The 72,089-nt window shown below is 39.0% G+C and overlaps 1 protein-coding gene across 2 annotated transcripts; it reads right to left on the bottom strand.

The window, feature by feature from the left end:
* Positions 1 to 19,959: 19,959 nt before the first annotated feature.
* LOC149012144 (binding partner of ACD11 1-like) lies at positions 19,960 to 65,290 on the bottom strand. Of its 2 annotated transcripts, XM_089160034.1 has the most exons (6): positions 65,121 to 65,290; positions 49,823 to 49,926; positions 49,669 to 49,744; positions 21,299 to 21,382; positions 20,620 to 21,206; positions 19,960 to 20,452 (listed from the first exon to the last, which is right to left on the bottom strand). In XM_089160034.1, the coding sequence occupies exons 1-5, from the start codon at positions 65,124 to 65,126 to the stop codon at positions 20,634 to 20,636; spliced, it is 843 nt and encodes a 280-aa protein (XP_089016160.1). In that variant the 5' UTR covers positions 65,127 to 65,290; the 3' UTR covers positions 19,960 to 20,452; positions 20,620 to 20,633. The 2 variants fall into 2 exon arrangements, with proteins under 2 accessions (XP_089016160.1, XP_089016159.1); XM_089160033.1 differs by lacking the exon at positions 19,960 to 20,452 and having other exon boundaries at positions 20,461 to 21,206.
* Between the last annotated feature and the right edge of the window lie 6,799 nt (positions 65,291 to 72,089).

Genomic DNA, 72,089 nt, shown 5'->3' with positions numbered 1-72,089 from the left:
AACGGGATTGCTTTGGATCCAACGGGGGTGGCTGCAACAGAGGGCTTCGAACAAAAGGCCTTGCACTTGCACTTGCACTTGCACTTGCTTGCTGGTGGTCGGTTTCCGCCATCTTGTCTAAAGCGGCCGGGCTGCTGAAAACCCGTGTTCGACCTACACTCTTAGCACGAAAGGTAGGAGTGGGGTAGGGTGTGGGTCTCACAAAGCGGCGGTCATTGCGATCCACCAAACCAGAATTCCTTGTTGCCAAGGCTTTTGCACCACGAGCACTTTCCTTCTCTGTTTCTTCCAACTTCTTCGAGTTACGCACCACTTGAGCATAGCTCACTATAGGCTGGGGCTGTGAGGTAAGCTTTAATGGCGGGCGCGGTCCTTTGAAGAACTTCTTTGCTTTGGCGAGGTCTTCCTTCAAAGAATGCGGAGCAAAGAAATGAAGCTCCTCGAACTTCTGTTGGTACTCCAACACGAGACGAGTTCCTTGAGTCGAGAATCATAAACTCGGCTTCCTTCGCATCCTTCACCGCCTCGGGAAAGTAGTTCATACAAAAAGCCTCTTTGAATAACTCCCAAGTTACAACTCCTGCATGCAAACCTTCCAAAAGCGGGACGAGTGGAGATCCACCATGCATCGGCTTCTTGTTGCAACACGCTCGGCAAACAAAATCTTCGAGCTTCCGAGCATTGCGGATGTCGGAAAGCCTTCTCCAACTCACGAAGCCACTTGTTAGGAAACAAGGGGTCCTTGGTAACTCCGGTAAAAGTGGGTACTTGCATCTTGAGAAAAACTCTCCATCGGCGAGTATGAGGAGTTCAGCTAAACCTCCCGCATTCGGGGGGCTGCGGCATGAGGATTCACATTAGCACCAGCCGGGTCTCATTATGCGAGTCATGAAACCCACCAACATCTGGTTGAGCGAGGCTGCTCTTTGCTGCATCATATTGCCCATAATATTGGCAATATCTACGAAACTTCCAACATTCGGGGCACCGGGGATCTCATGAGTACCACTGATCAACATTTGGTATCTCACCACCTCCATGAGGTACTTCACCACCTCCCTGAGGTATTTCACCACCTCCATGACCACTTTGGATTCACCACGCCCACTTCTCGGAGTAACCATTACTGCAAAACCGAGAACATCAAAATACCGAATTTCGAAGATTCAACATAAACCACAAGTCCAAATGATTTGAAAACTTAAATCATGCTCAAATATATCCATATAGTCATCAAACAATATTCCATAAGGCAAAAATCACATTTTCCAAAAATTCAACAGCAAATGAGGTCAACTTGTGACCATTGGTCGAGTGATTGGTCGAGTGACCCGGTCGACCAATGAGTCGACCAATGCGAACAGAATCCGAAAATTCGCATTATAAGCCTCATTTTCACATTCCAACCTCATTCTAACTTCTTCCAAAGGTGAGAGAGCTCTAGGGAAAATCTCCAAGAGTTCCCACAAGTGTTCTTGAGGTGATTTAGTGCTTCAACAACAACACCACAACACACCATCTTCACAAACAAGGTAAACCTCTCAATCTTCCTTCCATTTTCATCTTCTCATGCTTGCATTTCAATAAAACCATGCTTTACTTGTATCCAATGCTAGAAATCATGCTTAGGAATGCTTAGAAACATATTCCCTAGGTTTTAAACACAATGCCATGCATAGACAACAAGTTTTAACACATTGGTGCTCATCTCGCAAAGTTTTATACCGAAATCGATATCTTTAGAAAAATTTCGTTTTCTCTCAAACCGCTTGAAATTTTAGCACGAGATCAAATGCTACATGCTCAAGATGACATTGTAGATAGGTCCATACAATTTGATTTAACCAATTTCAACTTTTCAAAAATCCAATTTTGACCTAAATTGCAAAATCCCCAAATTTCCTTCTTGCTGAATTTTTCGCTTTAACCCAAGTTTTCGATCGATTTTCATCAAACCAACATCATAGACATGAAATTCCAAGTATTGCGCACATGCTAGTATGTTCAAATCAAATTTCCCCCAAATTTGAAATTTTCCGAAAAATTACTAAAATACCCTTTTGGCTCAAATCTTAAAATAGCACTAATTGGAATTGTCTCTTGTCTCTTTCACGGATACACTATGCAAAGGGAGGGGGCGAGGACGAGGTAGAGGTCGTGGTCGCATCGTAGGTGCTCTTAGGGGCGGAGGTCGGGTTCCTTTCGAGCCTAGACGGGAGGTTAGGAGACCGGACATGTTTGACACACCTCGGGCCGAGTTCTGTACTGAGGCCTACTTCGATTCTTGCAACATCGAGATGGGACGTCTACTTCACTTACGCCAGCTCGAGCCTTTAGGATTCGGCGGAGGTTCGACACATTACGGTGGACTCATCTCTTCACCGAGGATCTGCCGGTATACCGGGAACTAGTGAGGTTGTTCTTCGGCAACCTTACTTACACGAGAGGAGGCTCGAGGCCAAGGACATCCACTTAGACTTGTCCTCGGGAGGCGGGGGTCTTCCGGACTCGGATTCGCTTCTCTACCCGGACAACGGCTGAGATCTTGCGGGTTCCTTACTATCCACGGCGGTGTGTGTGGATACCTGCGGGAAGCAGATCTGGACAGCCATCGATGCCGTACGAGCTTCGCGAGATGTGCTCTACGCTATGGGATAGCCGTCGATGCTTCACACCGTGGACTAGCGGACGGATGACGGGTTCTGCACGTATTATCGGTCGCATAGTCGGCCGAAACATCATGCCGAAAGCCGGACATCACCATCGGGTCACGGTGATGGAGGCCTTAGTCATCTACCGCATCTACATGGGCTTCGAGATCGATCTCTCCTACATCATTCAGCGGGTCATGCTTTGGACTTGGTTCTGCGGCCTAGCATGCGGAACCTTTGCTATGGGAGGCTTCCGACCTTGATCTTCGGGCATTTCGGGGTGAGTTTCGAGGATACACCGGTGGACACTAGATCACGGGGATACCCTATTGGGACTCGGACCATTCGTCGGATGAGACTACGGCGGTCGGAGAGATCTCCTGGTCCGGAGGGTGAGGATGATGATGAATCGGAGGGATGAGGATCGGGGATCGAGAGGATGGAGGAGAGGATATCGGTCTGATAGTGATGATCGGGCCGGAGATGATGCGAGATATGCGCGAGGCTGAGCACGTGCATCACGAGTTTCCTTCATCACACTTCGAGGTAGGTGGCCCTTCACATGCGGTTCCGGAGACTTCGGATCTTGGTGCACGAGATGAGATCGATGACTTCCATGCTAGAGAGAATGGAGGTCGGACGGGAGCAGATGTACGAGAGGATGGAGTCACGACGGGATAGGATAGAGCATCGGGTGACTCGGCTAGCGAGAGGGGTTAGAGCATACGAGAGATCGGAGCGGATCACCTAGATAGTCTGTACCTTAGGATTTCCATTTATGCATTTCGGATGTAATCGTTGTAAAAACTTTTGAAATTAATGAAGTTCATTTTGTTCCTCTTTAATTATTGTATGTTATGCAACTTTCTTTTCCTTGCATTAGTGACATTTGTTCAAGTATAATTATGGTATGTTATTCGAAATGTTGCTTATGCCTCAAAGGTCAAGTTTTTAATTCGGTGTTCTATTATTCACTTCTAAGAGTAGAAGAGTCATCTCGGATCAATGACTCGGGGAATGTTCGGTTGTTGTCTTTTGTGGTTAGGATCTCCTCGAACCTTGGGCTCACGATACCAATCATCCGCCCTCCCGGCCGGTACCCTATCGGCATACCCAAGAGTGTGATCCACAGCCCGAAGATCGGGTATCGAGTGATCAACCTCCCACATAAACAATAACATAATCATGAACAATCATAACAAAAGTGCGGAAGATAAATCATAGATCCAATAAAGAAAGAATGAATCATAAATGAATCGAGAATAATAGATATAATCGAGTATCAAACGGATAAGTAAAGTGAAGCAAAAATCCCACTTTACAACCAGCGGAAAAGTAGCTCTAAAGGAATAAACTAGACAAAATCTAATCCCGGTAACAAGTACATTGGGTAACTAAATTGTTCTCCACTTTATAGACAACATCCTTGTAAGTGTAAATCTCATAAATGGCACAAGGGCGCTTCCACTCAATGGTCGGACTAAGCATCGTACGGAGCATAACCACTCGCGGAATCTTGAGTAATTGCGGTAACCGCAATCACCTTCCTGGAGATATGCCTCTTCGCCTTGCGCTTCTTCATAGGGACCGTCATAGTACTCGGTACTGCGGGATAGTCTAACAACATTGTACAATAAAGGAATGAGTTTCAAAGAAACTCGGTAAGGCGATTACAAATCCATAATAACATAAATGGCGGGATTCCGGAACAATCATAAATGCAATATGATATGAGACAAGCAATGAATGAATGAATCTAACTCTATGTATGCTTGGTCTCTATTGGCGGACATGCTTTAAGTCATAACACCGTACTTCTTTAGGAAAGTCCACTCACATCCTCAACCATTTAAGATATCTTGGATTCTCTCACGGATCATTTCACCGGTCTTGAGCAGCCGATTGGTAATGGGTCCTTCATCCCTCGGGACAAACCATGGCGGGGGTTAAGTCAACACACTCTCTCACAACCATTTGGTATAAGTCTTGGCGCATGTCGGGGGTAAAACCTAGCCAAATGCAAGTCTTCTACTTAGTTACATCAAGTCGGATCCGGATACTTCCATTCCTCGTCCACGACGATCCTTTCCGGTATCCTTCACACTAGAGTCCTCATAGTCCACCGACTACGGACTCATCAACCCTATTGATCATCCACATATGGTAAACGGGAAGCTCTCACGTCCTCTCACGGGTTGGTTACCGGTCTTAAGCGCCCGTGAGCCCAAGTCTAATCATATGCAACCCTACCAATAAATGGCCCCCACAATGTGATTCCTGTCCTCTCACGGGTTGGTTACCGGTCTTGAGCGCCCATGAATCCCCATTGCTACCACGGGTCGTTCGGTCTCAATACCCCTCCGATTAGGGTCCGACATAACAGGACATCCTAGCCAAACACTACTAGACAAATCCTAGATATGTCATCCAACGGTTTAGGAAGGTGTCCGAGAGGGCATCTCCGGAAACATCCCATAATATTCCCGTAGTAGTCCAAGGACGAAGTGTCAAAAGGACACCTCTCCTTTCCAAACCATACTTAAGCATACACATGCATCAATTCATATCATCACATATATGGTAACTTCATATATGGAAAGAAATCAATAATTGCAATCACTTTGTATATAATTGGTAAGTAAATCATACATGAGTCAATTCAATATGAATAAGTAATGCTACTGTAATCAAAGTTATGCAACAGTAGTATATCATTGTAAGAATCTAATTAAGGAAACATATCAATGATATTCAAATATAGAAACTAGATTCATGCTATCTATGTAATTAAGGAAATAACCATCCTTACCTTTTATAACTCGCAAAGGAATCCTAAGAAATCAAGTAAGATCTTGGCAAACTTGAGAAGAAGGTCCTAAACAAGTATATACAACATATTAGGAAAGATCCCTAACAGAAAAGATATCAAAACATCCGGAACAGACCAAATCTGGAGTTGCTGTACTCATTGGTCGAGTGGATTGGTCGAGTGGTCCGGTCGACCAATCGGTCGACCAATGCGAGACGATAGCCTATAAAATCAGAGTTTTAAGATATGAAATCCGAATTTGGTGGTTCAAAAGGGTACTAATCAAGGGGTAGACTACATCAGTAGTATTCTAACAAATAGGGGACCTCAAAACACTAATCCAATCAAGGTATCAAGATCCAAATTAGGAAACAAAAGTTACCATAATTAAATCAACCATGGATCTTGATGAATTTGAAATAGAAAACAAAGACAAGAACAATAGGAGGATGGATCATTGCTTTCGGTAATGGTATCATGAAAACATACATAGATCTTCATGGAATAAGGCTTAGAAGTATAAATCTAAATAAGGAAATAAAACCTACCATATATGTAACTACCATGCATCATGAAGAACACATAGTATGGTAGAAGAGAACACTAGAGATCTATAGATTATGGATCATGGAAAGAAAACACAGTAATTAACTACTAACATGATCAACATAGAAGATCCAAAAGAGATCATAATTCAAATCAGAAGTTTAACAAGATTAGATCATGGTTTGATCATGATTCCTTCAAAAGCTTGCAATGATCATGGTTAAGATCATTGTTCTAGCCTCAAATCCTTAGGATGATCATGAGAACATGTTCGAGAGATGTTTGCAACAGAGAATGCAGCATCTCTTCTACTGTCTCAACTCAAAAAGGAAAGAAAAACAAAGATGGAGGAGAAGAAGAGAGAGTAGACATACCTTTTGATGCAAAAAGAAGAGTTTCGACGAAGATCCGTCAAGAAAACACCAAGGATGCAAGGGAGATGACTTGCAGAGGTCTTTGGTTCGTTCCAGAGAGTTTGGAGGCAGCAAATACGAAGTGGACTCGAGATTGGACTTAAATAGAGCAAGAACAACCTAATTGCCAAAGACAGCACTCATTGGTCGAGTGGATTGGTCGACTGGCCCAGTCGACCAATCGGTCGACCAATGCTTGCGACAAGACCAAAACGGGGAATTGAAGGTCCAGGATCAAATCCAATTAAAAAAAATTTTTAATAAAAAAAAAATAAAATAACTTAAAAAATAAAAAAACATTACAAACAAAAAAAAAACACCCCCCAAACCCACAAAAAAATTAAATTTCCAACAAATTTAGTTTCCATAAATAGAACCTCATCATCAACTTTCATGGATTCAAAGCCAGACACCAAGCCTTCTACTGGTATGGCCCAAAGCTGACTTCTTACTTTACTTCGGGTCATCGGACCTACAAATAACAAGGTTTCCGGGTCAAGGTTAGGGCTGGGTTTTACACCACCACTCCAAGTGTCTACACATGATTAACCTATGATTTTCTTAACCATCCATTGATGCTATGCCTCCACCTCATGCCTAGCTTATGCATTCCTTCATTTTTCTTTTAACATCATGTCATTTTGTACCAAACTGAGTTGTAGGGCATGCTATGTTCATGTTTATCACTTCTATATGATTCCAATCGAAATTCTATTAGTTCCCCTAGCTATTACATGCCATTTCATGGCAATGCAATCAATCCCAACTCATGCCATGATGTTTGTCACTTGAACTTGTTAGCTCAATTTGGGGCTTTTTGTTTGAACCATTGGATTGGGTAAATTTCTTGACTTATAGTGTCCTACTGTTGTTAAGTGTTCCTCCAAGTTTCAGATTGATCCGAGCACCGGAAAACCAATCTCGGATGAAAACACCCAAAATCCATCATTCTGTTCCGAAGGAAATTTTGGTCGATCCTTTTGGTCGATACCATCGACCAAAACCATCGACCAAAGTTGTTGCTGATAGCAACCTTGGCCAGTTTTGATCCGATTAATATCCAATCTTCCTAATTTCTTCTCTAACTTATTAATGATGTTTGTTTAGGGCCTTAACAATTATTTTGGACTATTTCTTGGTACTCTCAATTCATCATCAATTCAACCCAAGGTAAGGATGGTTATCTCCATAAATATATAGATCACCAACTTATGATTTATGTTCTTGATTATGAATAGAACCTTTTGATTTCTTTTAAATCTTGATAAGACTGTTATATATGTGTTAGAACAGTAGTATTGATATCTTCATACTTTTGTCATGTTACCTTACTATTCTTGTTTACTTATGTTTATGATGATTCATTTCAATATCATGATTTAAATTTTATGATAAGATGCATTGGATGCATGAAAGATGATGAACTTGAATATGTGATTGCTTACATATTGACTTGGGATTGGGGAGTGTTCTATTGACACTTCTGTCCTTAGGCATCAAAGGGAATAGTATGGGATGTTCTCCGATGGTGCCTATCGACACTCTCCCGGGTTATTGGATGACATACATAGGACTGTCTAGTTGGTTGGCTAGGTTTATCCTTGTCGTGTCAGACCCGAATCGGAAGGGCATTGAGACCGAACAACCCGTGGAAGTGTATGGTTGGATGGGCGCTCTAGGCCGGTAACCAATCCGGTAGGGGACATAAACCATGCTACGGATACCCGAAAGGGGCCATTTATTGGTAGGGTTGCAAATGGCTAGACTTGGGCTCAAGCGCTCAAGACCGGTAACCAATCCGTGAGAGGACGTGAGAGCTTCCCGTTTGCTATTTGTGGATGACCAATAGGGTTGATAAGTCCGAAATCCGGGATTTCGCTGACTCTAGTGTGAAGGATACCGGAAAGGATCTCCGGGGGTGAGGAATGGACGTATCTGGATCTGACTTGACCGACTGAGTAGATGACTTGCATTGGGCTAGGCTTTACTGTGACATGCGCCAGTACTTATACCAAATGGTGATGTGAGAGAGTGGTGACCTATTCCCTTACCATGGTTTTTGAGATGACTTTATCGAACTTCCCTGGCAGACCCAAGATATCTTGTATGATTGAGGGGGAGTGACTGACCACCCAAAGAAGTATGATGCTATGACTTAAAGCATGTCTACCCTAGAGACTAGCATTCATAGAGTTAGAATCATACTGCATTATATGTTCCATATCACATTGCATTATATATGTTCTGTATGTGTATGATTTCTAATTATGGAACAACTACCTTGCTGAGTTCTTCGAACTCATTCCTTTTCGTACAAATGTTTTTAGATTATTCTACAGGTACCGAAGACTATGATGGCACCCCCTTTGAGATGGACTATGATTCCATATACTACCCTTCGGGTAGTGGCATCTGTGAAGATCCAAGTGTTGGTGCCGAGGAGGATTACTATCCGCACCAGGGTTAGCCCCACGGTTGTGAGGGAGCGGCAAAGCTGAGTTTACTTCATCCGTACCATTGAGGAGACTGTTATTAGAGTAGAGGAAACCCTAGCTTAGTGCCACATTCCCCTGGTGTATTTTTGGAGTACTTCGATTTATAATTAACTTGTTGGATTTATCTTTGATACTTGGACATGTAATTAACGTTGTCACACTTCTTTTCCGCTGCTCTAAGAGAGTGGTTATCATACCTTCTCTCACCTTTATGATTATGTTCACACTTTATTGTTATCTGTCTTCCGCACTCTGATTTATTTAATCTTATCTTATTCATGATACTTAGTATTACTTGTTTTTACTTTGATTATCTTTGTTCATGATTATGTCATTGTGTATGTGGGAGGCATGGACCTACGAATCTTGATCCTTGGATTGTGGATCACATTCCCGGGTATTCCAAATGGGGTACGGTTGGGTGGATGTGACACATACACTACTGATCATGGTGACTACATTGGTGAAGACTATCAGTACGAGACTGATATTCGTCATTGCGGATTCGGCATTGTCTAGTTTCATATGATTATGTTATTGAGGAAACATTGTATAAATTAGAGGAAACTGTAACGTAGTTGCTTACCTTTTTCTTTCCCTTCTTTTAAGAACCAGTTGTAACCTTTACTTTTATTCGATCTACCTTCCGTTGTTATTGTAGAGTTGGTTTCCGCCTCATTCCACATTTTGACTATTTATTCTATTGGTATCATTTCCGCACTCTGATGTTCTTTTATGATCCTTCTAAGATCCTTCTTGACTTTTATTATTAAATTACTTGAAAACTATGAATTGTTCTTGCTTTTGATTAAGTTATTGTGCTAAGTGGATATTGTCCTAAACTTGATCTTTTGGGCTGTGGATGACTACACCAGGTAATCCAGATAGGGTACCCCCTGGGTGGATGTGACAGTACTTCTTTAGGAAGGTCTCATCACACAATGCCGGTTGGTAGTGGGTCCTTCATCCCTCGGGACAATCCATGGCTGGGGGTTAGGTCACCGCTCTCTCACATCACCATTGGTCTAAGTACTGGCGCATGTCAAGGTTAAGCATAGCCCAATGCATGTCATCTACTCAGTCATATCAACTCAGTTCCAGATACATCCATTCCTCGCCCCTGGCGATCCTTTCCGGTATCCTTAACACTAGAGTTAGCATAGTCCCTGACTACGGACTCATCAACCTTATTGATCATCCACATATAATAGACGGGAAGCTCTCATGTCCTCTCACGGGTTGGTTACCGGTCTTGAGCGCCCATGAGCCCAAGTCTACTATATGCAACCCTACCAATAAATGGCCCCCACAATGTGATTCCTATCCTCTCACGGGTTGGTTACCGGTCTTGAGCACCCATGAATCCCCATTACTACCACGAGTCGTTCGGTCTCAATACCCTTCCGAATAGGGTCTGATATAACGCGGGGACATGCTAGCCAAACACTGTTAGACAGCCCTAGGTATGACATCCAATAATTCGGGAAAGCGTCGATGGGCATCTTCAAAGAACATCCCATACTATTCCCTCCAATGTCCAAGGACAGAAATGTCAAAAGGACATTCCCCAATCCCAAATCATACTTAATCAATCACATTCTCAGATCAGTCACATCATACATAACCAACATCTCATCACATAAAAGAACATGTAAAAGCATTCATTAATAACATACATGAGTAAGCATACATATATACTTGAATAATGAAAAGACAACATAAGTAAGGTACTACTGTACTTACAGCAGTACATAATAAATAGAAAGTACAATATCAGTAGCGAATCTAAGAGTTTCCGAAATCAGAAACAAACATACACGCAATCTATGTCATTATGAAGATAACTGTCCTTACCTTAATTAGCGTTGATGATTATCCAAAGATCAAAGAGAGAGGTTCCAAACCTAGCAAATAAACCCCTAACAATCATAGATACAACATTAGGAAAGAAGCCTAAAAGATTAAAGAGCAAACGAATCAATTTGAGCGAAAAACAGAGCTACTAACTTGCTTGGTTGATTGGTTGGTCTACTGACCAGTCGACCATCCAGTCGACCAATTGAGTCAGTACGAAGCAAATCAGTGGATTTTGATCCGAAACTCAATCTACAAGATTCGAAACTTCACGAAACTTGGAGAAAACTTTTAGAACAGTATTCTAACACTAAAGGAGTATAGATTAGGCCTTAATAATGATTAGAAACACTACCAAAATTGAAATCATGGTTTCCCCAATTGGGTTAAAACCCTAGATTTCGATGAAAAATATACTATGAAATCACGGAAAAGATTAAAGGAGATTAGATCTAATTCTAAAAGAAGGTAATCAAAATCAAACACAAGTACGTCATGAGAACTGGATTCAATCATGCTAAGAAAGTGATAGAAAGGGTAAAATTAGGGTTTCAAAAGGAGTTTATCAAGGATTAGGGTTAAAATTATAATGTTGATCATAAACCCTTAAGAAAAGAATGAGATCATGGAAGAGATGGTTGCAAGAATGCAACATCTTCTTCCCAATCTCAATCGAGAATAAAATTGTAGAAGAATAATTCACAACACAGAAGAGATTACTAACCTTAGATTGACAGATCGGAGATGAGAAGCTTCAGATCTCGCAAAGACCCTTCAAAATCACCAAAGAGAGCTTTGAAAGAGTCTTCCCACGTTCTCAGAGAGTTTTGGAGGCAAAGGATACTAAGAAACACGAAGTTAACTTAAATAGAAAGTGAAAACTCTAAAATTGGATTTTCACGGATTTAACACCCTGTTGGTCGACTGCTTGGTCAATTGGCCCAATCGACCAATCAATCGACCAAGCTGGTCAGCAATTCCCAAACAGGGAATTGGAGGCCCAACTCAAGTCCAAACCTCATGGGCTTCTCCCAACACAACATATGACTTATCTAGTATAGAAAAATGCCTTCGAATCATATCTAACTATACTTCAAGTCCATCAATTAGACTCACCTTCGTCAAGCTGCAGCTTTCTTTCCAGATCTGCATAGACTTCCAAGTATGGAACTCCATCATCAACTTCCATGGGTTCTGGGTCAAACACCATGTCTTCTACTGAGATGGCACATAGTTGGCTTCTCCCTTTACTCCGGGTCTTCGGACCTACAAACAACCGGGTTTCGGGTCAAGGTCAGGGTTAGGATAGGGTTGGATTTCACACAACTTCTGGCAGGGGCATGGACCCACCAGTCCTAATCACTTTCTCCTTGCCCTTGTTGGCTGATGGTGACCCAGGACACTTACAACTTTCCCTTGGTTTGGACCCAGTGGCCTTCTTCCTTCAAATGAAGCCCTTGCTGTAGCCTTGGCAGCCTCTTCTTTGGCTTCTCTATCTATTTCAGCTGGGGCCTTAATCTCGACTGTCACATCCTCCCAGCCGGTACCCTATCCATACCTGTGTCCCCTCGTTATCACCTCCCATAACATACTTCTTTTTTTTTTTTTTTTTTTTTCTTTTTCCCCTTTTTTCTTTTTTTTTCGGCTTCCTCTTGTTTTCTTCTTTTTTTTTTCTTTTTTTTTCTTGTTCTTTGTTTTTTTTGTCTCTTTTTTTTTTCTTTCTTTTTTTTTTTGTTTTTTTCTTTTTGTCTCTTTTGTTTGTCTTCTTCTTTGGGTCTCATCCTCATCTTTGGTTGTGTCCCGCTTCTGCTGGTTGTCCCACTCTCTCCTCCCTTGGTCTGTCCGTTGTTGCCTGTCTTCTCTTGTTTGTTGGTCTTCCTTTCGTGTCCTTTCTTCCTTCCTGGTCCTCTGTCCCGCTCGGCTCATCCTATTGTTCCATTGGTGGGCTCTCGTCCTCTCGGTTGGTTCGGTCTTGCTGGCCCAGTCTCTTGCCTCTTGGCCCCTGTTTCTTCCTCTCGGTTGGTTACGGTCTTGGCGCCCTGTCCTCTTGTCGGTTTCGTCTTCCCTTTGGTCTCGCTCCTGCCCCTACTGTCCTGTTGTCTCTTTGTTGGGCTCTCCCTCCTTTTCGTGTGTCGTTCGCCCTCTCTTTCTCTTTCCTTCTTCATTCATCACTTTGGTCTTCTCTTGGTTTTTCTTGTTTTTGGTGTTTCTGTCTTATGTTGTCGTTTTTGCGTTTTCTTGTGTCTTTTCTGTTTCTTGCTGTTTGTTCTTGTTTGTTTTCCTTTTCTGGTCTTCTTCTTGCTTGGGTCCTTGTTCTTTGGGTCCCTTTCCTTTGTTGTGTCTTTGGTGAGTGTTGGTCTGGTCTTTCTTCTGCTGCCTGTTTTGAGATTTCTTTGGTGGTTGGTCTATCGGGTCTCTCTTTCCTCTTGGACCTCCCTTCTCCTCGTCTTAGGTTCCATTTAGATAACCTGTTTGGTTGTGTTGGTGTTTGCTTCGTGGTTTGTCTTGTCTTGATTGGCTTGCTATCTTGGCACCTCTTTGTCTATCTGTTCATGGTGTTGGTCACTGGTTGTAGTGGTTCTTGACTACTACTGTTCTGGTCGGGTCTTCTCGTTGACTGTTGTTTGTCTGTTCCTTGTTGTGTTGGTTGTCTTGTTTTGCTTATCCTTGGGTTGGGCGTCGTGTTTGGTTCTCCTCTCTCTGGTGGGGGTGTCTCCTTTTGGGGTTTTCGTCCTGTCCGTGGGGTGCTTGGTCTTTGTTGTTGGTTTGGGGTGTCGTGCTCGTTGCTTTAGTTCTTGGTTTTTTTTTTGTGTCTTTTTTTCTTTCTTTCCTTTTTTTTTTTTTTTTTTTTTTTGGTTTTTTTTTGGGCTTTTTGTTGGTTGTTTCCTCTCTCTCTCCCCCTGTCCCTTTTCCTCCTCTTCCCTTCCTCGTTCTCGGCGGGGTCGGTTTGTCTCGGTGTTCCCCCCTCCGTTTTCCCCCGCCCCCCCCCTCTCCCCCCTTTCCACGCCCCTTGTCGTGGTTGTCTCCCCCCCCCCCCTCCCTTGCCCTCATCCTCCTGGTTTTGCCCTTCTCTTACCTGTGATGCCTTCCCCCCTCCTCCCCTATCCGATCTTCTCGTTCTTTCCTTGACTTCATCTCCTCTCATGGTTCCCCCCGTCCTCCGGTGGCCCCTGCTTTCTTTCTTCCGCCTCTACTTTCCGTCGTTGGGCTGGGTTTCGGGGCACTCTTGCAACAAGGCTGGGCAACGCAGAGGGCGGGGGGGGATTGGCGTGAGATCCAAGTACCCTCTTTTTTCCCACTTCATTCGTTGTTGCCACATCGTAGCTCCGCATACGGGTATTACAACCAACTACCATTGTTGGATATGCATACAATACAAATACATCAGACACAATGTAAAAAAAAAAAAAAAAAAAAAAAAAAAAATAAAAAAAAAGGAGAGGAAAGCATACAGACAGGATTAAAAGAAGGATGATGGCACAGGGGGCTCACCATCCATTATCCCCCAGATTAGTAGAGGGTAGCAAAGTCCATCTCTATGCCATGGATAAGAACCCCCTACCCTCGAACAAACATCTGGTAGATGGCACTCTCCCCCTAGGATAGGTTGGGTTTGACATTGATTCTCCTAAGGATGCTTCTGGTTATGTTGGGCCATTTTATTACGGCGAACTCCTGAGGTAGAGACAAACAATGTACCCCGTCTCTCCAGCCTTTATTATTGGAGGGCATGCTATCTTCCTCTAGGACTTGAAACTTGGTGCTAGATGGTGCCTCTGCTATTAAAGCTAAACCATCTCTCTCTCTCTCTCTCTCTCTCTCTCTCTCTCTCTCTCTCTCTCTCTCTCTCTCTCTCTCTCTCTCTCTCTCTCTATCTATGGTTCTAAGTACAAAACACACCTAAAAACATTCAAGTTGCAATCAACCTGCATGCATTATAACAATATCCTATAAACCCTATGAGGCACCTCCACCCACTTGGTGCCAACATCCCTGGGTTCAGATTGAAGTGATACAACACCTACATCACAAAGGAATGGAAGATAATCTCATTCCCCCCAACATGAAATCGAAATATAAGGGGAACTCACCCTCTCTCAACATGCTGGCCCTTTCGTAAGGGTCAGGGATGCTAAGCCTAAAGTCTACAGGGATCCTAAAGGCAGATCTCATGAGTTGCAGGTGTTGTGGACGAAAGAGACTGGGAAAGAAGAGAGGATCAAATTTTATGGAAAAGGTGGAATGTCTACTGTCTAGTGGGTTTCGAAATATACTGAGAAGAATGAATCTTCTTTAGCAGCACTTCCAGTAGGTGCATCTTCACGCAGGGTTTCTGTCTATTCACTACCTAAACCATAGGCTAATTCTAGAGAGGATGGTGGAACCTACCTTCAAAGGGATCTCCACTTATCCCACCTCCTTCCAAGGCTCATTGGGGACTCTAGGGTTTCTATATTCATTGTACTTCTTCACTAGCTTTCTACCCATAGTTTCAACTGATGAATGGAACTTACAAGGTTTGAAGGTAGAAGAAGACTTCATGAGAGTTTTTCAAACAGAAGACAAGTTTAGAACTCACAGTTGCAGTAAGCAGAGAAAATGGAAAAAAATGAAGTTGTTCAATTTATAGGTGGTGCAAATTTGAAATGAACGGCTTGGATCTCTTCAAATCAATGGTCATCAATGTGCAACATTCCCACTTCAATGACATTACATTGCTCAAGGAACATGGCAACGTGGTGGACGTTTTGAGTATCGTGCACATCATTACAAGGTACGCTATTAACTGACGTAACCGTTAGAGCAATTAATGCATCATGCACGTGGTTGTCAAAACTATTTCACTTCAGAGACGATTACACTTGTTGACAAACTCTTCCTCTTCTTAAGATTGCTCATGGCAAGTAACTCTTTGCATCAAGCTTTGATACAAAGATCAGGGGGCTAATGTTATATTCATTGTGGTTCAAACCATTAAACCATAATGAACCACACAATTGAGAATACTTGTCTCAAACTCGATTCGAAGGGTCCGTCTAGTACTTCTCGGCATGGCACTTCTTGGAAGAATGTTGGCTTCGAAGAACACTTCTTTTTGAATGCCACGTGGCATATAGGACTTCTCGGATAAACCCTTGTTAGGCACCCAAGATGCTACATCTCGGCAAAAGTAACTTTGTAAAGGGATTCGGCTCATCTTTATCCAAACGTCAATCAAGGCACTAAATTCAACATTTAATGCTTTGGAGCACATTAAATGCCCAACGCTCATCAAGAAGCCTCTCATTCACTCAAGCTTTTTTTGAGTATTGTTCCCTTACGTTTTGTCTGCTAAGTTAAAAGAATATTGTCACATCTGCACTCACCTGACTCTAAGCTTCTGATCAATTTGAGATAAGGTGGAGCAGGCTTGAAGCTTATCCAGGAAGATTGAGCTCTTAACTTGGTGATTAAGTAATCCATCATGCGTAATCTCAAGTTCTCAACCCCTCATCCTAATTTGGAAGATCGGCGGGCTATAATGCATCTTTGCCACATCAGAGGTATGAAATGGATTTATAAGCAACATACTCAGCACATATGAGGGTAAGCCCAATTACAATAACTCTAGCATTTATTCTCCTACAAGTTCAAAAGAAGACATTCCTTCTTGGAGCATTTACTCCTTCATTCAAAGATTTGTGTTTTCCTGAATCTGACTCAATCATTGGAGGTGGCTTCCCATCCAAGCAGATTTTGAAACAAAAATACCATTATAGAATCAAAAAGCGAAGCAGTGAACAATGATATGAGACCTTATGCACAAAATAAGGAAAATTAATGAGCGTAACTAATAAAGGAAGTGAACGCCAAGATCTAGAGGGATCGAATCAAAACATTGTCAATGGATCTAGCAACGAATGAGCCCCTTTATTTATTCTTTATATAGGATAAGATGTAAGGCTGGTCATAGACCAAAGAAGCAAGGTAGATGGATAGTCTATCACAAGCTCTCACAAACCTATTACGTTGACGCATTAGCCTCGTGCACACGGCTTTTTCACAGTGTCTCCTTGTCAGGCTAGAGACCATCCCGATTGAAAATTTATATATTTAATTAAGACCTTCTCCACCAACCTGTGCTATTGCGTGTGGTATTGCATGAAGGTTTTTGGCACGATACAAGCTTCAGTATTTGGCACCTTTTGGACGTAGGGCCAATTGAAAGCAAAAAGTGCTTTGTTTCCTTGTTCTAAGTTCACTCGCTCTTTAAGGCTTACTTCATGGGCTGTTGTGGGGCTACCCATCCCAACCAGGGGTATGCTGGGATTTGCAAAGAGCAGCACCTTACGATGTTCATGACCAATCGGATCTTGACGTACCAGTAGGTACCAAAGGACAGCATGAAAGAAGAACTAGCAGGCAGGAATGCTGCCTTTGCACCAACCTATGTGTTAGAGATAATGGATGCACAACCACGAACATAGAAGAACACAAGCAAAGCACACAAGGGGAATTTAAGGTGGTTCGGCAAAAACCTGCCTACGTCCACCAGAGAGAAAAAATGAGTTCCACTATTTCTAGGAAAACCTCACACCACTCTCACACCCACAAAGTGCTACCCTTGCTTGCCCCCCATCCTTATCCTCAGGATGGGTTCCCCAATCCCCTACAGGGATTGATTCCCCAATCTCCTACAGAAATCGATGCCTATAGGTTATCCCACAGAGACTATTTATAGGGAAACCTAAAACCCTAATCCCAATGTAATTACAATTTTACCCCAGTACTAGTAATTGACCCAAACCCTGTTTCAATTACAAATACAATCAAAAACCATAATTACATGGACCCACAGAATACAAGACACCCAAACCCAACAATCTCCACCTTGGCTTGAATTCTGCAAACCACCTTGAAGAAAACCGTTGATGATGTCTCTCTGTATCACCCGTCTCTATGTATCCACCACACCTTACACCTTATCGCATGGCCCACATCCCCTCCAAGGATGCTTTTGTTACCGCCATCACTAAACCAGCATGGTGCACACCCCGCACCTAGGGTGTCCCGTACAGCACATCGCCACTATACACGCATGACCCACATCCTCTCCAGGAATGTTTTTGTTATCGCCATCACTAAACCAGCATGGCTCACACCCCCACCTGGGGTGTCCTGTATAGCTCATCACCACTATACGACGTGACGTGGCTCCATCTCTCCTTTTGTCACAGCCGGCTCCGAGAGATCACTGTCACTTACCCAATCCAAAGCAAAAGTCACTCGCTTCTTTCCAGATTTGCCCTTGTTTTGCGCCTAAACAACTTGCAAATTCTATCTACTTGTACCCCTTGCCAAAGTGTCAACTGGAGCTCCACCTGTTTCAACACTACCTGTAAGCCTGTACAATTTATCTGATATGTGGCTTTCGTACCCATCAATCAATTGAAAGAACCTCACCATTGATTTCCATACAAACTCACAAAATCAATACCAACGGAGCGAAATTTCCTTGATCCGTCACATCCACTGAGTCTGGAACGTCCAAAAACCTTAGGAACGCTTAACTTCATACAAAAAACATTCGCACAAAATCATGTGGAAACAATATGTACGATATGATCCGATAATAAAAAAACAAAAGAAAATTCCCTCTTCTTTTTTCCGTCGTTTTCCCACCGAATCCCCCCCCCCTTTTTTCTTTTTTCTTTTCTTCTCTCTCTCCCTTTACGATTCTTCTCCCACGTTCCACTCACTCTTCTTCAATTTCTCAATTTTTTTTTCAAAGCAAAATAATCATGGAATAAAAAAAAATTCTTCTTCTTATGGTCAACAACCTCCTTGACCGTACAATTTTTTTTTTTTTGGCCATGATCTTAAACAAGATCGCCTTCTTCTCTTTCTTTCTTTCTTTTTTTTTTTCTTTTTTTTTTTTTTTTTTTTTAATTTTTTATTTTAAGTTCTCTGAGCTGATCCGCTCAAATCATAAGAAATAAAAAGATAACTTCACGATTCTAGATCAAGAATCGTACCTTCGATCATTCTTATATTCACCATTCTAGATCAAGAATCTTACCTTCGATCATTCGTCGAAGCCTTCTCCATTCTCTTGGTACCTATCCTCTTCTTTCTGGATCTTCGCACACCTCCGGCGACGATCCAACGAACCTCGCTCTGATACCACTTGTTAAGGATAATGGATGCACAACCACGAATAGAGAAGAACACAAGCAAAGCACACAAGGGAAATTTAACATTATTCGATAAAAACCTGCCTACGTCCATCAGAGAGAAAAATGAGTTCCACTATTTCTAGAAAAATCACACGCACAAAGTGCTACCCTTTGCTTGCCCACAAAGTGCTACCCACAAAGTGCTACCCTTTGCTTGCCCCTCATCCTTATCCTCAGGATGGGTTCCCCAATCCCCTAAAAGGATTGATTCCCCAATCTCCTACAGAGATTAATGCTTATAGGTTATCCCACGGAGACTATTTATAGGAAAACCTAAAACCCTAATCCCAATGTAATTACAATTTTACCCCAGTACTAGTAATTGACCCAAACCCTATTTCAATTACAAATACAATCTAAAACCATAATTTCATGGACCTACAGAATACAAGACACCCAAACCCAACACTATGATTCCAAATACAATCTAAAACCATAATTTCATGGACCTCCAGAATACAAGACACCCAAACCCAACACTATGATTCTTTGGAATCGTCCCTCATCAAGCGAGAGACCTTTGGCCAGACCTACCTTGATTTTCAAGGCTTGACTGGCTCTTATACCGTTTTTCTTTTTAGTATTTATTGAGTGGATACTTATTATAAGAAACTATAGCCTTCTATGGCTAAGAGAAAGAAAAGATGGCGCATGGCGCCTCAGGATAAGGCTTTTGAATGTTTAGTTGAAACAATGAGAAGGTCAGAATAGAATACAAAAAAATGTGGGAAAAAAAAGTAGCCGAATGGTCTCACATAGTCGATCATCTATCTATCTATAATATAAAAAGGTAGAGGTTCCTTTTTATGTAACTTAAATTGTTAGAGATACTTCTACCAAAAAACAAATATGTGGATTATCAAACAGGTCCGTGTGTGTATACCGAACTCGTGTAATCCATATCATTTATCTAAATGAATTTCTTTCTTACCAAAAAAATAAAACAGATAACAATAAAATATATGGGTCCCCTTGTCTTCAAAAAATAAAAATTCTAAAAGATTTTGTAACAAGAGCGGAAACAAACACTAAAAAAGTTATCCGCACAGTATCCTCACGCATTACTTTGATGTTAATAGATGCCCCTTTCCTTCATAGGAATTTCACAATATGGTTTGAAAAACATTCATCAGATTTCTGTATTGAATACCAACTCTTTTGGTTCAAAGTTGAGTTTAATTTGAAGAAACTATAGTGGGTTCCTCCATACGATTGGTTGTTGACATTAGCTTGAATAGGATCATAGATTCTAGGAACAGAAAGAAGATTAAATGATGTAGAAATAGGTACCAGAAACAGAAAAAAAGCTAAAAGCTTCAGGAATTTTGAATAATGTTGGGTTTTGTACTTCGCAATTCTGAGTTTTTTTCCGAGCAAACCTTCGGAGGAATTAATCATGGATGAGCCAGTGCACACAACCAATCAACCGTGACAAATGTATGTATCTTCAAAGATGATCACCAAGTATCTGAAATGGAATGTAAGATATAAAAAGAAAATCAAGTTAATAAAATAATCTATAGCAATCAAATCCACAGTGGCCGCAGCCTCTTCTACATATAGTACTCGAAAATTAAACAAAGCAAAGTAACATCACAGGTGATAGAATCACAATAGATAAGCAAAGATATTTACAGAATCTTAACCAATCAAAGGGTCAATCCATGTGCAGGGACAGGGCCAGGTTTGGAATGCTTGTCACCATCTTCAGCTTTTGGAGACTCAGACAATACCTCAGCATATGAATTCACCATTTCTCTTCTCTGTTCTTCCTCAACCATGCCAACCTTCTCTCTCGTCTTCTGCCCAACCTCGCCTGCTGCCTTGGCAACCTTATTGAAGGCACCAGTTACCCATGAAGCCCCTGTGAGTACATATCTATTTTTCATGAGGGCAGAACCAGCAGTACTGACCGACTGTTCAGCAGCTGCCAAAGCAGATTTTGTTTTTTCAGAAACATGAAATTTCTGGTCCATTTCCTTGACTTTGTCATTGACAACAGCAGTGCCCACGCTTATTTTCTCACTGAGCCCAATCTTTTTATCCAGGGAAGAAACCTTGGAAGTTGCTGTGGATGTGATCTGGTGCTTCTCATCTAAGGCCTTAGCTTTGTTAAGGGCATCCTTGCCCAAGATAAAACCCTTTGCAAGCATGCTGCTGACAACATCTTCTGCCTTTTGTACTGCAGTTTCAGCACTACCAGTAGCTTTGGTTTCCTTTGGCTAAGGAGATAAAGAAAAAACTATAAATTAGTCAGGAATATAGCGAAAAGAAATACACTGAAAGAAAACCACCCTTTGCAGTAGAAACTTACTGCAGGAGGGGCAATTGCACCAGCTGGTAACTGGTAATCTGGAGCTAATGTTATAGTGACAGATAGATCAATAATTGTTGCTCCCTGTGATGTCAGAAAAGGTTAAGAAACAAGGAAATACTTGGAGAACCACAAATCCATTTGACAAATAAATCATACTAATATTTGAGCCAAAGCCAGCACGAGGATATTTCCAAAAATAAATGTCAGGTAGAGACAAATAAGTGAAGAGGGTTCTTTGAGGAAACCTTCAAGTTTTGACCGGGATCTCATTGGCTGTTTAGAGTAGTAATAACCCGTAAATCTGTAATCACACAAATGAAAGGGTACTCTCTAAATTCTTCTTTTGAGTCCTAACCATGTAATGAACAGGAATACAGGGTTTCTGGTACCAATCTGATAAGTAGATGCACCTTACCCACTGCAGTTCAAAACAGAACCAACAAATGACAAATCTTTGTTGTTAAACATAGAGAGTTTATTACTACTCAAAGAACTGTGTTTATTTACAGTGCCCAATGGGGTGTTCATAGTTTATTAATAGAGGCAAACCTACTCTGAGTAGGAAACGGAATACATGTCTGAAAGTAAACAGGAAACAAGTCTGAAGTATATTAGGAAAAATAATATAGAAAAACAGATCTAAAGAAGGATTCCTGCTATGATTAGGATAGGGAATTTGTCCCTCTCTATTATATAGCAAGTGCTACCTAGCACCAGATAAAGGGGCATTTTAATCCCTCTCACAACACTCTCTCTCTCAAGATGGGACATTGATATCACACATGCCCATCTTGGTAAAAATAAGATGAAACATTCTTCTAACTAGTCCTTCAGTGAATACATTGGCTACTTGATCTTCAGATTTCACAAATGACATACAGATTATGCCACTTTCCAATTTCTCTTTTATAAAATACCTATCAATCTCCACATACTTTGTCCTGTCATGTTGCACTGGATTATGCACAATGCTTATATCAGTTTTGTTGTCATAATAGAGCATAATAGGAAGGAGCACTAGCATACTCAGATCTTCCAATGGACCACGAAGCTAGAACAATTCACAAACCCCTTGAGCCATAGCTTGAAATTCTACTTGAACACTTAATCTTATAATTTTGCTTCTTACTTTGCCAAGTAACCAGATTCACGCCAACCAAAGTACAGTATCCTGAGGTGGACTTCCAATCATGTGAACCTCCCCAATCCACATCAATATAAGCTTCAATATAGAGATGATTATGTGGGGATAGGAGAACACATTCGCTTGGAATTTATTTCAAATAATGAAGAATTCGAAAGGCGGCAAACATATAATTGGTATACAGATCATGCATGAATTGACTCATGATGCTTATTGCAGCAACAATGTCAGGTTGTGTATGAAATAGGTAGATTAGTTTTCCCACCTGTCAATGATAACAGCCTTTATCAACAAGTCCCCCTTCTTTGTCTTTGACCTAGGTAGCAACTTCTACAGGTTGTGTACGAAATAGGTAGATTAGTTTTCCCACCTGTCATTGATTACAGCCTTTATCAACATGCCCCCCTTCTTTGTCTTTGATCTAGGTAGCAACTTCTAGAGGAATATCACAAGGATGACAACCTAGTAGGCCTGTTTCAAATAACAAGTCTAGGACATACTTTCTTTGAGATAGAAATATGCCTTCAGCTCAATAAGCGATTTTAATCCCTACAGTTATCCTCGATCTTTTATTTTAAACACATGATTCAGGAATTCTTTTTTCAATTTTAGTATTTCTCAACCATCGTTGCTTATCTCAACTATATCAACATAGACAATTAGAATAGTAACCTAGGACTTCTTTTGATGAAGAGGGTGTGATCAACATTACTTTGTTTAATATCCAACATACTTTAGCCCATATGGTGCACGTCAGAGTTTGCAAACTTTTCCCTAGGTCTTGTTACTAGAGAAACTAGGAGGAGTTTCCATGTAGACTTCTTCTAGTTTTCCATGTAAAAAAAGCAATCTTTACATATAACTGTTGAAGATTCAATCCCAAGTTAATAGAACATGTAAGTAATACTCTTAGCAGGGTTCAGCTTTGCAACAAGTGTCTCCTTATTGTCAGTCCCAAATGTTTGGGAGAATCTTTTAGTAACTAGTCTAGCATTATATTGATCTATAGATCCATAATTGTTCTACTTCACAACAAACATTTGTGTGCAACCAACAAGTATCTTGCCTGAAGGAAGAACGACAAGCTACCAAGTCTTATTTTTGTCAAGTGCTTTCATTTCTTCCAACATCCCTGCCTTCCACATAGGATCAGCATAAACCTCTTGCCACTTCTATGGGATAGGCGCAGAAGGAAGAGAAGAGACAAACTATGTGCATTTCCTAACACCCTTACGAAAGGTTATGGGTTGTCAAAGAGAAGGATCTATCGAGGGATGAAGCAAGTGGAGATCCAGGCTCTGGTTTTGGAGAGGATTCTAGTAGTAGTAAAGGGGCTTTGGTAGTGGTCTCTTGTCGACGTTTGTGAAAGTATGACTTTAAAATACTGTTACCAAGAGTCTATTGTTCATTTGTCCCGAGATACCTCTACTAGGAATTTAGGTCTCCCCCTCACTAGGCATCTTTGGCTCATCTGTCTACAGCTGCTTTGACTGCACAGTAGATGGCTAGTCTGTGGGTGACTACTCTACAGGTGGCTTCTGCGGTTGTTGCCCCATATCATCTTCAATTGTTGGAAAACTTCTAGGTCGGTCGACATATTTTCACCAGAAATATTCCCCCACCACCCCCCCCGTGGAAAAGAGTCAAGGTATAATAGGATGAGGCTTCAAGACATCCACAGAAACATAATTTGCGAGATGGAAGACAGTAACAACCATAACACTTTTGAGAAGGAGAATATCCCACAAAGATGCATCAAATGCTACATGGATCAAACTTGCTAGTATGATGATGATTGTGATGTAGAAGCCACAGCCAAACACTCTAGGGGGAAGCAAAAATGGTTCTTTCCCAGGAGGACAAATTCTGCTTTGAACTCAAGAATGCAAGAAGGCATACGATTAATCAGATAGGTGGCAGTGAGAAAAGCATCACTCCAATTTTTGATGGAACATTCCAACAAGGCACAAGCAACCTCCAACAAGTGTTGCATTTTTCTTTCCACCACGCCATTCTAAGCAAGAGTATCAACATAACTGATTTGAAGGAGAATACCATGATCTACCAAGTATGCTTGAAAAAGTGTGCTTCATATATTCCCTGCCATTATCAGTATGGAGCACTTTGATGCCATCGAGCTAGGTTTGTACCCTCTTCAAGAATACTTGGAAGCACTCAAAGACTTCACTCTTATGGCACAATAGGTATACCCAAGTGGCTAAGTCTAACAGTCAATAAGGCTACAAACAACAAATGACCAGAAATAGAATTACAACGAGTGGGGACCCTATTCATTAGGAAATAACTAAATCAAAAGGATGGTCACTTGTAGTATTAGATGGGAATAACTAGAGCGCATTGTTTAGCAAAAATACACACCACACAAAAAAGAAACTCCTCTTTACTACAATTGCTTATATATCTAAAGGGAAGGAAAGGTTTTAATAAGAGGGTGACCAAGCCTCTAACGGAGATGTTCAATATCTGAGGCGACTGAGTGAATATGAGGTGTTGGTGAAGAAGTTGCAGGTTGAAACCATTTTGCAGCTTACAATATCCAATCATCCTCTCTGTCACAAGATACTGAAGAACACAATGAGAAGGTTAAAAAAAAGAAGAAGAAGAAGGTAATTTTGCAGTTTAAACCCCAAGTAAGGAGATAGGGCTATGATGGAAGAGCAAGTGAGCAACAAATAGACCCTTTCCCAAAAATAAAGGAGAGGGACCATTTGCCATAGGACTATGTCTTTTCTAAACAAAGGGATATATTGATGAAAGTGAGTGGAAGAACCAGTCATGTGATCTGTAGCCTCAGGGTTGATAATTCAAGAGTTTGATATAGTTGAAGCACAAAAGGGCAGGCTAGAAATACCTGAGTGGGCTTTATGATTACCAGAAGTAGCAGAGGCAGCCGTATATGTAATAGGGGTTGTGGGGGCAGCTCATAGTAATCGGAAAAAAGCTTGTAGTTCCTTGTTGGAGAGCTTGGAGACAGTTGCAATAGAAGGTGCAGAGTCAGCTTCAGTCTTTCCCCAATTCTTTCCACAACTAGCCTTTCTTTTTGCTTCGAAGTCTGCAGGCTTCCTGTGCTTCATCAACATTTTTCTTTTGTATGCTATGGCTTACCATAGTGTTCACCTTTGATAACTTACTTTGGTGCCTCGATACTATTTTCAGTCTTAGTCTGAAGGGCTGACCTTTCAGGTGTAAAGTAAGGGAGCATTGCAGCAAGACGACAATCTTCAATATGCACAAAGGCGTATGATTCCTCTAAGGTGGGAAAAAGATCTCAGCTGAGAAACTGAAACCTAATAAGATCAAACTCAACATTAAGTCATGCTAAGAAATTATATACTCAGGTCTCATCAAAGTGCTTGCAGTAGGCTACAATGTCTTCAGCATTATTTAGTTGAAAGGTGTTATAGTGGTCTATCTTCTGCCACAATACACTCAAAGTGATGCAGTACTGAAAGACTGTCATCTCCTTCTGTTTTGTTTCATGAACTTTCTTGAGGAGTTCATAGACTTGAGCCCTATTTTCAACTTTACCATGTGTATTGAGAAATATTCTTAACACTAGCAACAATGTCTAATAGTAGGAAAGTGTGGTGTAACCTTGATTCCATATATCTCATTAAAAAGACTACCACCAAAGAGTCATGTGCAAACCATGAATCTTGTGCTGATCCAAGGTTTTAGTTTCACAGCAATGCCTGTAACACATCCTAGAAGCCCTCTGCTAGTTATAGTAATTTAGGCAGATCCTAACCACATTGGATAGTGTGACCCATCTAGGATTGTCAGAGGGAACCAAGGGGCTGGTAGTCATTCTTGTCAGGATTGTCAGGTGTAGTAGTTATAGGTTCTGCTGTTGTATTATATTCCAATGTAGCCATCTACCAATTTTAGGGTTTCAGACTAATGGTATATGGGTAATAATTAGAAAAGAATTACAACCGGCTTTTAAGGTAACTAGGCCACAGAAAGGAAAATTACAACCTATAAAGATCTGAACTGTTTTACTGATGCTTGTCCAGATTCCTGAATACAGCCCTAGGAACATATTGCAAAAAAGAGAGAATTTACAATCCAAAATTCTGTTCTGATATTGATTACAACCCTAAAGAGATTGTAAGAACGGATGCAAAACCTGCTAAGGTACAGCAGCAAGAGAAGGAAAAAAGAAAGAAAGAAAAAAAAACCCAGTTCTGCTGCAAGGTTAGGTCCCAAAGAAAACCCTTTAGGTCAGGGGAGAACAGGTTCAAAGTAGCACTGGGTAAAGCCTTTTATTTAATTTTAAGTCATAGAAGAAGGAAGCAAGAGGGCAGCAGTTTGGTCCATATAATTCCCTCACTGCTGTCTTCAAGGGGTAAGGCAAATTAAGGCAGCGACTGGGATTTTATTAAAAAACCTGCAACTGACTTACTTGATGAGGCTGCAGTAATAATTTGAGACCTTTGAGAAGGCCAGCAGTTGTAAAAGTAGATCATATAGGATTAGAGCTAGGTCCTATAATAATTAAAGTTTCTTGTATTTCATTGTTGGTAATGGTTGATAAGAATCATATATCGAACAAAATGATGGGAAGAAAATTTCTTTTATTATAATCTCTGAAATATCAATATGATTTGACAAGAAATAAAGTTCTTATTTTAATTAATCAAAACATCAAACCGATAAAAACATTGTTTGGATTTGATGATAAATTTTTGCAAAACATGTTTAGCATACCAGTGTTGAGTAATTTATTGCAAGGTTGTCAAGGTGACCAAAGCGGTTGGGGTTCTACCTAGGCAATTAGGCAACAAAGCAGCGCCTAAGCAGCAATAAGGCGACCAAAGCGGTTAGGTCAAATTTTTTCAAAACAACTACTTTTAAGCTGATAAATTTCTATTATACGTTGTTGTGGAGAATATATAGCCTGAGGGGTCCCCTCGGAAGTAAACACACCCCATTCGGATGAAGTGTGTTATACCCTCAGGATGAATGGCGGAACCATGGTGGGAGATCTCGCTGAGATCTTGCGAGATATCTCGCTATTTATGCATAGCAAGATCTGAGAGATGGTAGATCTCGCCGAGATATTGGCGAGATCTCGCCAACGGCCAATTTTTGGCTGCTTTAGGGGCTTTAAAAAGCCCCTGTCTCGCTCAAGAGAGGCATATCTCGCCTCTCTCGAGCCCTTCTCTCGCTAAGTTGCCATTTTTTGCCGGAAAACTCAAATTTTGGCCGGAATTTGTTGGGGATTCAACATAGCAACATCATCAACTCATCTACAACAACAAATTCAAGCATATTTCAAGTGATTCAAGTCTATTTCAAGTGATCTTCAAGAAATGTAAGATTTTCCCCCAAATTTGAATTTTTTCAAATACAAAGTTCTACAATGATTGAATAAGTGTGGTATAAATATATGTTGATGATCAAGCTTTGATCTACACTTTCCTGGAAAAAAATTTTAATTTTCTGTTATTATTTTTTAAAATTTTTCGTATTTAAAAAATATATTATCTAAAAAATTAAAATTAAAGATTATAAATAAATACTTATGATATGAATGTGATTATTATTTATGTTTAACTACATTTAGAGGGCTACAATCTCATGTATTAATATTATGATTATCATGCTTGCTGTATTTATTTTTATTTTTTATTAAATAATTAAATAAAATAATTATGAAAAATAATATTTTATTAAAAATTTATCTTCTTTTTTTTTTTTCTTTTTTTTAATGATGCTTATATTATTTAGTTTATTTTAAAAATACACACATGTCTTATTGAGCATTGTATATATGTTATCTTAGAACAAAGTGTGTGTTTTGTTGTTTTATAAATTATTTTTACATAAAATATTATAAAAAAATAATATGTTATAAAAAATTTATCTGTTTTTTTTTTTAAATGATGCTCTCATATTATGTAGTTTATTTTAAAAATACAAACATGTTTGTTTGAGCACTGTATATATGTTATCTTAGAAGAAAGTGTGTGTTTTGTTGTTTTATAAATTATTTTTACATGTTTTTATGTATCTAAAAATTATTCTAATGATTATTTGGGAACATTCATGTATGTATTTCAGACTTTCAGTGCTATACATTTGAATGTTAAATGGCAACTAGTGGGAGTGGCGGCACTGGTAGTGGGACTCAGGACATTGCTTGGCAACATGGGGATCCACTGACTGCTGACAAGAATAAATCCCGAAGCAAGTATTGCCTCAAGACTTTGAATTCTGGTGGTTCAACCAGATTAAAGCAACATTTGGCTGGTGGTTACAAAGATGTTTCCAAGTGTCCCAAGGTTCCTTATGAAGTGCAAAAAGCAATTGCAGCAACTTTAAGGGGAGGGAAACAAAAAAAAGATGAGATGGCACAAAAGCAAAGGGAAATTGAGGACACAGTGCTATCTAGACCTATTCTTGATGTTGATGAGGAGTTAAGCGACAAAGAAGAGAGGAGGAGGGTTATGGGTATTGAATCATGCGCCGAATGGAGACAGATGAAGGCTGCAATGGAAGCTAGCAGACAATCCTTACATGCTGAGAGTGTGAGGCAATATAAACAGACAAGGGGAGCAGGTGGTTCGGGGTCAGGGGCATCCATGCCACCTAGACATAGTTTTCAGGGAAATGAGACTGAGAGGACTGAGAGGACCGAAAGGAGGAGGAGGAAGACTAGACATTATAATTCCACATTTGACCAAGACCCCTCCCTCTTCAACCAACAAGACATCTATCAAAGAAGCATTCCATATATGTTTGTTGGAGGTAGAGAAGGCAGTAGGGAGGAGGAAGCTAGGTTGGCAATCAGCAAATTCATGCTCTACAACAACATTGTAGCCAATGTAGCCAAAACACCATACTATCAGGGGATGATCAATGCAGTTGCTAGGGCAGGTGTAGGGGTTAAAGGCCCAAGTGCTTGGGAAATAATGAATAAATATTTACCCAAGGTAAAGCAGGAGGTGGATGAATACATTGGTTCATTGAAGGAAAAATGGAGTACATATGGTGTTACTGTGATGGCTGATGGATGGAGTAGTCCTACTAAATAGTCCATCATTAATTTCACGGCAAGCTGCAATAGAAAGACAGTCTTCCTTAAGTCAGTGGATGCCTTAAATAAGATCAAAGATGTTGACTACCTTTACAAGCTTCTTAGGGAGGTGGTCCTCGAGGTAGGGCGAAAGAATGTTGTTCAAATTGTCACAGATAATGGTGCTAACTTCAAAAAAACTGGTGAAATGTTGATGAGGAAGAAGAGCAGCAGGATCCACCTCTTTTGGACACCATGTGCAGCTCATTCGATTGATCTTATGTTGAAGGACTTGGGGAAAAGAAAGTCAATCAATACTATGGTTGAGAGGGCTAGAAGGGTAAGTAATTTTATTTATAACCATTGTTATGTGCTGAAGATGATGAGGAACCACTGTAAGGGTGATCTAGTCAGACCTGGCTTGACTAGATTCGCCACCAACTATGTAGCTTTGAAAAGCTTCCAGAAGAAAGTGGTGGGTCTTCGGCACATGTTTGCAAGTGAGGAGTGGTTTGGTTGGCGTGGATCCAACCATCTTAATGCAGTACTAGCCCAACAAACCATTGCTGATGATTCCTTTTGGTGGCAGCTGAATAGGACACTGGGCATTATAGAGCCTATTGTGTTTGTTTTAAGGATGGTGGATTCGGAGAAGAAGCCCACAATGCCCCACATATATGCTGCCCTCCAGCAAATGAAAGAGTTGGTTAGAGCTGCTGCCCCTAGCTCTTTCAAATCCTACGAGAGGATCATCGATAATAGATGGGAGATGCACTTGATGCATCCTTTGCACTTGGCTGGTGAGTCACTTTTAAGTCTTTAAGTTTTTGTTGTATACTTTAATTTACATTATTTATTTGTTATAAGTTATAACTTATAATTTATAAACAAATAAACAACCAAATCACTAAGTCACTAACCAAATTTTTTATTTCCACAATGCAAGCTTACTACCTCAACCTAAAGTACCATTACAAGAATGATTTGGGGCTTGATGTAAAGTTGATGACTGCGGTGCAAGACGTGGTGGAGAAGCTTGTGTCAAATCCCGTCATGCAAGGGACAATTAATGGAGAGGTGAGAACTTATTCAATTGTTTCTTCTTGCATTAGTGCATTAAGCATATACACAATACAATAATTGAAGAATTGGTGTACAGATCAGGGAGTTCAGGGATGCCTCTGGGAGTTTTGGAAAGCCTTCTGCAATTGCAACTAGGCAAAAAACTGATCCTGGTAAATAGTCCACTACTCTATAAGTCATTAAGTCTATAAGTCTATAACTCTATAAATGATAATTGATAAATTATATAAATATAAAGATTTACTTGCCTAATGCATTCATATTTTTGGTTATGCAGCTGACTGGTGGGTGCTATATGGAACTAGTGCGCCAAATCTCAGGGACATAGCAATTAAAGTACTCTCACAAACTTGCTCATCCTCTGGTTGCGAGAGGAACTGGAGCACCTTCTCGTTCATCCATAGTAAGGTACGGAACAGATTGGAAAGTAAGAGGCTCAAGGACTTAGTGTATGTGCATTACAACATGTGATTAAGAGTAGGGCACATACAAGATGATATAGATGACGACAATCGTGAACCAATTGAGTTGATTGATGTATTCCACGAGCCCCCCACAGAAGATGAGGAAGATGATGTCATATATCAGTGGGTTAGGGATCAAGGTGGCCTAGTGCTGGATGGGCCAGGAGGGTAGCCGTATCCTACCATTGTTGCTGCTATGGGCCCAGATGCTGTGGCTGAGCACTTATCTTCTGATGAGGGTCAGGCTGTTGTAGCGGCATCAGAAGGACGACCAACTGTACCATTTGAGGAGCCACCTGGTCGATTTGAAACAACTAAGGTGACAACTAGTAGTGGGGATTCAGATGATGCCGATGATACTAGAGGACCAAGTGGCCCAAGTCAGCCATTGAGTTCGAGTCATGGAGGCAGTCAGGCTGGTCGTGTTTCGGGTGGAAGTCAGCGCGAACAAAGGGAGTCACCTCCACCAGGTCCGAGTCATCCGACACATGCAAGCCACAGTTCCCCTATCTCTCGGACTTATGCTAGGAGTAGGAAGAGCATATCAAACCAAGGGCAGGGGCAACCGAATGATGATGTGAGCATGCATGATCTTGAATTGAACATGGGAAGCATGAGCCTAGATCATGGTCAGAGTGATTCACAATAGCAGAGTTTGGACACTTGCCTGTCATCCGGGTACCACTACAGGGATCACAACACCGGGTCAGATTACAGTGGGTATTCTTCTTATGGAGATCATACTATTCCTCAAGACCCTGCACCTGGAGAGTACACATATGGGAGTGAAGGTGGATTGTTAACTGAGTGGTTTAGAAACCCCTACCTAGATACTCAACAACAATGGCTCTTTCACCCACCCACGATTGACGGTTATCCCAAAGTGCTCCTTTAGTATTCTGACATGGAGACATATCAGTTCCATATAAACCGATATGTGACATACTTCAGTGATGGATTAACTTGGGAGTCATATGTGGCCACCGTTCAGAATCAATTGATGCAGAATGCTGAGTCATACAGTCATACTCTCATACTCTTAGGCTTAGTTTTGTAAGTTGTAAGTTGTAATTTTGACATTTTTAGTCTTAGTCTTGTAAGTTGTAAGTTGTAATCTTCTTAATTCTTATGGTTGTAAAATTTTGAAGACATTTAAGTATTTAACAATTTATTACTTTGAATCTTTGATAGTTTGAACTTCGATCACTTGTTGACTTGAATACTTAATGTGTAATGTTATTGTATTTGATACTTGATAGTTGATAGTTGATAAATGATAACGCATTAACTTGAATTACTTGTTATCTTTACATTACAATATTACATGTTGTCTCTAAGACTAAAACTCTAAGTCTCTAACCTTACATTTCACAGAATTTCGGTTTTACACATAGGGTCAACTTAGGAGACATAGTTAGGGTTATCTTCTCACAAATCTAAGGCCACCAATATGTTCAAAAGGCCTTAAATAGGCTAAATACCAAGTTTCAACCCAACTAGAGCCCTAAAACCCACCGAGATGGGCCACCGAGACTACCGCCATTTTTTAGGTAGATCTCGACCGAGATCTCGCTTTTTTTGAGTGGCGAGATCTCGCTCCCACCATGGGTGGAACCCCCTCGGGAGGGACACACCCCCACTCGAGTAGGTGTGTCCCCCTCCCTCAGGAGACTCAGAAAACCCCCTCGGGAGGGACACACACACCCACTCGGGTAGGTGTGATCCCCTCCCTCGGGAGATTCAAAGAACCCCCTCGGGAGGGACACACACACCCACTTGGGTAGGTGTGTTCCCCTCCCTCGGGAGATTTAGAGAACCCACTCGGGAGGGACACATACACGGTGTATGATACACCCACTCGGGTAGGTGTGTTCCCCTCCCTCGGGAGACTCAGAAAACCCCCTCGGGAGGGACACACACACCCACTCAGGTAGATGTGCTCCCCTCCCTCGGGAGACTCAGAGAACTCTTTTGGGAGAAAGCACACACCCACTCGGGCAGGTGCGTATTATCCCCTCGTGAGCCATGCATGAGATAAGTTCGAAAGGTAAGAAGACCTTCAATACTAAGTCCAAGAGTGACGTTGAAGACGACTAAGTTAAAAGGGTCAGTTAGAGATAACTACCCACCATATCCGTTCTGAGACTTGGGGAGATGGATAAGCGAATAACGGCTCTATTAGGCCCGCCAAAGAAGGGAACGTGCTCCCTAAGATCTCTCACCCACTCTTCAACTGAATAGGCGAAATTCAAGGAGACACCGCCTCCAGGTATCCTTTATATAAACCTTCATCCTACAAGGAGAAAGGTATGAAATTCATCTTACTTTTAGTCTCTACACCTTGAGAACCATCTCAAGGTCTTCTATTGTTGCCTAGACTAACTTGGGCGTCGGAGGCGGTTCCCCAGCCAAGACAAGGTCAGTCCGTTCTTGTTTTCTTTGTGAGTGTAGGCATCTTAGCTACTTGTATTCAGTTGGAGAAGCCTCCAAGAGGTTGTTCAACTATCCGCCTCTCAAAGAAGTTCTAGACGCAACATACGCTAAACAAACATTCAAGAATCACATTCATCTTAAAAAAAAAAAGCATTCAAGAATCATAATTATGAAAGATTATTCAAAAAGGAACACAAGCTTAAGTTCATCTCACCAAGCATCATAACTATTGTAATGTAAGGAATTTCTCTTCTAAAAGTATATTATTCACAAGACCCCAATAGGGTATTTATAGTTACAACCTAGCTAAATCCTATACTAAGTAGGAAAAGGAAATATAAAACAAATAGAAATAAAACTCTAGACTTATTAGGAAACATAATCATATTCTAATTAGAAAACCTCAGTCCATGTTTTCAACACTCCCCCTCAAGTTTGAGCATAGATATTTATCATGCCTAACTTGCTCATAATGTAATTGAATATCTTCGTGCTCAAGCTCTTTATGAGCACATCAGCCCGTTGCTCGTTTGAAGTAACAAAGGTGATATGGATCAGCCCAACCTCAAGCTTCTCTTTGATGAAATGTCTGTCAATCTCCACATGCTTAGTCCTATCATGTTGTACTTGGTTAAGAGCTGAAATTAAAATCCCTTTTCCTGGAGTAGTCTTCAAGTATCTCAAGATTCGATATACTGCATCCAAATGTGAGGAATAGAAATCATGCATATACTGGCTAACAAGACTAACTGCAAATGTGATGTCAGGTCTAGTGTGAGATAGATAGATCAATTTTCCAACTAATTTTTGATACCTTATCTTGTCAACTTGTTCTCCTTCCTTTGCTTTCAAGTGTAGCTTAGGCTCAATAGGAGGAGTCTCAGCAGGCTTACATCCTAGTATTCCAGTTTCCTCAAGAAGATCCAATGTATGCTTCCTCTAGGATAGAGATACACTGCTAATAAAATATGCCAACTCTAAACCTAGGAAATATCTTAGTTTTCCCATATCTTTGATCTCAAATTCAGTTCCCAAAAAAATCTTTAATGCTGAAATCTCATCCTCACTACAGTCTGTGATCACAATATCATCCACATATACTAAAAGTATAGTAGGGTGGCAACCATCTCTTTTAATAAACAAAGTGTAGTCTGCATTGCTCTGCTTATAACCATTAGATATCCTTGCCTTATGGAACCTTCCAAACCACGCTCTTGGAGATTGCTTCAACCCATATAAAGCCCTCTTTAACTTGCACACTTTCCATAAGTCTCTGTAGTAGAATACCGGGTGGTATATCCATATATACCTCTTCTTGGAGTTCTCAATGCAAAAAGGCATTCTTCACATCTAATTGTTGTAAACTCCACCCTTTATTAATTGCACATGAAATAATAGTACGAACTATGTTCATTTTGGCAACAGGGGCAAATGTCTCCTGGTAGTCAATGCCATAAGTCTAAGTGAAACCTTCGGCCACCAATCTTGCTTTGTACCTTTCAACAGTCCCATCTACTTTGTACTTGATCACAAACAGCCATTTGCACCCAATAGTCTACTTTCCTATGAGCAAAGTCACCAAGTCCCACGTTTTGTTTTTTCCAGAGCTTGCATTTCCTCATCCATAGCTTATTTCCAGTTTGAGTGAGATAATGCCTCCTGCCAAGTGTTAAGAATAGAAGTAAAGGACAAAGAGGAAATAAAACTTTGAAATTCTAGAGATAGAGACTGATATGAAACATAATTGGAAATAGGATGTTTGGTGCAAGTTTGAGGCTGCTTTCTTAATGTAATTGGTAAGTCTAAAATAGGATTAGAAGAAGGGTCAAAGACAGACTCACCTGAAGGAACGGATTGTTCAAGGCCAGGAACCAAAGCTTTTGACTGGCTTGGTTCAGAAGGGGTCACTTGTTTTTTTTTTTATAGGTCTAGTCTCCCCCTGTATATCATCCACCAGCTTGTTCCTGTCCGGTCATTCCATCTTCCAAAGAAGGATCATCTGCAGGAATCTCAGGAGAAATATCGAAAGGAGGAATCAACATTGGAACCTCTTCACTAAAACTCCCCCCCTCTCCCTGAAGAGGTGTAAGGGAAGAAAAAAAAAAAAGGAATTTGTTCCTGGAACACAACATCCATAGAGACAAAAAAGACGAGAACTAGGATGATAACACTTATACCCCTTCTGTGTAGGAGGATAACCCAAGAAAATGCACTTTAACCCACGATGATCTAACTTTCCATGAACATGGTGGTTCCGGACAAAGGCAACACATCCAAAAACCTTAGGTGAGACTGTAAAGACTGTTGTACCTAAAAGAACCTCAAGGGGACAACGTTGGTTTAATACTTGGGAAGGCATTCGGTTAATTAGATATGCCGCAGTAAGAACAACTTCACCCCAAAACCGAAGAGGCACATGCATAGAAAACATAAGGGAACGTGCTACCTCAAGTAGATGTCTATTCTTGCATTCGGCAACCCCATTTTGAGGTGGAGTCGACGCAACTAGTTTGGTGTATGATGCCATGGTTTGCTAAGTAGGAAGGGAATGCGCCACCCAAGTACTCAGTTCCATTATCCGTACGAAGGATTTTGACTGTCGCCCCAAACTGAGTCCTAATCATATTATGAAGATTTTGAAAGCACGAGAAAACGTCACTTTTTTGGTGAAGTAAATAAACCATGTGGTCCTAGTACAACAGTCAATAAAGGTAACAAACCATCTATGACCAGATACAGACACAGTCCGAGAAGGACCCCACACATCAGAGTGAATGACTGAAAAAGAAATTTTACTACGATTATCTGAAATAGGGTAAACATGCCTGGTCTGTTTGGCCAAAATACATGCCTCACAATAAAAATCATTTAAATTACACCTTTTAATCAGATCAGGAAATAATTTGGACAAAATAGGTAAAGGAACGTGGCCAAGATGACTATGACACTGTAATAAGGTAAAAAGTGCAAGGGAGGTGGAACTAGAGACCGTAAAAAGAGCTAATAAGGACCCGTCTATTAAGTAGAGCCCCCCTTTCTGTCTACCACTGCCAATCGTAAGCCCTGTTTCTAGGTCCTGAAACACCCAATGAGAAGGAAAGAAAGTTATTTTGCAATTCATATCACGAGTAAGGCTACTAATAAATAAAAGATTAGTTGAAAACTTAGGAACATGCATAACATTAGATAAAGGTAAGAGAAGGCGAACAGATAATAGATCCTTTCCCAAAGATAGGGGAAAGAGACCCATCAGCCGTTCGAACATCCTGAGCAATAGGTACAAATGAATAAGTATGAAACAAAGTAGATGAACCTGTCATATTGTCGCCCCAGAGTCAATAACCCAGGAGGGATAAATCAAATGGACATTGTGACAACCAAAAATACCTATAGGGATTTGTGGATCAACAGAGGGATCAATGACAGAGGCTATACTCGTACTGGAAGTCGGTACTGGAGAAGATGAGTCAAGTCTGGACTTCAATTGGCGAAGGTGCTGGAGCTCATCTAGGGAAAGAGGTGTTGGAGTACTCAGGGTGTCAAAAATGGCTTGATTTGCAAATGTTTGATTGTTGCCCTTGATTCCATTTCTATCTCCTCCACAGGAATTTGTTGGACATTCATGCAACTTCCAACACTTGATCTTTGTATGACGCTCTTTTGCACAATACTAGCACTTTACTGGAGGGCAAAAATTACCAAAACTAGATTTATTATTGCCATAACCAGCCACCAATGCAGATCTATCAGATGTTTGAGTGTGTACTATAGATGTCCTTCGACTGTCATCAGTATCAACCATGGCATAGGCTTGAGCCAAAGAAGGGAAAAGCTCTCTAGAAAGGATCTGTGCGCGAATTTGATCAAATTCTATATTCAATCGTGCCAAAAAATTATAAACTCTCTGTTTATCTTCCCATTGTTGATAGGCAATAGCATCTTCAGCATTTTTCGGTGTAAACTTCCCATAGAAATCTAAAGTCTGGTAATATCCCGAAGAGTTTTATAGTACTGAGAAAGAGGAAGATCCTTCTGTTGTAACTAATTGATTTTCCGTTTAATTTCAAAGCATTGTGCATCATTGCCAACTCTGGAGTATGTATCTTTAGTAACTTTCCAAATAGTTGTTGCATTAGGAAGGAGGAGATAACTCTCTGCCATGCTAGATTCAATGGAGTTGATAAGAAAACCCATGACCAAGCATTCATCTGTATACCACTTGGAAAGTTACAGACCAGGTGTGGAAGGTTTTATAGAAGTCCCATCAAGATGGCCAATAAGACCACGAGCACCAACAGCGAGGGAAACTGAACGAGACCATCTAAGATAATGTCTTATTAAGTTTCACATTGGTTATCTGAAGCGGAGAAAACTCACGATCCTTATGAATGGAAGACATGGGAGACTCTTCAGATGTACCAGATAAAGAAGATATGGGATCAGCCATCATCGTAAGGAGAAATTATTCAAAAAATCCCTGAACTTTTTCAAAATTTACGAAAAAGTCCCTGTAATTGTTGCAAATTGCAAAAAAATCCATTAACTTTTTCAGAATTACGAAAAAGTCTCTGAAATATTTTCAAAATTACTCCCACTAATTCACGTGAAAAGTATCTCCTCAAGTTACCTCCAATTGGTATATTGTTGAATCAAAGTACACCAGGAAAGTTTCCAGGAAAGACTGGAGGGACATAGCTGGTCCGCTTAAATACCAGACTCCTTAAACAAAATTTTCCTAAACATGCACTTAATCACCTAATATACATTTCCAGGATACCCGAAAAGAAAACAAACACGTGAATAGCGACTTCAAAAAAAAATTCTATAGCACCTCTGTAGGATGAAAACAAAACCTTGCTCTAATACCATGTTGTAATGTGAGGAATTGCTCCTCTAAAAGTATATTATTCACAAGACCCCAATAGGGTATTTATAGTTACAACCTAGTTAAGTCCTATACTAAGTAGGAAAAGGAAATATAAAATGAATAGAAATAAAACTCTAGACTTATTAGGAAACATAATCCTATTCTAATTAGGAAACTTCAGTCCATGTTTTTAACAATAATATATGACTATAAACTATATCAAATTATAAGTATGAAAATGAAAGTAGTAATTTTACATGTTTACTAATCTCTATGATAGTGTGATGCCAAATAAGTGTCTTATCCATTTAATGATTCATTGATTCCATTCCGAAATGACTAACTATTAAGTTCGTATACAGCTTTGTAGAATAAAATATGATTTTTTTTTAAATCAAGAAAAAATAGTATTATGTACAAATGTCAAAAGGCGACCGTTTTGGCGTTTAGGCAACAATAAGGTGCACAAGGCAACAAAGTGGTAGCAATTAGGTGAAAAAGTGGCCAAAAAATTGAAGCGGTTGAAAAACCACCTTGCCACCTAGGCTCTCCTAGGCGGACACTGACAACCATGATTTATTGCATCTTCTTCATTAATAACATAAAAAGAATTTCCGTTCTCTGTTTTCAAAATGTCAAATCTAACAAACTTTTGAAATTTAAACGAAACCTTCTGTTTTTTATTATTGGCAACAAGAAATCTATAATCGTCAGTTTTTTAGGTTGAAAAAGAAGGCCTTATTTTGAAAACTTGAAATCTGAAAAAGTCAGATTTAGAAGTTCAAAAGGAAATTCCTTGTTTTGGAAATGTCAGATTTTGAAGTTTAAAAAAAAATTCTTTTTTTTTCTTAAAGAGAAATCAAATCTGGGAATGCATTTTATTTTTCTTGGAAATGCCAGATTGGATTTGAAACAGTCAAATTCCTGAATAGTTAGCCACCGAAAACGTTAATTGTTTGGGTTGTTGATGTAACACCAGCCAAAGACAGCCCAAGAAGGGCCGAAGAGGGCCCAAGCCCACTAGCAGTTTGTGGCAAGCCTAGAGGGGGCCAAACCAATACAGGGGTATTTTGGTCATTATCCACCCTTGGTTCGAGTCATATTATGCTAGAATAAGTCCAGCTAATTTTATGGAGTCCTACATCTATTTGGTCAGTAAGAATCCTAGTTTGTAAGTTATTTAAGAGTTTTATTTTGATGGGAAGTTGTTTGCTTGAGTCTTAAGTTATCTTAATTAGCATGTGCTTTTTAAGTTAAAAGTTTTATTAAACATGTATGTTTAGTAGATCTCAAATCTAAGGTTGAGGTCTTTAAGTAATTAGATTCCATTTTGAGTGTTCTGGTCAAGAGGTGGGATCCTAGTCAATTAAGGATTCCCAACCCAAGTTAATGTCTTTTGTTATAAATACTTAAAGAGTCAATGTAATTTTCAGTTTTGAGTTGAAGAAAGACTTGAGAGAAGTCATGGATGTCCCAAGGGGAGGCCTGCGGCTGGATTGTGCCAGTGTTTTCTGCAATTTTGAAAGTTCTTTTCCTTCTTCAAGCTTCAATAGCAACCTAAAGCCTCCCAGGTAAGTACAGCTCCTCCCCTCCTCCATTGCAACCCATCCCCAGTCCCCTCCTTCTCTTGCTTAGACCTAGAAACCACCCCAACCCCATCACACCTACCACTCCCTTCCCCTTCTAGCTCAGCAAACCCCACCCCTTCCCCTAGCAATCATAGCCCTCCCCCCTTTTCCCCCTTGTTCCTGCATTAGCAGCAGCCCCCAACCCTTTTGGTAAACCATCTTCCCAGCCCCTGTAGGTCGCTTTTCACCTGTCCTAGGGTTGTACCAAACCCTAGACTGCTTCCCTAAAGTTATTTTCCCCAATCAGCCCAAATTCCTTAACCCAGAAAATTATCTGCCCTTCATCTTCTACCTTTGAAGAATTCTGCAGAATTTCAAAACTTCTAAAAACCCTAATTAGATATACCAAGCCTTTTAAGCCTTCTAAATTCTTGAAAATCAGCAAATACAGATCCAAACCACCCCTAGCCAAACCTACCCTAACCCTAAATTGACTTCTAGTTTAAATTTCAAATCTGAAATTCAAATTACAGCAAAGTTCAGAATTGATTTCCGCTTACAGTAGGGTTATCTGAAGCTCTAGAAGATCCTAAAACCCCAGAAGCACCTATCGCTTTTGCTGGAATCCTGGGCAACCCTAAAATCTAGGGAGATTCCCAAATTACCCCTAGCCCTAGGTTCGGATTTACATCAGTTGTTGCCACATGGATTTAACTCAATAAAAAATAAAAAATAAATAAATAAATAAATGAGGAAACATTTAAACGTATGTGTTAACCAGATTGGTGAAAAGTTTGCCGGCAATCCACTAGTTACCCTCTCAGTGATTCACCAGGAAATAACCAGCGACACACCAGAACCTTGCTGGTGCACTACTAGTGACCCATGGGAAAACTGCAAATGAATCCGCTGGAAATCTGCTGGCTACAATGACCTAAAATGAATAAATAAATGAACAGAGATTTAGAAGAAAAAAAATCTGTTTCGTTTTATTTTTGGAATCCTATTTGTGTTATTTAGATAAAAATATGTTTCGTTTTACTTCTGAAAGTTCTAGTGTAAATGAAAACATGTTTGGTCACATAATCAATTTTTTAGGAATAAAAATGGTTGTAGAAATGTTTCTAGAATCTGTTTTGTGCTACAGTATTATTTTAGAACTCTCTGTGTGTATTAAAAAATTGTATATGCGCATGGTTGTTCCTTTATATCGAATGAAAGGATCCCACCATATATACGATGGCAAATAGGGTTATGAAATATTACCATAAGATTATATGGAACCCACTAAAGTGGTAAAATATACTTTTATTGTGATATTTGAAATCTAAGGTATATAATTATTGCAGTAAAGGGATGATGTCCACCTAAAAGTAACCATTATAAGGTACCACCATCAAAATATAATAATACATATAATTTATAGGATTATGATGATCTAGGAGTATATTCAAAATCAAGTATCCCACAGTAATTGCAAATTGTAAGAGAACTAAAGCATTCTTAACTCAAAGATTAGAATGTAATAACAGTTAGCAACTCTTACTTGTCTAATGGTAATTATTTTTTTTAGGCACATATGTATGTATTTGTTATCATTAAATGCATGCCTAAAATGGTCTTCTAATAGCATCTATGTATTATTTACATAGTACCATCAAAACCAGATGTCTCTTATCACTATATTTTTCGACATCTCGAAGCTCACTGGAGATAACTTCAAAAAGTGTGAGGAGGATTTGGATGTCTATTTATGTTGAGGTAATGGGAAATATGCCTCACAAATCTTAAGCCTTCTAAAGTTGAAAATCCTACTACGGCATAGGAAAATGAATTGAATACTTGGAATAAGACTAATAAGAAGGTTTTAGTAGTGATGACATTTGATATATCTAAAAGCAATAAGAAGAGTGTAGGGAAAAAGGATATTGCTAAAGAATATTTGGAGGCCATAAGGGCCAAGTTTGATTCATCTAAAAAGGCACAGTCAAAAGATCTAAATATCTACCCTAACTACTACCAAGTTCACTGGAGAGGTAACGTCTGAAATCATATTCTAGGTTTTGATTTCTCTGGAGAATCAAATCAAGGGCTTAGGCACCTAAAGTCTACCTATAATGTCTTGACATAATACAAATGGGTTTCGAATCAGGTGGTTACTATAGTAACCCTAAAGCAATACAATATAAACACAAACAAAGTTGGGACTGTCAATCTTGTGTATAATAACAAGGATCCATCAGCCAAGACTCTTAAAGAACAACAAGAAGTGCTTCAAGAAAAGGGGAATGGATTTCAAGTAAGGGAAGGATTTTAAGGGAAGAAACATTAAGAAGAAAAATATTGAAATCACCTGTTACTAGTGAAAGAAACAACGTCACCGTGGGGAAAACCTTGGGTATAATCAAATCCTAAATTGATCCCATACAAAAATAGAATACGATAATTAATTGAATAGAATGATCAACACCTCAGCCTTTCATTTGTGGCAGATCCATACACTGCCTTTGCTTTCACATTAATGTCTTTGTCTGTTGAATCTTCCTTAGCCTCTTACTTTCTTGAAATCCTTTGTTTAATTCCATGTGGAAATAAATCAAACCAAAGCGTGCATAATGACTACAATGACCTAACATGTGATTTGTAACATAAATCCCTAATCCTAACCACTCCCACAGTGAGTGAGATCAGTAGTACCCCTAGCCTAAAAATTCTAAGGAATATGGACTTAATTTATGGCCGATGTTAGTTAAGCCCAGAAATCCAACAATTTCCCACTTAGGCTACACTAACACAGGCACCTTTGCTTAAGTGTTTAGCCATAACTCGCATAATCATTCATCACTTAGAAAACTTGATTCAATCAACGAAATAGACAATGTATTTCAGATAGGTGTGTTTCATATATCAAGGAGCATCTCTAGTTGTTGTTGACATTGTCTATTCATTAGTTGCATCAATTTTTCTGAGTGACGAAGAATTTTAAGAATTATAGGCAAATACCTAAGCAAATGTGCCTATATTAGTGTAGTCCAAGTGGGAGACTGTTGAGTTTCGGGCTTAACTAACACCAGCCCGTTACTTAGGTACACATTCATTCACTAATTTTAGGCCAGAGGTATTAAAGACCTTGCCATTGCAAGAGTCGTTAGGATTAGGGATGTATGTTATAAATTAGATCTTGGATCCCTTTAATCATTATGCACACTTAGGTTTGATTTCTTTCGACACAAAATCAAACAAAGGATTCAAAGAAAATAAAAGGTTATAGAAGATTCAAGAGACAAAGACTAATGTGAAGGCAAAAAGCAGCAAATGGATCGACTACAAGCGAAAGGTGACAGTCCTACCCTTTCTTGAAAACCTTTTGCCATTTCTTATAAGTTTTATGTTATTCTTTGCAATCCTAGTGGAAGGATCCTTATTATACACAAGATTGGCAATCTCAACTTTGTTACTGTTTATATTGTATTGCTCGTGACTTACTATGGTAACCACTGGATCCGACATTATAGATGGACTTTATGTGATAATAAGTCTTAAGGAGAGAGTCCAAAATGATGTTCACCAGAAATTCATCATAAAAAAATATTCTTGGGCCCTTGATTTGATCCCCCAGAGAAATCAAACCTAGAATATGATATCTAACATTACCTACCCATTGAACTTGGTGGTAGTTCCCAACTATGCCTTATTAGATTAATCAAACTTAGCCTTGATGGGCCTCCAAATATTCTTTAGCAATATACTTTTTCCCTACTCTTTTCCTATTGCTTTCAAGGATAGCAAATCTTATCATCGCTAAAATCTTCTTATTGGTCTTATTCCAAGTGTTAAATTCATTTGCCTGTGTTATAGTAGGATTTTCAACTTTAGCAAGCTTAGGCATATTTTCTATTGCCTCAGACATAAACATACATCCAAATCCTCCTCCCACTTTTTGAAGTTATCTCTAGGAAGTTTCAGGATGTCAAAGAATATACTGACAAAAAACATCTTGTTTTGATGGTATTGTAAATAACAAATATATATTATCAAAAGGCCAATTTAAGGCATACATTTAATAATAACAAATACATACAATGCCAAAGAAATATAATTACCATTAAACTAGTAAGAATTACCAACCATTACTACATTCCAACCTTTGGGTTAAGAATGCATTAGCCTCTTACAATTTGCAACTAACACAGGATACTTGAATTTTAAAATGCCATCACCTTTGGGTTGAGGCTATTCTTAAGTCATCATAATCCCATAAACTCTATGCATTATTATACCTTAATGTAACACCTTTGGGGGAACACCATCCCCTTGTTGTAATAATTATATATATTAGATTACATAACAATAAAATCATATCTTACAACTTTGGTGGGTTCCATATAAACTTATCATAGTATTACATCACCCTACCTAAAGCCATATATACGATGGGATCCCTTGATTCAATATAAAGGAACAACCATACAAACTTTTACCAAATATTTAAAAAAAAAAAAAAAATGAACTCAAGGGACATGGCTACATTTCCATATCCTTAAATACCCTTATCTACTCAATCAATTAGACCACTAACTCACTAATAAATGATGTCCAAAATTGCAAATGTAATCTAAACTCCCATTTAGTTGTAATAATTATCACCAGTATGTCTCTCCTTATCATTTATCAAATAAACAATTAAAATATTATTTAGTATTATTAATTTGTCATCATATATCATCACAATTAAACACGATTTTCTACAATGAAGAAGATAAGAATTCCCTCAAGAATTGCAAAAGACATGAGAAGTACCTGACAGGATTCATTCTTAATTTCAGTTGGAAAAACTTTAAAAGGGAGAAACATAAATTAATAAGTTCAATCAAACGTATAAAAGCTACTTATCAGGGTTCAGTTTTACGAAATCAATATCTAAAACTATTCATATTTTATTTTCAAAATCAGATGAATAAAAGTTTATAATTGGTATTTAATTTTTCTTGATATAGACTCTCTTGGTGCCATCCAAAAAACAATCAGACATATATTTTTACTTATCACACATGTTTTGCACATGGACTTTTACTAGTGTGTAAAACTCATGTGATTAATTTAATTCCCCTAGGATAATATTGTATGACAAAATAGGTTCCATAAACATTTCCATAGCACAAAACAAGTTCCAAAAACATTTCAATAGCACAAAATACTGAAAATAGGTTCCAAAAACACTTTTATAACCATTCTTATTCTAGTTTGATTCTATTTTTTTAATTTAAGAAAACAAAAGTTACAAAGTCCAACCAAACATTTTCCATTGACATTATACAAATAGAAATTTTAAAAGTAAAACCAAGCAGATTTTTATTCACATTATCCAAATATAAATTACAGAAAATAAAACCAAACAAATTTATTATAGTAAATCTCTTTTCATTTATTTATTCATTTTAGATCATTGCAACCTACAAATTCCCGGCATTTAGCTAAGAACTCTTAAATGGGTTACTGGCTGGGCACTAGCGGGTTACCAGCAAGGCTCCAACAGGACGCAAGTAGGGTTTCGATGGATCATCAGTAGGGTTCCAGTGTGTCGCCGGTTATTTCGCACTGGATCACCGCCAAGATAACTGGTGGATTGCCGGCAAACTTTACACTGAACTAGTTAAATATACATTCAACCCTTCCACTTTTTTCCAGTTAAATCCAAGTGGCAACAAGCCAAACAATTTATGTTTTCAATGAATAACTATTAAAATTTTGATTGTTTCAAATGCAAATCTGGCACTTCTAAGAAAAACAAAACGCCTTCCCAAATTTGAGGTTTTCCCCCAAAAAAAAATCATTTTTAAACTTCAAAATCTAACGTTTTCAAGACAAAAGCTTCCTTTTAAACTTTTTAATCTGATATTTTCAAATTTTATATTTAATTAATAAGCTCTTCTTCTTTTAGAAGATACAATAAATTACTCAATATCAATATACCAAGCATGGTTTGCAGAAATTTATCATCAATTCCAAACAATGCTCTTATCAATTTGAAGTATTAATTATTTATAAAATAAAACTTCATTTCTTGTCAAATCATATTGATATTTCAAGATCATAATAAAAGAAAATTTTATCCTCATCATTGTGATGGATCTATAATAGAGATCAACCATGATCAACAATGAACTACAGGAAATTTTAATAATTATAAGACCTAGCTCTAATGCCAATTTTTGGATCTAAATAAATAAATTGTTCCTATAATAATTAAAACATATGCAATTAATAACGGAAGCACAAATGGATAAACACCTCTAACGTTCTTCTTGGAGAACCAACTCACATTCCCTTTCCCGAATCTTCTATAGCGTCTTACTCTCATGGAGTCCTTCATTGAATTCATGTGGAAAAAACTCAAACCCAAAATTGTGTGCAATGGCTATGGGGACCTAAGATGTTATTTGTAACACAAAACCTAACCCTACCCACTCCCACAAAATTAAGGTCTGTTAGTTAAGCCCACAACCCAACAGATCAAACTTTTGATGAAGATTTAGGGGGAAAAGGCTGCTTCAATTCAGATGTGCAAAAGACCTCATTCGGCTGTGACTTGGGCAGAGTAATAACTTAAATAGGAAGGATCTAAATTATGAGTTTCAGCTTTGGTGGTAACAAGGTCTAAGTATATAGAGTTTATTAGTCAAAGAATTTTGTTTATTCACTGGGGTAGTTATACTTAGGAACAGAGGCAAACCTACACTGACTAGGAAAAGGAATACAAGTCTGAAAGTAAATAGGAAAATCAGTCTAAAACATAATAGGCAAAACGACTGAACAAAAACAGATTTGAAGAAGGGTTCCTAATATGATTATAAGTTAGAACAGGGAATTCATCCCTCTAGATTCTAGAGCTGCACTAGATAATTCTGATCAAGAGGGGCTTTTTAGTCCCTCTCACAACAATCTTCAATCACATAAACAAGGGTATTCTGCAATTCTTCTTTTAAGTCCGAAAAATGTAATATATAAGCAGGAATATAGGGTTTCTGGTACCAATCTCTTAAGTAGATCTGCCCTCTCTTCTGCAGTTCAATACATAACCAACCAGCCTTCGCCATGAACCTGGAAGAAGGAAAATATTATTTTGTAGTGAAGCACACATTTGGCTTCATTTTATTAGAGATCCTTGAGACCATAGACCAGGCACAAGAAAGGCATTTACTATAGAGACTATTCCAGTCGCCTTTTCTTGAATTCTCTCTCTTAAACCATCCGGTGAGGCAAATTATCTGAGAAAAGTAGATGGGAACTAAAATGAAGACCAATGGTTGCATGAGAAGAGGTTTTGCAGAGACCCGGGGGGGAGGGGGGGAGGATTTTACTTTCTGCAATGCAAAGTACCACAGAGACAGAGACAGGCTACAAGGTTCTAAACACATAAAACAACGTCACTGCCACTTAGAACAAGCAAACTCAGTTCCAAAAATGAGGATCCAACAAGAATACCACTCCATGGGTTTTAGAGAAAGGTTAAGCATGTTGAATGAATTGTAGCTTGCTCCCATGCAACCAAACAAAGGTAAGTATTCAGATTCTCTCTCAATCCCTCTTGTTAGTAAATGAAGTCAGATTGGAGTGGCCCTTAAAAGACCAAGTGATGGAAACCCAATTTTAGGATTAGGGTTCCTAGGATGGTTCCTCAAAATTTAGGGTTTGCCCAGGATAATCTTCTTTTGAACCAGCAAATAATTATCAAATCAGGATGGGATGGATTATATTGTTAAATATTGTCGGATGAACAATGAGTCAAATTGGGATCTAATTGGATAGGGTTTGGGCAAGTTTTGGTTTAACAAAACTAAATGGGATGATGGGGAAAAGTTAGGTTTTTAACAAGTCAGGAAGGGAGTGAACTTGTGATCTCCAGACTAATCCTAGGATGGCCAAGGAAGCCTGCGGCTGGATTTGGAGAGGTTTATGGATGACTTTTGGGATGGCTATGGGTTGTCGGATTTGGGTAACAGAAAGTGTAAAGATTGTTAGGGAAATTTAGGGTTCTAACAAATCATAATAGAAGTGAATTTGAGAATGGATCTTGGGAAATCTTCCTTAGATCTTCCCCTTTCTTTTCCTTCTTTCTTTTTTCTTTCTTTTCTTTTCTTTCCTTCTCTTTTTCTTTCTTTCTTTCTTTCCTTTCCTGTTTTCAGATTTGCCAGAAGTCCGAAAAGGGGGAGGGGAGATGAAGCAAGAGAGGGAAACAAGGGGCAGCAGGATAGGGGAGAGGTGGGGGAGTGGCTACGAAGGATTACAGGGGCCAAGGGGAGGGATTTACGGGCTGTTGGGGCCTGGGAAAGCTGCTGCCAGGGGGGTTAGGGTTGCACTGGCAGGGAAGGGGCTGGGGGAGAGGTGCAACAGGGTTGGGGAGGTGAGGGAAGAGGTGAGGGTCTGCTGTACATACCTGGAGACTGCTGTAAACTCTTGAAGAAGGTAAATGGAGACTAGAAGAAGAGTGCTAGACAGAAGACAGGTGTCGGTCCTTGAAGAACAACTCAATCCTTAACCGTGGCCCCCTCGACAAGGAACCACGATCCTCAACTCAGACTTAATTTTCATTTAATATTCCGACTTAAAAAAAGTACAAAGAAAGAATAGGCTTATTTATAGCCCACTAAAGACTCCATCCTAAGGGGCTTTCCTTTATAGATTAGGATCACCTGAAAATTAATCTCAACCATCCAAATAAAGACTAAAAGATCTATTGGAATCTCCTTGAAAAATAGATTCCCTCTAAGACTATAATACTATAGGAACTCTTAATGTAAATAAAGACTTGTAAGAGTCTATCTTTAAAGAAGACTGCTAGGGAATCAAAAACTCATGAAAATTAAGAAATGAAATTGTGAAAATTAATTCCAGCAATTATTAGGGCTCAAATTGACCAAAGTACCCTTTTTAGGGTTCGGCCAACCCTAGGTATACCACCTTGGAATGGCCTTGGGGCCCACTTTAGGGTTTTGGCCACGGGTGTGATCCTTTTTCACATCACCAAACCTGTCAATTATTAACTTTCTCTCCAAAAACTAATTTTTATTTTATTTAATTCTTTTTTTTTTTTTTTTTTTTTGAGGGGGTGGTCTGGAGTGAGGATTGGGGGGACCTCAGTCCAATAATTAGTGAATGGAAACTTAATGATATCCCGTTCTGCCCTCTGCCAGATGAAAAAAGGGAAAACTATAAGCTTTACCTTCAGTCCCAGCCCTTATGCTGTGTGCACAAGGCTTACATGGCTTAGGAGGAACAGAATGTGAAAAACAGAAACAAATAAAAATAAAGACACAAAAAGTGAGCAGTAAAAGTTGGTCCATCAGCTAAAGAATAATGAGTTCTCGTGTTTTATAGATACCTTACACAATTAAAATAATAAACAGATAACCATCAGGAAAAAAGGAGAAAACTGGTTAACCATCACCATTGAGCAGCAGTCCAGCTGGCATAACCTCAGAAAAGGACAATTTGACAATTTTTTTCAAAATATTACTTGCCCTTGGAATAATGAGTTCTCGTGTTTTATAGATACCTTACACAATTAAAATAATAAACAGATAACCATCGAGAAAAAAGGAGAAAACTGGTTAGCCATCACCATTGAGCAGCAGTCAAGCTGGCATAACCTCAGAAAGGGACAATTTGACAATTTTTTTCAAAATATTACTTGCCCTTGAAATAACATACTGATTGCAAACCTAAAAGTTTGGTGGGGGGGGGGGTGTTTGAGATATGAATTCACCGAAAGAAGTTGCGCAGTCTCTGCCCCCTGAGAATCCTTGAAAGTCACATATGCAATTTGAGACCGTTCATTACCACTGTAAAAAGCAGATAATGAGCTTCAAAGTCACAAATAAATAAATAAAAACACAGAACAATTGCTTGATATAACTGACCTGTGCATATCAACATATTCAATTTCACCAGAAAATGAGAAGAATTCCTTGATGTCTTGCTCAGTTGCACTCAAGGAGACATTGCTGACTTTCACTGTTCGTACCTGCAATCGCAAAGAGATAGCATAGACAGAGAGGCAAGTCAGGTTCTAATAGAACACGAATTCCTATATTTTACCAGGTTCATATTCTAGTTTGTCCATTCCTAGCAAGGAATTGAGTCCAGAATTTAGATTATGGTATACTAGATTTTTTTTATTTTTAAGAGAAACTTAAATAGTTCATGGCTGACAAACTAAGAACATTCTGAGGAAGTCACATAAAAAGCTACAAATTGGACATCATCTCTTTCTTCTAGATGACAAGGAATTGAAAAATGGGTTCAGTTTGCTCAAAGACAAAAGTTCTCTACGAAAATGGAATCCAGAAAAGAAGGAAATATCCCTAGTTAATCAACAGATCATGCTTTTCCAAACCCCTATAAACTGAGTTAGAGACTGGGGGCTAAGTTTTTCCTTTTGCTGGCCAAAAAGAATTGATTTATAGGACTATGATTCTGATCATCAAAGGGAAGTTAAGTCATTTGTTGACAATTTGGCATATGAATTATGGCGGCGATTACGTGAATGACATGGTTCAGGATCTCAATCACAAAGCCAATCTTGCCAACTCAAAAAAGAGAGTTGGCTCTAGATCTCAGCAAGATTTTGCCAAGTTGGTGGGATATTTTCCAACAAATCCCAATTAAAGGGGCATTAGGGTCATTTAGGGCTGAGACTTGCTATCCGACCTTTTGCAGCCCTTCTGAACACCCTGGTAACCTCAGACTTGTGAAGAAAAGCATAGTGTAAATGTGAGTTCCACTTTGGACCTCGAGTGGGAAACAACTATGCTGAAGTGAAACCTTAAAATGGCCTTATTGTACACATCATATACCCATAAAATAATGCTCAAAGTTCAAAAGACAAACAAGTCAAATTTTGCTACGCGGAATTCGGCCAGTTGTTTTGATTTCTGAAGTTCATTAAGGGACTTATCCCCTTGGAAAAATTGGAATGAAGTCCCATATAATTAATAAGTACGTAAAATATTTTTCACTTGGAAGTAACTTTCAGCAAGATCTAAAAGTCAACTTAGAAGGGGATGAATAGGTTGAACTAGCGAATAATGCCTAGTAATAAAAATTAAAAGCAATAGAAAGCAAGAGACAAGGCACACAAGATTTTATAGGGGTTTGACTCAACCAAGTCTAGGTCCACTCTTCTCTAACCTAACAGAGACTCCACTAGCATGTCCCTTTTAATACGGTGGGTGGAGACACGACACCTTTACAAAATCTGAAGTACAGCCAAGAGCACCTTTACAACAATCTTAATTCCGAATAAGAGTACCCAATTATAAATAATGAAAGAAAGTAAAAGTTACCTCAGGTGTGGCACCCTTGTATGAAAGTATGAGAATGAATGCACAAGTGTCTCCTAGCTTTTCCTCCTTAAGCGTAACGGTTTAACCTTCTATTGAAGATGGAATGGAACTCTAATAGATGCTGAATTTTGGGAGACAATGGCTATGAAACAACACAAGGTAGGCCTATTGCTTGCTGATTCACACTTAAGGGTGTCATTAAGACCCCTATTTATAGCCAAGAACATGTGCTTGAAATGGGTCCCAACTGATAGAAAATGGTCAGATTTTTAAACTCATGGTCAACTAGAACACTTGTCAATCGATCGGCTGGAATAAGCCATTTATAGATAGTTGTCGGAGGCCAGCTTGGCTTGATGGCCAATCGTCGATAGACTGGTACATCAACCATCAGTATGGCGCTCAACCAATGGCCCTGATGGGTTGAAACCATCAAGTAACTCTGATGCTGACAGTTCGACAGGCTTATTTGCCTGCGGTCGACCGTCATGTTAATCAGTGGCTTTTTAGGGCCACAAAAAATGTCTTTCAAAATCGGTCTTTCGCCTTGACACAATAGTACTTCATGTACATGTACTTTATCAAAAAATATGCTTTAAAAGCATGCCACTTGTCCCAGCCTATGTGCATGGTCTTCATTGCTCACTCCTTCAATGAGCATTTGGAGCACGGTAGTTGGATGAAGGTCTTCCATAGTGGAGATGCTCCATTTCGGGTCTTGAGCACCATTCGGACAGTTTTAGTATGTTGTACACTCCCTACATATACTTACACTTACAGCGTCTCCTGTATTGGGTTGATATGACTATTTTAATCTATTAGAGTAACATGCTCGAGCCGTTGATATGTGTTTGTGATCATCAAAACTTACGAGGGCAAGAGGGTCATTTCCCTAAAAAGATCATCCAGCACTCCTTTAGCCAATATATGAAACATCATATTGGCAGCACTAGGGGTTGAACACTAATCCGTAACCAGAATTTCACAACCAAATTTTCTTGCATCCATTCATCATAGGCTGCAAGCCCATGACAGTAGTAGTATCCTTCTCTTGAATGCAAGCTACATTAATCCTTCTTCTCCTCATAACATCTATCAATTCTAAGCTCTTACCAGTTAAAGATCCTATGTTCCAAGATGCCAATCTAATCCACGTTTATGGACTAGCTTCTTTACCCGCACTCGTCCACGGCACGAGAACCCTTGCCTACTTATCACCGCATCCGGGCGCCGATGCGACGCGTCGCTTACAGGGGATGCCCTAGCTAACCCTTGCCCACTTATCACTACACCTGGGCCATAATGTAGCGCGTGCTTCTTTTGCCGGGGAACGCCCTAACATAGCTTTTATCATATAAGGTCGAATCCATGAAAAAAGGTTTGGCTACATTTTTTCCGGTGCCGGCTGCCGGCTGCCGACCTGACGCACCAACCCTCCTCCTTTACCCGGGCTTGGGACCGGCAGCAAAACACTGGCGGAGCCTATGATGAATGGAGACACTAGGGCCAGCAAAGAAGTTGAAATCAAATCAATCTTAGAATAGTTTCAGCAGTGGAAGTACCTTATATGCAGTAGCAAATAAAACCCCAATCAATTAGGGTAAGTAGATGGAATAGAAGAACCTGGAAAAGTAGCTAGGAAATTAGCAAAAACAATCTAAAACAGGGGATTCCCTGGATTTTGGAGAAACCAACTTCAGATCAGAGAGAAAAATCAGACCACTGAAGGGCTATCAAAATTAGATAGAGTGCTTCCTTTGGAATGATTAATAGACAACCAGAATTACAGCATCATCAGGTGGAAGCAACAGCAGCAGATCCTAGAAGCACAAAAGTCTGAGATTTCCTAGAAATCCCATCGTGGTTGATAGGCCCCCAGCATTGCGAGTGCATACTGACAAGCGAAGGAGAGGGAGCAGAGGATCACTTGCACATGACAACCTAAGGGGACAGGTGGCACTTGCTGATAGGAGCAGCCACATCCATGCAAAAGGAGGCAGACCTAAATGGAGAAAGAGAATGTGGGAACAGCTGGACCAACAGGAATGGAGAGAAGAAAGAGTTTGTTAACACAGGAGACTACTATATTGGGAGGGGTAGGAAAGAGAGAAAAAAAATTTTGGAGGGGGGCGGGTGGATTTTGTAAAGGGCTGATGGGGGGCGGGACTTGCAGGGTGAGAGCAGGGGGCTCTCAGGTAGACTATAGGTGAAATGTTTCAATGTTTTAATGGAGTTTCAATGGAGTTTTTCTTTCTGAACTTAATCGGCAATAGTTACTCTGTTTTACTGAAGATTAATGAAGCTTCCTTCTCTGAGTTTTCTATCTAATATTGCTCTGTTGTTAGGTGTGTGAATGGAGACAACTGCGCTGAGTGTGTGTGTGCACTGTTGTGAGGGTGCTCTGTGGTTGAGTTAGGATCCGGGAACCTAACAGGGGGCATTATCAGGTATGTAATCAGGGTTGAAGATCTACTTCTTTATTTAATGAAGTCTAATTCTTAGTTACAGTAATTAGGGAGCAGCATCTGCTGCAATGAGTAGAGGTTGAGAGAAGAAACCCTAGAAGACTCTCAAAACAGATAACTTCCTATTTTGGAAACTGGATCTAGCCTCACAGCTCTCATACCAACAACAACAAGAAGCCTTGTCCCAACTAAATGGGATCGGCTACATGGATTCTTGCCCTCCAATCAGCCCAGTTTGAGGTCATACCATGTACAAGCCCTAAGCAATGCATATCCTTTCTCACCACTTCTCTTAAGATCATCTTAGGTCTACCCTAGTTCTTCTAATTCATTTAATCTATATTAATTGCTTCTCCACGCAGGGGCATTTACAGGCATCCAATGAACATGGTTGTGCCACCTCAAACGACTTTCTCATAGTTTATCATTTATTAGAGCCACTCCCAGACCAGCTCTAATAGGATCATTTCTTATCTTATCTTTCCTAGTTTAGCCACTCATCCATCTTAGCATCACATTTCTGCTACACTAAGTTTATCTATATGGTGCTTCTAACAGTCCAACTCTCCGCACCACACTATACATCATAGTTGATCATACAACAGTCCTATAGAATTTTCATTTGAGCTTTAAAAAAATACGCCAATCACACAAGACCCCTGATGCACCTCTCCACTTCATCCATCCTATTTTAGTTCTTTAGGAAAAATATCATCCTCTATATCACCTTTTTTATTTATGGTGCATACCTAAAATAATCACTTTGTGGAATCAATCTCCTTATCATCAAGTTTCACCACCTCACTATCCGCCCGATCATGGCAAGAATCACACACTAGATATTCCATCTTTGTCTACTTAGTTTAAAGCCTTTTGATTCCAAAGTTGCTCTTCATAATTCTAAGTACCCATCCCTACTCGTGTCTCATCTATCAAACCAATATCATCAACAAAAAGCATACACCAAAGAACCTCATCTTGAATGTCTTTGGGTAATTCATTCCTTATAATTGCAAATAAATATGGGCTTAAAGCTGATCCTTGATGTAACCAACTGTAATTGGAAATTCACTACCTTATTCCCCCATCATTCTTATACTTGTCACTGAACCATCATACATATCTTTAACAACATCTAGATATTTACTTGCAACATTTTTTTTCTCTAGTACTTGCCAAACTAACGTTCTAGGGACTCTTATCTTAAGCTTTTTATAGGTCAATAAAAACCATATGAAGATCTTTTCTACACTCTTTATACATTTCCATAAGTCTACTTATAAGATAAATAGCTTCCATTATAGATCTTCCGAGCATAAAGCCAAATTGTTTCTTTGTAATAGTAGTTATTTGTCTTAAAGGGTTTCAATTACTCTCTCCCATGATTTAATAATATGACTCATCAGTTTCATGCCTCTATAGTTATTACAACTTTGAAAATCCCTTCATTTTTGTAAATTGGAACCACGATACTTCTACTCCGTTCATCTAGCATTTTCCCTATACTCGTAATCTTATTAAACAACTTGGTCAGCCAAGCTAGCCCGTAGGTTCCTAATCTCTTCTCTACTTGTATTGGGATTTCATCAAGGTCTTGTGCCTTGCCTACTTTCATCCTCCGTAGATTCATCCTCCGTAGACCTTCTTTTACTTCGGACATTGAAATTCTCCGTGTATTTATTTGAAAATTGGTACCAAGGCAAATAGTGTTGTCTGAATCATAGGTATCTGAGGTATGTTTGTTTAGTAGACTTGAGAAATAGATTTCCCATCTCTTCTTGATGTCCTCATCACATACTAGTACTTTATCAGATTCACTTTTGATTCATCTAACATTATCTAAATCTCTACTCTTCCTATCCCTTATTTTAGCTATCTTATAAATAGTTGTTTCCCCTTTTTTTATGCTTAGCTTATCATATAAATCTTCATACTTCATCTCCCTTGCTTTTCCAACAATTTTCTTAGCTTCATTTCTAATATTCCATTGCAGATCTTCTACATCATTAGTCTTTTGCCAAGTCTTGGCTTCACAACTCTAATACCATGCTACAATTATCAAACCTGTGAAACCAGAACTGAGAACCAGAGAAGGACAATAGAAGTGAGGACGAGTAAAAGAGAGAAAAAGAATTCGAGGGTGGGTTGCACAAGATGCAGCAGCTCTACCTGAAGATCTGTTCTATAGATCAAGGAAAAGATTACAATATCAGATAAATAATCTGGGAATATCCTGAGAATATTTGACAATCTAAATTACCTAACTGAATATATTTGGACAATCTACTGAGAATATTTGACTATCTAAGTTACCTAACTAAATATATTGGATAATCCAAGTTACTTGTACTAAGCATAAGGGTAAATAGTAAAGGTAAATAGAAAAAGTAAAAGATGGGGAACTTAACAAAGGGGTAAATGACCCTGTGTACCCCCACTGTACATAAGGCATGTACATAATATTTTAGTATATCCATTGTAGGGGAGATGGAGAAGCTTGATTTTCAATTTAGGGCTTTTTCGTCGATTATGAAACAAGGAAGGAGATAAAGAGATAATTGGCATCAAACTAGCAACCAGTTAAATCCCTTTATAAGCAAGGGTATAATCGTCCTTTCCTACTAACAATTGATTGACAATATCACCATTAGGATTGGAGAGATAAACATAATTCACATTTCTTTCACGGGGACACATGTAATAGGGTTTAAAACCAAGGGGGTGCTTGTATTTAACATAAATAAATAAAATAAAAATAAAAACCTTAATTCAACTATGAAGGGGAAGAGTAATGGAAGAAAAATACACATGTAATAGGGTTTAAAACCAAGGGGGTGCTTGTATTTAACATAAATAAATAAAATAAAAATAAAAACCTTAATTCAACTATGAAGGGGAAGAGTAATGGAAGAAAAATACCTAGTGGTGTTCCAAGCTCACTATTAACAACCAATTAGAACTACACTAGATGAAGGTGAGACTCAATAGACAAATATGCAAAGCTACAGCTCAAAAGGAAAAGGAGATTTGCAAGATAGAAAGCATGGTGATTCTCAACTAAGGGGCACAACAAAGGGAATTCAATTGATGGCACAAATTTGCCACATTGACTTCAACAAGGCTTACTTTAAACGCTCCAGCTTCTATTCACAGCCCAAAAGACTGGTTAAAGCTCAAATAGTTACCTCTGAGACGACATCAAGAAGATAGAAAGTGCTTGGTGATTCTTGTTAAACTCTAGCAGCAACACCATGCACAAAGTCGTCCTTAGTGTCATGAGTTGTAGTTTAGGTTTTTTCTTATTTTACTTTTGTTTCCTTGTGACTGCTGCAAGTTGTAAGGGAGTTACCTATTTTTGGTAAGAATGTAATTCCTTTTTATTATAAATAAAGTGCAGCCTGCGAAGGAAAATACAAGCATAAACGCAGGATCTTATTCTCCCAGATCTTGCAATATTCATATTCTTCTTCCTCTTCCTATGGTTTTTCTTCGTTGTTTCTTCTGCTGATTGCTGGTTATAGTATCCTGGTTTCAAACATGACATCAGAACCACTATAACTGGCAGAAACATTCTCGTCTTCTTTCTTCTGAAACAGTTAATTCTTTCTTTCCCTTCTTTCATGTGCAGCCACCCGTGGCTACTCTACTAATGACCTAGATCCTCTTCTAAATACAGATCTATCCCTGCTATGATTGAAGACCCCGGATGGATTTAATTCCTATTGAAATACTCTTAAGAGATCTTTACTGGGTTGCGATGGTCACCGATTATATGCTCAAAGACATGTTTGTGGATGCCTTAACTTATTATGATCACAACCATGGTGGGAGATCTCGCTCTCAAGCGAGATCTCGCCACTCCAAAATAGAGAGATCTCGGTCGAGATCTACCAAAAAATTGGTGTAATCTCGATGACCCATCTCGGTGGGTTTTAGGGCCCCAGTTGGGCTGAAATTTGGCATTTAGTCTATTTAAGGCCTTTTGAACACATTGGTGGCCTTAGAATTGTGAGAAAATAACCCTAACTATGTCTTCTAAGTCAACCCTATGTATAAAACCGAAATGTAGAGATATCAAGTAATTCATGTTATCAACTATAAAGTATTAAATACATTACACATCAAACTATCAAAGAACTTAAATGGCTTCAAAATTTTACAACTATATGAAGTTTTAGACTTTTAGTAAGTCATAAATCATAATCCATAAGTTCACAATCACAATCACAAGAGTATGTGAGTAATAAGATTACAAGACTACAAGACAGCAAGAGTATCACTCAGCATTCTGCATCAACTGATTCTGAACAGTGGCCACATATGACTCCCAAGTCAACTCATCACTATAGTATGTCACATATAGGTTTAAATGTCACATTAAATTGGTTTCCATGAAAGTTAGATCAAAGCTTGTGGATCAACATATATTTACACTAAACTCACACACCCATTGTAGAATATTCTATTTGAAAAAAATTCAAATTTGGGGGAAAATCTTACCTTTGTTGTAGATCTAGTTAAAATAGGCTTGAATGATGATAATTTGATATTTTAAAGATGTTTAGAAGTTGAATCCCCAACAAATTCCAACAAAAGAAAATCAAGTTTCTGGCAATTTTTTATGGTTGCAGCGAGATATAGGCGAGATATGGCGAGATATAGGCGAGATATGGCGAGATCTCGGCGAGATATGGCGAGATCTCGGCGAGATGTGGCGAGATCTCCCATCTCGCAGATCTCGCCTCTCATCTCGTGACTCTCGTCTCGCTATGTCAAAATAGCGAGATCTCGCGAGATCTCTCACCATGATCACAACTACTGTCTGGAAATTATTACTGCTGCCCTAGCTGGCTAGTATTATATTTGGCAGAATTGACACCAGCATCTAGTGCTTCTGGTAAATAAGAATTTGTATTGTTCTTACTTTTTCCTGCTGCCTTGTTTTACAAGAATCGACTCCAATACTATTATACTACTGCTGCCCGTGTCATGATGACTACTGAAGCTACTCCTGAACACAATAATGCCTCACTTTCATCTGAACATTACATCCATCCACATGGGTTTATTTGGGGTTTAGTTTAGACTACTTCCCTTGTCCAATTGAAAGGTAAGAGTCAGATTTATATCAATGCATCATCAAATTAGGCTAAGAACGGATGGAAGAACCAAGGAACAAATTTCAGTCGAAACTAAAGTTTTGACCGAGGGAAAATGTGAGATTTTCAGGTTTCAACTGAAATTTTTTTCTAAAGTTTCAAACTTCAGTTTCGAACCTTATAGGGACTCAAAATGATATGGATTCTTGCATTCTACCTATTTCAAGCATAAAAACACATTGGAACTACTAGTTTACCAAAAAAAACCATTGAAAATATAACATTCAAGTATACAGTATATATGAGAAGAACTAAGAATATTACCAAGTACAAGTCTGCCTAATACGTGTCTCACATTCATCAATTTGAAGTTCATACATGAGTGTATACATGTATATTTTAGGAATATACATATTTTAAAAAAAAAATTTAAATACAGAAAAATAAAAATAAAAAGTAGCAATATGCAAAAATTAATTTTAACTTCACATAAAATCATTAGATCAATACTCTAGACTAAACATACTTTAATTTGAAAGCAATCTTAGTTGATTTGAGCCATAGCCCTTGTTTGATTCTCAAAAGCCCAACAATGGAGGAGCAAGAGTAGAGTAGGAATGCAAAGGAGTTGCAAAAAATGAGGTGAAATGGGGGTCGAATCCAAGAGAAATGAGAAAAAAATTCATTTAGGCTGGAAACTTGAAGAGGCGAGTGGATCGAAACTGGCAGAACCTACGCTATTTCGGAGGTTCAGCTTGAAACAAAGAGAATTTATAACATGAAAGGTCACGTTTCATAATGGTACGAAATTTTGTGTCGTTTTGACCTAAATTCTGTACCGTTTCGGTCGGGACAAAGGATTCCGATGAAATTTTCTGCATTTCGTTCGATATGAAAAAATGCACTAATTTCACTCGAAATTTCGAGCGAAATTTATTCCATGGGAAAAACAAAGAGGCGCCTTTGGTTGCAACTCAAGTTTGTGCATCCTACATGCGTCAAACATTTACTCTGTAAGGACTGGATGACAATTTATGCTTAGAGTCAAAAAAAGGTGACACCAACAATGCAGCTGTAGCACAAGTTGAATGGGTCAGCACATGAGAAGGATTGCTCAAATGTGGGCAAGTAATAATGAAGGGAGACAAGACAATAGTTGTGGGTAAAACAATAACAGAACATAGTTGTCAAGGCATCACTTAGGAGGCACCATGGCATCCAAACACTTGGGTTAACCTGGCACCTTGGTCTCACCTAACTCGCCCAATTGGTGTCACCTTGTACTAAACACTCCCACACCTTGCTTCGCCTAGGTGCCAATGACAATCATGCAATAGACTCTATTACAGAGAGGAACATTTTTACATTGAACTTTTTTCCTGTAGAAGCGCACTTTCTGTAATATCACGAGCAAGGAAAGTCTATAAGTTGTCATATAGGAATAAGACATGTTTGTGAAATTTAAAAGTAACCGCAAGCGCACAGTATCGTGTAGGTAACGGGTCGATCTCAATGAGATATGCCACTTTAGAATTAACTTCTTAATGATAATGCGAGAGTGCAATGATTAAAATTTGTTAATTACTTACTTAAACTAAACAAACGGTCCTAATCCATACATCAAATGCTATTGAATTGAAACAAAAATTAAAGCAAACATAATCAACGCATAATTAATAAAGGTAGAAAAAATGCGAATAATAAATAAATAAAAGTAAAAGGGAAGTGATCCAAGTGTCAGCTCTGGATCTAGGGAAGGGGAGTATAATTATAATGACTTTGACCATGGACCCTTTACCGTAGCTTACAGGCCACCGATCGGGGGAGCGGATATTAGAGGAAAAGAAATTGCAGAAAAGAAATAATTAAAGCAATAAAGGAAAGGGAAACCTTCACCAAAGAGAGGCACGATTGTAGGCATCTTTGATCAAGGACCCAGGGGAAGGGAAAACAATAAATAAATGCAGAAAGTAAATTGCAGAAAGTAAATTAGGAAAGTAAATAACAGAAAGTAAATAACAGAGTAATAAAAGGAAAGGGAAACCTTAATCAAAGAGAGAGGCACGACTGTAGGCATCTCTGATCAAGGACCCAGGGGAAGGGAGAACAATAAATAAATGCTGAAAGTAAATCCTAAATTAAAAATATGGAGGGGTAGATAGAAGCGGGAATGGAGGGAAGATAGAAGATGATTGAAGAAGGTTAATTACTTGCGAATTGAACAAACGATTCAAATCTCAACAAACCCTAACAAATAGATCTAGATCTAGAATGATCTTGATCTAGATCTACAATTACTAAACCCAGAGAAAAACGAATCTTAAAGCTTGAAACTTGAACTAGAAACTTGAACTTGAATTGCAGTACATAGAAAAATTAAACCTAAACATTCAATCTAAAAATTTAAATCTCACAAATGCAAGCAAAGAAAACTAGAGAAAGCCTAAATAAATTGAAGAGAAAAGAAAATGTGCTTTTCCTAAGCTCTAGAACACCCTCTCCCTTGATGGAGTATGCTCTCCTTTTATAGAGTTTACATAGGATATGAATCTTGACAGAATTTGAATCAAACTCAGGGTTTCTATCTGACTCAACCAATTAGGGTTTTGACGTACTAATCGGACTGTATAATTCCACCGTTGGATTTGAAGATCAAGAAGTCGTGAAGCCTCATCCAAAAATCAGCTCGATCGGACATCGGATGACCGTTCGATGAAGGGCTTGATCGAAATTGAACAGAGACATTCAAAAACGGAATTTTTCCTTCTTCCTTATCCGAATATAATTCTTTTTCCTCTTTTTCTTTCTTTAATAAAATCACAAATAGGAATATAAGATATTGAGGTATGCAAGGACTCTTTTCTCCATTTGGACTCTCTCAATAATATCTCTGTAATTGATAATTTATAATCTCAGCCATAGATCAAATTTGCCTTCTTTATCTCTTAAATATTTCGGAGTTGGCCCATAATCACATCTCTAGCCCATCATGCTCCAAATCAGACCCATTTTCGCATTTGAGAATTTGAATGGACCTTTTGACGTGTAAAATTTGCATGATCCATACCCAAAACTCGAAATATTTGCTTAAATATTAAAAAGTCCTCAAATATGAAAAAACAACATAAAAACCAAGGTAGCTCCACTCTAAGTGTGTAAAATACATGCTTTATGCCCTAAGATTTCACACATAAATGTGCTCATCAAGACACACGAAATTGAAAACTTCATTTACAAGGAAGGGAAATTGAGTGATCTAGTAGCATCCATATTAGTATTGATACAAACAAGTCAACAGAAATCTACTTTTTTGTTTTATAAAATAAATTTTACAGGCTAAGTTGATGATTCCATTGACCTAACATTAAAAAAGAGAGTAAAGAAGGAAATGAGTGAAGCATGTTTTATTATGGTTAAAATACGAACAGTGATTGAAAAATGGAATTAGATATTGATCAACTACAGCAACAACAACAACAACAACAACAATGATCATAACCTTATCCCAACTAAATGGGGTCAATTACATGGATATTAGAGAGAGAGAGACTCCATCAAAGAAGTAAAAGATATTAAGTGAAAGAGAGTAAAAATGACAATAAGTAAGTGGAAGAAGTAAAACAATAGTCAAAAGAGCATCCCAGAAACAACCCGCTATTAAGGATCAGCAATATGGGTCTTTGTCCTCCAACCAACTCTATTTCTAGTCATGCTAGGGTCAAACCCCAACAAGCACATCTTTTGTTACTAGTTCTCCAATTAGTCATTTTAGGCCTGCCTCTACCTCTTCAGCTCTTCTACTTCTTTATACTAAATCTAGAAATTTCCTTAGTGGTGCATCTATAGGCCTTCATTGCATACCATCTCAAACGACTCTTACAAAGTTTCCTTGATTGGTGCAACTCCCAGATTAATCTAATAGTTATATATATATATATATATTGGCCAAGCATTCTACTCCATTTGTTGTACCCAATCTAGACTGTTCGGTAGAATTTCACCTTAGCTTTATTGGCATTCGTTTGTCACATAACATTCATAATGCCTCTCCTCTTCATTCATCCTACTTTAATTCAACGAGAAACAACATTTATACCACCCTCCTTGTTAAAGTTTAAACCTCGGCATCAGAAGCATTCACTACGTAGCAAATGTCACTCCTCCAATTTTACTAGTAGATCATTGCCTATCAAGGTTTAACAGAAGTTCAACCTCATATATTTTGTCTTTGCTCTGCTTTACCTAGAATCACTTAATTCTAAACTTCATCTCTATACTTCCAATTTCACATTAATCCATTTGATGGTTTCATCTATAGAAACAATATCATCAACAAGAAGCATACACTGAAGGACCTCGACTTGAACTTGCCTTTTTAAATCATCTATAGTAAGTGAAATAATCAAGGGCTTAGGGTTGAATGCAATCCAATTGTAATTGGTTAGTCTCTTCGTTCTTGTCAACTCGTTGCAGATGCCCGTGATGTGTTTTGGCTTCTCAACTATTTTTATCTCTATCTAGATCCATTCTATCTGCTAAGATATCCATCCCCATCTTTCCATCATGTCCTCATTCTATAGTAGAACTCCCCCATCCTAATTATTAATACATTAGATATGGTCCAAACCTTTGCTTTTCCTTTCCCTTATCTTAGTTATCCAATAAATCTCATTTTCCCCTTCCTCTATATCAAGTCTTGCATAAAGGTCACCATATCGCCTTGCTCTTGCTTTCTCTACAATCTTCTGAGCTTCTTTTCTAGCTGCATAAAATCTCAATTTATCCTCTACCTTGCTAGACCTTTGCCAGATCTAAAACAATCATTCTTAACGTTGATTGCTGCTTGGACTTCGTCATTCCACCACGATGCCTGAGTAGGGACTAGTTGTGCACCCTTCAAAATCCCTGGAACTTCTGAAGTTGTCTTCTTAATACAAATTGTCTTTCTAATCCACATCTTGTTGGTGTTTCCGTCAAAATCCCATTTTCCTTGAAAAGCCACAATAAATGATTGCAGGATAACTCCTTCTAATTGCCCTGATTTTATCTTAGGACATAATTCCATATAATAATATTCAGTGTAGAATAGAATGATTTCCAAATTAAGGATGTCATGATGATAGAGAGTCAGTTTGGTGTAAAATACTCAATCTGTCATACATCTTAAGAGGAAAACTCTAAAGGTGGGCCAGGCTCATGGTAATCCAATTTTTCCAAAAATGAACCCCAAACATCTCATTTTTGGGATTTAAAATATAGTGACAGAGGAAACTCTCTCAGCCAGACATTTCCTTCTCTTAAAGCAATACTGATGTTTTCAAAAATTTTAGAAATATATATGTACCACAGCGTGTGCTTTCAACTAAACAACAAAATGTTATGACTAAACAGCCACGTCACTGCCTTACAACCACCCAGCAGCTGATGAACCAAATCAAGACAATCACAACTAAGGCGTGGGAAATAAAGGCAGTACGGCTCTGGCAGGAAGATCATGCAGAGAAAGGAGGCGGCCTCAGTTATTAGAAGAATACATGTAATTCCATTAGGGAAAACAACAAGGTTGTTAGCAGTAGCAGGGAAACTTCAGGGAATATAGTAATTCATCACCCAATGATTAAATGAGCACGGCTATAAATCTGTAATGGCTGAATAGATTTGCCATGAATGAATCATCTTCCTTCCCTCATCTTCTCTCTTCTTGTCCTCTCTGGTTCTTAGGAGGTGCCCAGCCTCGAAGTGGTGCTAACACAAACTCTGGCAAGGCTGATTTCTTTAAGCAATAACACAAAGCAGTAGAAAAAGGAAACAATAATTCAAAGTTATGATTCCTGTTATTGCATAGGGTTTATGGTCTGAAACTCTATAACTTAGCTCATGGATTGTACCGATCTAATAGGAATCATTACAGTCTAAAGCAAATGACACTATCCGTTGATTCAAGGTCCAATTTCAAATTTTAATAGACCACAAGTTGAAAGCCCTCCGATTAAAAACATAAAAAAAAATATTAAAAAAAAAAAAAAAAAAGTAATAAGAGACTCTGAAGCTTAAACGTATCAAAATTAAACAGATCTGATCTGAAGTCGTTACAACATTGTTCATTTTTTTTTTCGTCCAATACAACCTTGTTCATTTATTAACTATAATTAACACCAAAGTATAACAAACTCGAGATTCAGTCACTCAATTAATGGATCAAAACACAGAAACCTATTCCAAGCTACTCAAGGGTTAAGCTGAGCTTAACAACTACCATACAAAGTAAAAGAATCGCCTGAGGTTGAACAACAGCGAAGCACGACTTACCGACATTGAAGCTCGCCTTAAGAAAAGTTGCGGATGATCGAAGTTGATTTCCCCGGAATCAAATCCCAAAAATGAAGGCTAAGATTGAATCGAACGAGAAAAACACTAGATTCGGGCGCGTAGTTCGGGCGTCCGCGTGCAGCTTTCTACAACAGTTTACGTTACTAAAAGGCCGCGTAAAAGAAAATTAAATAAATAAATAACAAGGTCACGTAGTGTGGGTATTTTTATGGGTAATTTTCATCTGAGCGTAGGTTTGGTCCAGGTCACTTTTAGTCTAGTTTAAGTTTCCTTTTGCATTCGTACAAAAAAAAAAAAAAAAAAAGTTTCCTTTTGCATATGGCTCCCCTGTGGTTTCACTAAATGATTAAATAAGGACAAGATTAATAGAAACTGTTAGTTTAATAAATTTTGTGACGAAAATACCCTTGTGTCGTTTAGATTTTTTTTTATTACTTTTAATTTTAATCTATTAAAATAAATGTTATAAAATAAATAAATAATAATAGTGATCGACTTTGAATAATTATCGATCTACATTCGCCATCGACGAGGAGGATCTAAGACCTGTTGATACTTTTTTGCTTCGTCCCACAAAGGCTTCTTCTTCGTCATCAATAGAGAACTACAAAAGGTTGTGATCCTCATGCGACTACACATAAAAGAAAATGAGGACGACTTACTCTTGTTCTGCTACTGCTGGTCTCCGTCTGCAACAGGGGTAACTGCTCTTCAAAAGTGTTACCTTTTCTAGTGTTTCAAGCTTGGATTAGTTGCTATTTTTCTTGGAAGTGGATCTTTTGCTTCATTCTGTAGAATCGCAAAGGTAAGCATCGTCGATTGTGGTAGGTTCTTTTGTTGTTGGATTATTGAATACATGAATATACCCATTTCTAATTTTCAATTTTTTTTTAGGGTTTCTGACTTTGTTTGATGGTCTTTTTTCTTCTTTACGGGCCCTTTTTTTTCTTTTCTTCTATTTTAGATGGATTTGATACATAGTTGAAGTTCTTCTACAGTCTGATAGAAAAAAATCATATTTTTTTAGCTTTTGATTTCCTTTTTCGTTTTTGTAGGTGCTCTTGTTTTGCTTTGTTTGGATTGTGGATTCATCGTTTTGAGTTTTTTCTCAAAGAACCAGTGGTGAGAACAAGTATGGTATCTAATGAAGAATCTTTCATCTCAGATCAGAATGGAATTGAAGTTTGAAATTTGTCCCTCATGACATCCATTTTGATGTTTTTTAGGGTTTGACAAGTTGTGATTTGAATTGTATATACTTAAGAAACTTCATCAACCAAATTATCCCTATATGAACTGAATTTAGAACAATCAGAGCTAAAGTTATTGTTGTTAGGGTTTCCCTTCTCGCTTATGAACTAAAAATTCGATGTGGCTCACTCTCAAATCCTCCTCATCGACGGTGAACGTATTCCAACTCCGACCGATAATTGTTCAAAGGAATCCGATGACTATTTATTATTTATTTATTTTAGTAAATTAATACTAAAATAATAATAATAATCCAACGACTCAAAGCTATTTTTGTCACAAAATTTATTAAACTAACCGTTTCTGTTAAGCTTGTCCTTATTTAATCATTTTTTGAAACTACGGGGGAGCCATATGCAAAAGAAAACTTAAACTGGACTAAAAGTGACCTGGACCAAACCTTAAGGATATATTTTTTTAATACATTCAAAGGTTGTTATTTTAGAAATTTATAAAATAAAACCCATGTTTCCTTTCTCTTTGTTTGCACAGAGACCGAGGTTGAGGACGAGTTTGGGGGAGTAATAGGTCATGTCTGTGAAACCCAGCCCTGACCCTAATCCGGAAACTTTGTTATTTGTAGGTCCAGTGACCCGAAGTAAGGCAAGAAGTCATCTTTGGGCCATTTCTGTTGAAGACTTGATGGCCGGATTGGAATCCATGAGTGTTGATGCCAGTGTCCCAATGGTGGAAACTACACCCGGATGAAGATTGGATTAGTTGATGGTCTTGGAGTGGTCTCTGTATTGATTCAAAGGCATTTCTAACTCCTAGGTATGTCACTCTAGAGGTGTGCAAAACCTCTTGATGTTTGGACTTGATCTGAGCCTTCAATTCCCTGTTTTGAAGTTGTTGTCTTGATTGGTCGACTCATTGGTCAATTGGACCAATCGACCAATCAATCGACCAATTGATTATGTTTTTGAAATTTGAATCCTGTCTCTTCTATTTAAGTCTAATCTCGGGAATACTCCGCCTCCTCTGCCTCCTAAGCCTCTGGAACGAGTTAGAACCCTAATCTAACCCATTCCCTTGCATTCTTTCGTGATCTCTCGCAAAGACTTGAAGAATTCTTCATCTTCCTACAACAAAGGTATGATTTTACTCATTCTTTCTTCTATCTCTGATTTTCTTTCTTTAATTATGTTCTTCGTTGAGATCAGGAAGAAAATGATGCACTCTTGCAACCATCTATTCCATGATCTCATCATGGTTTTTAAGATCCATGATCATCATCATGATCTTAACCTCAGCCAGTGGAATCTTCGAAACCCTAACCCTAATCCTTTGAAACCCTAACCTGTGAGATCGTCTGGAGACTTTTTGGTAACCTCCCTTGTGAAGGAAAATCTTCTTGGGTAATATTGAGTTAACCTAAACTTCATCATCGAATGACCCTTCTTGTTATTTTTGGCTAACAATTTATCTCCCTTCATCCAGAGCTCTCAATTATTTTCCGAGGGAACCAAAAAGGGTGAAACCCTAATTCTTGGGTAAGATCAAGAACCTCTAGTTTAATCATGGTAACCCAATCAATGTGTTTTCTTTACTATATCTGTAATCCTCATATCCTAATTCTTGAATCTTTGATTATAATATTTTTCTCTCATAATCTATGTTTAACCTAGTAGGTTAACCTTTGTATTCCTAGGTTATAATTTGGGAACTTGATTTGATTTATGATTTGATATCCTCTATACCCTAGAATACTACCATGATAATTCCCCTCTGATTTGTACCCTTTTGAACCATCGAATTCGGTTCTTGATTCTCAAAATTCGGATTCTTGCAGGCCACTGTCTGCATTGGTCGACTCATTGGTCGACTGGTCCAGCAGACCAATCAATCGACCAATGAGTATAGCAACCTCAATCTTGGTCTGTTTTGATTGATTTATGATCTTTTCCTTTATGCATATTTCCTAACATGTTGTGTGCACTTGTTTAGGAATGTCTTCTCAGGTTTAGTCAAGATCATACTTGATTCTTTAAGATCCTATCCAAGTTAGAAGATAAGGACAGTTAATTCCTTAACTACATAGATTGCTTGTTCTCTGGTTTCTACTTTATGAAACTATGAGATTACCTACTGTTATTGTATTTTAATTCTAATCTCCTACTGTGGGAACAGTAGCACTTGTTTATATTGTCTTTTTATTATTCATGATATATGAGTTACTGATTATTGCCTAATCTGATTTATGCTTTTACATTCTCTTGTAAATGATGAACTGCTGGTTGTGTATGTCATGACTGTTCTGAGAATGTGTTTGCTTAAGTTTGGTTTGGGATTGGGGAGTATCCTTTTGATGCTTCTGTCCATGGACATCGGAGGGAATAGTATGGGATGTTCTTTGAAGATGCCCATCGACGCTTTCCCGAATCAATGGTTGTCATACCTAGGGATGTCTAGCAGTGTTTGGCTAGGATATACCCCTGTTATATCAGACCTGATTCGGAAGGGTATTGAGACCGAACGACCCGTGGTAGCAATGGGGATTTACGGGCGCTCAAGACCGGTGAGTTATATCCGTGAGAGGACGGGAATCACATTGTGGGGACCATTTATTGGAGGGTTGCATATGGCTAGACTTGGGCTCATGGGCGCTCGAGACCGGTGAGTTATATCCGTGAGAGGACATGAGAGCTTCTCGTTTACCATATGTGGATAACCAATAGGGTTGATGAGTCCGGTGAGTAATATCCGTGACTCTAGTGTGAAGGATACCGGAAAGGATCCCGAGAGGGGAGGAATGGAAGTATCTGGAACTGACTTGAAGTAACTGACTAGATGACTTGCATTGGGTTAGGCTTTTCCCTGACATGCGCCGGTACTTATGCCAAATGGTTGTGAGAGAGTGTATTGACTTAACCCCCTACCATGGTTTGTCCGAGAGGGATGCCCAGACCCACTACCAATAGGAGCCGTATGCGTGACCTACCCAAAGAAGTAAGGTGCTATGACTTAAAGCATGTCTACCATACTACCATAGAGACCAGCATACATAGAGTTTAGATGCATTCACACTTTATCTGTTTCATACTGCATTGCATCATGTTATGTTTTGCCACATGTTATCTATGATGTTATGGATTAACTACCTTACTGAGTTTCTTCGAAACTCATTCCTTTTTTTTGTATATTCTTTGTTTAGATCATCCTGCAGTTACAGATTATTATGACGAGCAATACAGTGAAGCGCAAGCCGATGAAGCGTATTACATGCAAGGTGCTGGTGACGATCAAGATTACTCTGATGATCCCCTGGCGGATCAAGCTGCGTACTACTTTTGAAAATAGCATAGAGTTAGAATGGATTCATTGGATTGACGAAATCCATACTTATGAAGACGTTATCTATAAACTAGAAGACGCTTGATCTTAGTTTATTTCTTAGTACATTTGTTTCAGTTGTAATTCCTTTTGACTTTCATACTACGTTCCGCTATTTTGGTGAAGTGAGTTTCCGCCTCACTTTACTCCTTTTTGATATCATTGGATATCCAGTATCTTTTCCGCTCTCTGATTATACTGATTATTCATTTTTGTTTTGAACCTTGTTGATAATATTAAACCTTGATTAATTCCTATTTATGATTATGTTATTGTATACGTGGGAGGATGATTTCCTCGATACTTGATCTTCGGGGTTGTGGATCACACTCTCGGGTATGCCAGTTAGGGTACTGCTGGGGAGGATGTGACAGAATGGTATCAGAGCCAGGTTCAAGGAAATCCTAACCACAGAAAACAGTAACAGAACATTCCTGAGTCATAGATCCAGAAGTGACTCATCTACTCTTAGAAGTGAATAATAGAACACTTGGACTAGAAACTATTAATGAAGCATAACTGGATACTTCTAAATAATGCACAATAATTATACTTAAACAATTGCCACTTAATGCAATAAAAGAAAAGTGCATAATACACAATAATAAAGTGAAACAAAGACAACTTCATTAACTTTAAGAAAAGTTTTACAACGACTACATCTGAAAAGCATAAAAGAAAATCCTAGTACAGTCTATCTAGGTGATCTCCTCTGATCTCTGTAAGCTCGGAACTCCTCTGAAAGCTGAGTCACCTGATACTCTATCCTATCCTGTCGTGACTCCATCCTCTCATATAGCTGCTCATGTCTGACCTCCATCCTCTCATATAGCTGCTCCTGTCTGACCTCCATCCTCTCCAGCATGGAAGTCATCGATCTCATCTGTGCACTGAGATCCGAAGTCTCTGGAACCGCATGAGAAGGACCACCTGTCTCCAAGTGCGAGGAAGGGAAATCGTGATGCTCCGGCATAGTCTTGTGCATCTCAGTATCATCTCTGGCCTGATCATCATCACTGTCAGGACCGATATCCTCTCCACCATCCTCTGACTCCTGCTCATCCTCTGTCTCATCATCCTCCTCACCCTCTGGACCAAGAGATCTCACTGTCTGTGTCAGTCCCATCTGACGTACCATCCTAGTCCCCATGACGTATCCTCGTGGACCAGTGTCCACTGGTGTATCCTCGAAACTGACCCCGAAATGCCTGAAGATCAAAGTCAGTAACCTCCCATAGCAAAGATTCCGCATGCTAGGCCGCAGAACAAGATCCAGCATGACCTGTTGTATGATGTAGGAAAGGTCGATCTCGAAGCCCATGTCGATCTCGAAGCCCATGTAGATCCGGTAGATGACTATGGCCTCCATCACTGTGACCCTATGGTGATGTCCAACCTTTGGCATGATGTTTCGACCGACGATGCGACCGATAACTCATGCAGAATCTGTCATCTGTCCGCTGTTCCTAGGAGTGAAACACCGGTGGCTGTCCCACAGTGTGTTGCATATCTCGCGCAACTCGTATGGCATCAAGTAGCTATCTATATCTGCTCCTGTTGTATCCATACGCATTGATCTGGGTAGTGAGGGACCCGCAAGATCTCGGCTAGTGATCTGGTGGAAAAGCGAATCTGAGTCTGGAAGACCCTGCTCCTAAGGACAAGTCTAAGTGGATGCCCTGGACCTCTAGCCTCCTCGGTGTAAGTAAGGTTGCTGAAGAACAACCTCACTAGCTCAGGATATACAGGCAGATTATCTGTGAAGAGATGAGTCCACTGCAAAGTGTCAAACCTCTGTTGTATCCTAAAGACTCGGAGCTGGCGAAGGTGTAATAGACGTCCTAGCTCGATCTGGCAGTAGCTAAAGTAGGCCTCATACAGGAACTCGGCCTGTGGAGTGTCGAAGCGCTCTGGTCTCCGGACATACTGTCTAGGCTCTGAAGGAACCTGACCTCTACCTCTGAGTGCCCCTACTATGCGACCTCTACCTCGTCCGCGTACTCCTCTCGGCATAGTGAATATCTGTGAAAGAGACAATGACATTGTTGGCTAAGTACTATTTCAAGATTTAAGCCAAAAGGGTATTTTCGTAATTTTTCGAAAAATTTCAAATTTGGGGGAAATTTGATTTGAAGATACTAGCATGTGCATAATACTTGGAATTGCATGTCTATGAAATTCATTTGATGAAATTTGATCGAAAACTTGATCTAAAGCGAAAAATTCAGCAAGAAGGAATTTGGGGATTTTGCATTCTAGGTCAAAATTGAATTTTTGAAAAGTTGAAATTGGTTAAATCAAACTATATGGACATATCTACAGTATCATTTTGAGCATGTAGCAATTGATTTCATGGGAAAACTC

Source organism: Hakea prostrata, chromosome 6, assembly GCF_041222555.1.
Source record: "Hakea prostrata isolate BN-2017 chromosome 6, UWA_Hpros_2, whole genome shotgun sequence".
Classification (NCBI taxonomy): Eukaryota; Viridiplantae; Streptophyta; class Magnoliopsida; order Proteales; family Proteaceae; genus Hakea; species Hakea prostrata.
The sequence above is the reverse complement of the archived record's forward strand: the minus strand, read 5'-3'. Positions and strand labels throughout refer to the sequence as shown.

Excerpts from the sequence above, each read along its gene's own strand:
- LOC149012144 (XM_089160034.1), bottom strand. Across the intron at positions 21,383-49,668 it reads AGACTGCGCAACTTCTTTCG|GGAGCAACAATTATTGATCT; the intron begins GTGAATTCATAT and ends CTGACATCACAG. Across the intron at positions 21,207-21,298 it reads GTGCAATTGCCCCTCCTGCA|CCAAAGGAAACCAAAGCTAC; the intron begins GTAAGTTTCTAC and ends TTATCTCCTTAG.